Genomic DNA, 60,948 nt, shown 5'->3' with positions numbered 1-60,948 from the left:
AAAACCGTCTCCAACCGAGGGCTAGGCCAGAGGGCTCGGGAATCTGGGAGGGCCCCACGGGATCGGAGAGGGCTGGAGGGCTGGAGGGCTGGCTGCTTTCGGCCAGCCAGCCAGCCCCGGGCTAGCTATTTTTTTTTTAATGTTTCTTATTTCTGTCGGTTGTAACCGACAGAAATAATATAATATATATTATTTCTGTCGGTTATAACCGACAGAAATAACATTTTGAATTCAAACTTCCAACGGCTAGCGCCACTAGCCGTTGTAAATCCTTTTTTTTTTTATGAATTTAAACCTTTTTTTTTTATGAATTTAAACCTTTTTTTTCTTTTTTTTTTCTATAACTTCCTATAACTTCTATTTTACAAAATTTGTTTCATTTTTTTTTAATTCTATTTTTTTCCTATAACTTATATTTTACAAAATTTGGTTCATATTTTTTTCATATAACTTCTATTTTACAAAATTTGTTTCATATTTTTTTTTTAAATTCCATTTTTTCCTATAACTTCTATTTCACAAAATTTGTTTCATATTTTTTTTAAATTCTAATTTTTTCCTATAACTTCCTAAGCCATTATACAACATTAAATTAAATTAAGTAACATGAAACAACATTAAACAATATGAAACAACATTAAATAACATTAACCGACATAAAAATTATACAACACTAACCAACATGATTTTTAAATAAAATTAAGTTGTAGTTTTTAAATAATAAATTATGTTTGGCCCTATGGCCCTTTGACCCTCGGTTGAAGACGATTTTTTTTTTACAGGGCTAAAACGAGCCCTCTGGCCCTCTGGCCCTCGGTTGGAGACGGAGGCAAATATGGCCATGTACTGTTCATTAAAATATTAATATCTTGGAGAATCTTGGAGGGCCAGATGGCTAAAACGAGACCTCTGGCCAGCCATCGGTTGGAGGTGGCCTTAGGAGTCAGCAGCACCGTTCCTCCCTCCTTGGACCGTTCCTCTCTCCCTGCAAATCCAAATCCTTGCACCCTTCCTTCCTCCCTGCAAATCCAAATTCCTGCACCCTTCCTCCCTCCCTGCAAAACCAAATCCCTGCAAATCCAAACCACCACCATCCAAATTCCTGCAAACCCAAACCACCACCACCTTTTAAATAAATTTGAAAATGAAAAAAATGAAAAAAAGAACAGAGGATCTCCTTCCCCGTCCAACCAAATCCTGTAATCCCTTCCACACACCACCATGCTCTCCTGATAACTCCCTCTGATTATTCCTGCTTTTTTTTGTCTTTGGAAGAACCAAAACATGTAAGAAACCAACCCATGATTTCGACCTCGCTCTCTTTCCCTCCTTTTGGTCTCTCAAAGATTGTGTCTTTTCGAAACTGATTATTTGATACGTTTTTCATCCATACTATTTAAGATTTGGCAAGTCGTTATCAAAGTAGAATTTGAATTGCGATTAACAAGCATAACAATATCGTGTTATGCAAGTTTTCTCGCGGGGTTAAGTGGTTTTGTAAAGTTTGTACAGGTGTCAACCAAATAGGACAGGGACAGGGAGGGACAGATAAAACTGTGACAGAAGAGTTCAACTCGTTCCCTTCATCCCCAGAAGCGGAAGAACCTCACTGCCATCCAGCAGGACCAGCACTGATGATACTCGTTTCCACACCCTGAAAATGGGAAGCGTAAGCAACAAACCCCGACCATTCAGCGCGCAGCACCACCACCAGCCTCTCTGCACCCGCACGCACCAGATCGGAGCCCTCCTCTTGGTCGCCGCCACCTTCTTCTTCACCAGTCTCTTAGACCGCTCCTTCCGCCCCTGCGCCTCTCACTTCCCCGCCGTAGATCTCCTCCCCAATTCACGGAGCTCCGTCCAAGTCACCGGCGGCCGAGATCTCTTGTGGCCCCAACGAGGGTACGGCCCCCAACTCGACCTCAAGATCTACGTCTACGATGCCCGCGAGATCGACGGCCTCAAGGCATTGATGCGTGGTCGCGATGGTGTCATCGACCCCAAGGCTTGCTTGAAAGGCCAGTGGGGCACGCAAGTAATTTCCTTTTTTCCCACTGTTTTTTGCTTTGCTTGAAATTAAAATTTCTTCAATTTTTTAGTCGTTTAATGAACTTAAATTTCTAAGAGAATTTAATTTCTGTAGAATTATTGGTCACGGATTTTGTGTCTTTTCACCGAAAAACTTGCTAATTGATGAAAAAAGGAACTTTTTTGAAATTCTTTTTGCAAGTATGTGGTCAGATATGTAGCCTTGAATGTGGTTGGTTATGAAATGTAGGTTAAAATACACAGGCTACTGCTAAATTCGAGATTCCGGACAAGGAAGAAAGATGAAGCAGACCTATTTTTTGTGCCTACATATACTAAATGCGTTCGGATGATGGGGGGTCTTAATGATAAGGAGATTAACCAGACATATGTGAAGGTAAATTCTTTTTCGTTACCTTCGAAAACTTTTAGCCTACGCGTTTCTTGTATCTTTGCATAAGCTTAAATCTTGTTATGTGATGCTCAATCCGTCAAAATTTTCCTTGCAGGTGTTAAGTCAAATGCCGTATTTCAGGCGATCTGGTGGCCGTGACCACATTTTCGTATTTCCAAGGTATAGTTGTTTCCTAAAGGTCATTAATGATTTTTCTTTTTGGTTTTGGCCTGAAATCATACCTTGTGCCGGCGTTAAATCTTTTTATTTGGGGGATGAGCATAACCAGACAAGTAGTTGTTTTTTGTTGTGTATATGTATCAGAGCAATATTTGGGACATAATGTTGAGCACACATGTTGGAAGAAGGCTAATAAGAAACAACTAATATGGGTCTTTAGCTCAGTCAGTAAAATGAATTAACTGAGTGGTTCCGGTATTGCCCTATTTGTGTGATTTGGGATGTAAAACGCTTAAATCCTGCAGATCCTTTTATCTGACCTAGGATAGAAGGAAGAAATCAGATCTTGAACATTATATTTTTGTTGTCATTTTTTATGGAAATGAAGATTTCGGACTTTCAATTGCATGAATATTCCATGGAAAATGTGATAAGTTTATCATATTTCCCTATATTTAATTTTGAGAAAATTGTTTAAAGTTTATCATAACAATGCAATGGACTTGTCAAAAGTTACTACTTATGAAAATTTTGTTCTTCTGAAAGTAATATATCAAACTTTGTCAAGTTGTTCTGTCAATGATGCTCACTTTCTTGCTTTCTCAACTGCAGTGGTGCTGGAGCTCACTTATTTAGATCTTGGGCAACATTTATAAATCGTTCCATTATTCTTACCACTGAGGTATTTCCCTATTCCAGCTTATCTTTTATGCTTAAGGTATTCTACAAATTTTGCAGTGCTATTGAATGGCTAAAATTATCATTAAGGACATAACTATTTAGTATCAATCAAGTTGACCTCAATTTCCACATTAGGAATCTGTAAATGTCAGAGGCACAGTGGTGATGTCATCAACCCTTGATTGTCAAACCTCATGCCTTTTTGTATTATCACTATTTGATATTAAACATTACCTTGTATGAATAAATGGTTCTATTGCACAAAACAAAATTAAATTTAGTGCTAGATGTGTTTGGAACGTCACAATCTATGTTGCTATTCCCAATGAAAGTCCAGAGAAAAAGAGGGCATGGTTGAACTGTTTAACTTAGAATAAGTTGAGAGGGCTTTAATATACGGTGGTATTACATATCCAATATTTGACTTATATTAGAAGATTCCACCTGAAATAAGTTATCGTTAAGAAAATAAAGTTCAACACGTCTCATTGTCACTCTTTTTTTCTTTGTTTTTCATATATAGATCATACATGTAACATGTTACATATATAGGACGTACAAGTTTCTTTGGTATCTGTTGTTTCCACATTTCAAGCAGTTTGGTAATGGCATTGCTATGCTAGTTGTAATTTGTTTGATTGCATTAAAGATAGTTAATATATATGTTAGTGCAGGGTGATCGGACTGATAAGAAAGATACAAGTGCCTTTAATACATGGAAAGATATCATAATTCCCGGAAATGTTGAGGACGGTATGACTACAAACGGGCCCACCTTGGTCCACCCTTTGCCCATATCAAAGAGGAAGTATCTGGCAAACTATTTAGGCCGTGCACAAGGAAAGGCTGGCCGTCTTAAGTTGATAGAGCTTTCAAAGAAATTTCCAGATAAGGTGTATTTCCTTGTATGACATGAATTGTGGAATTTTATGCATGTGATGTTCTTCCAGCTTTGATGCGGTGTTCATTTCAAATATGAAGTTTAAATATTTGTAGGATTCTACTTACCCTCCAGATATTTGTTGATTCTGTTAAATGGTTATCCACTTAGAAAGTTTGTGGAACTAAGCAAATGAAGGCACATTTGGTGCATTTACTTGATAAGCACATAACCAGTTGGAACTTGTGAACTCTAAATACAAATAGCTTGTGTATAATCTTTGAAATGTTTTTATGCGGTTTGAAGAAATTGTGAAGGCACAAAAAAGGTACCAACTTCGTGTTTCACCAACCTTCAGGTCTTTAAGCCCTTGGAATTTAATCTTTGAACTGAACATTTGACTTTGGACGTTGGCTTTGAGCTGTGATTGAGTCGCTAGACTTTTGCTATGTTAAAGACCTAGACCTTCTCCTTTAGTTTATCCATTTGTTTTGTTTGGTTTGGTGGAATTTGTGTTTGTTTTTGGATTCAAATGCCTGATTTGTATCATTGGACATGATTATCTTTAATTGGTAAATTAGTACTTTAGCTTTTACTCTGTTATTAAGGAGAGATATTCAAATATGCCTGTTGATATTATAAACAGTTGGAATGTCCAGAGTTGAAGTTCAGTGGCCCTGAAAAATTGGGAAGGATAGATTACTTTGAACACCTGCACAACGCCAAGTTCTGTCTTGCCCCACGTGGGGAGTCATCATGGACTCTTCGATTTTACGAGGCTTTTTTTGTGGTCTCTCCCTCTCTCTCTCTCTCACTCTGTGCTTTTTACATATAAGTCTTTTGGTCATAGATTTAATGCTTTTCTTGCTGCTGCAGGAGTGTGTCCCTGTGCTATTATCAGATCAAGTGGAACTGCCTTTCCAAAATGTTGTCGACTACACCCAGATATCAATTAAATGGCCATCTACTTTAATAGGTCCCGAGCTTTTGCAGTACCTAGAGTCAATACCAGGTCAAATGCAGCACTCCATCACATCTTACACCGGGTTAAATTTTGTTTCAGCAGATCGTAGCTTTCTTCTTTCTGTTTTTAATGTTTTGGTTCTTCGTTATTCCTCTCCTGCAGATAAAAATATAGAGGGGATGATAAGCCGGGGCAGACAAGTACGATGTTTATGGGCGTATGCTTCAGAATCAGCTTCGTGTTCGGCAATGCATGGGATTCTTTGGGAGCTTCAGAGGAAAGTGAGGCTGTTTCACCAGTCGACGGAAATATTCTGGTTGCACAATGGATCTGTTGTAAATAGAAACTTGGTAGAATTTTCTGATTGGAGACCGCCGATGCCTTTGCCTTGACTATGGCATGGAATCATCTGTACAACTTCTTTCTATAGTTTCTCTGTCGTTCTAAATTTCATATCTAAATTTATTTTTGTATTTTGTGTATTGATAGTTGAAAGTGTTTATACTTTTCAATTTCCCTCCTTGTATCCAAAAAAATGTAATCGCCAAAGGGCTTTATTTATTGCAGATAACGTTTTACTGCAATAGCAGAAAACAACTATGTTTATGCACTTTAGTGTTAGTTTGACTTTTACCGATTTCTTTCTTTTTTAACAACTAGCAATTTAACGCATTAACGTTATTAATGTTGTTGTTGGTAAAGAAAAAGATTTATTTATCACAAATGATATAAAGCTCCACGTGTCATTCATTCTGAGGAAAAATCCAAGATTTGTGCACCACAAATACTCAACAAATCAGAAGCACCGAGAACCACAACTTCCACACGATTCTATTGGTCTTAAATTTATCTGGTCACAAACTGAAAAATTTACCGAAAAACTCACTTGTCTCTTGTGCTAGTAAAGTGGTAGAGGAAATGACAACAGCCTTGCTTACCAGTTGCAGATTCTCGCACGGTTTGGTGGTTCAGTCTTCATTGGAACGTGGAACTTGCAGGACAAAAGCTGCCTCAAATTCGAAAGAAAATGATTTGGTTGATGGAGAAGCTGATAAGTTCTCCGGGATTTTGAAGAGACGATCAGTGTTGCTGTCCGCAGGAGTTTCTTTGCTTTCTTCTCAAGTGTTGGGTTTTCCGAGAGAGGGATTGGCAGTGGTGAAACAAGGTCTTCTGGCCGGCCGGATTCCCGGTCTGTCCGAACCGGATGAACAAGGTTGGTATCCTTCCTCTTACAGTGCTCATAGCAAGTTAGCAACAAAATCCTGCAGTCTCATTCACTGTGAAGTATATGCTTAGACAGGTTGGAGGACATACCGGAGACCGGATGAGAAGTCCGGAGGGCATGGCGTTGGTTGGAGCCCTATCATCCCTTATCTCTTTTCAGTTCCTCAAGATTGGGAAGAGGTAATAATCCAATCCGTTAAAGCCAAGAGCTTACGTTGTACATGATATTTGTGTTGCTAAAGAACACTGAAAGATTCAAGCTTGAGTTTTCTTGTCTTGTATCTTCTCCCCCAAGAAATTGTGTTTTACCTTCTGTCTGAAAACTGCCTCAATTTTACGTATTTGTCTTGTATTCCATGCAACAGGTTCCAGTATCAATAGCAGATCTAGGCGGTACAGAGATCGATTTGAGATTTGGTAGCCCCAAGGAGGGACGCATTTCTGTCATTGTTGCTCCCGTTCTGAGATTTGCAGATAGTGAGTCTTGAAACAATCAACATTTCTCAGTTTCTTTCAGCAACAGGACCTAAAAACTTAGATGCAAGTGCAGGTCTATTAGTTGAATCAATCTTAAACATGAAATTTAAACTTTGGTTGTTGCGCAGATCTTGATGGAGATGCCACAATTGAAAAAATTGGACGTCCAGAGACAGTAATCAACGCATTTGGACCGGAAGTTATTGGCGAAAATGTTGAAGGAAAGGTTATGAGCATAAATGTCGTACAAGACTCTGGAAGAACATATTACCAGTATGAGTTGGAGCCACCTCATGCTCTGATAACAGCAACTGCAGCTGGGAACCGCCTGTACTTGTTTAACGTAACCGGAAGTGGTAAGGATACTTACTCCACTTTGACGTGCTGCTTTTTATGAAAAAATAAGTGATTCAGTGGCCATACATGAAGACAAAGTAACCGTACACTTGCTTTGGGTTTTGTAGGTCTTCAGTGGAAGAGGCATTACAAGGACTTGAAAAAAATAGCCGACTCCTTCCGTGTTGTCTAAGTGATCTTTTTTTGTAACATGACTCATGAGGTAGCATCAGATGAAACTCTTCATTTTGATTTTCGTACTTGTAATATACAAAAGGGGAAAAGAATGAAAGTGTCTGCAGCATAGAAGAGTTCGTTGTTACGAACATTGGCAAATTGTGTTGAATGTGCAGAATACCTTTTTTCTTTCCTCTAAAATCTCTTTTGAAGATCCATTGCCGTGTTCATGTTCAAAGTGGATACATGCTGCCACTCCAGTTTTATTCAATGCCTAAAACATCCAAGATTTGACTCCTCTGGTTTGACGGTGGAGCCTGAGCCAATTCTTTGCTATCTGGTCGTTTGAACAAAGGTATTTTGAACTGCGGTAACTGGGGCGGGAGATATCCCCATGTCGTATGCCACTGCTCTGCCAGAGAGCAAACGGTTTACCTAGAAGAGGTACCATACGCACGTTATGTGCCACTGGGGATAAATGAACTGTGAGCTGGTGTCTTTTGAAAGCCTTCGCTTGTCATGTCAATCCTCGTCTGTTCAGCTTTCCCCCATCTATCAAAGGCAGCATATATGTTTGACAGAAGCACATAGTGTGAATTATCGCCTGATCCAACGTTTGAATCGAGGGTGCTAATATCCTTTACTACCTGTTCGGTCATCTCCATATCCATATAAATCCGGCAAGCCCCAAGCATAGCGCCCCAAACCATGTCGTTGCGCATATTGTGTACATGTCTACAAGTGCATTCAGAACAATCTGATAAAGCTTTATACTTCTGTGGCCTAACATTGTATGCATATCCTTGCCAAGGTCCAACAGCTCAGACTGAGCACAGGCAGATAAAACGCTGACAAAAGTAAATTCGTCTGGCTTAAAGCCTTCAGCTTGCATTTTTTCCAAATGCTTCCCTGGACTTGAAAACTTGCCCGCATTTCGCATACATGTCAACCAGTGACGTGCCAACCAAGACATCAGAATTCATTCCAGACTTGATAGACTCAGCGTGCAATTCCTTCCCATGATTTATACACGGAATAGAAGCACGGGCCTCGACGAATTCGGGTGTGCACGAGAAGCGCCTCCGCGGATGATCCTTGAGAGAGGTGATTCCTTATAATGTAAGACCAATTTGTAGGATTTGGTTTTTTGCTTTGTTGTGCAGAAATCATGGATTTGTTTGGGGTACTTTGGATTTGAGGGGATTTGGTTTTGGTTGTTTTAAGGAGGGTGGTGGGGATTTTCATGTGAGATTTGTGGCACGGTTTGTGATTCGAAGTTTGTTTCCACTTTGCCACTGGAATTAGAATGAAGTGGCTGAAAAATACAAGGGATACGCAATTTGGAGGGAGATTGGCTTCCGGTCGAACGGGATATTTTTTTTGTAACAAATTTTTTTTAATACAAGTGAACAAGAATAAATTGGTATCAAACTCATCATTTACGAAATTCGAATTTAATACTCGTCATTTACGAGATTTGAACTAAAGACCTCTAAATTACAAGTGAAGAAATATCACTACTTGCAATTAGAATGAAGTGAGTCAACAATTTTTGGTCCGTTTCTTACTCATTTGTTTTCTATCCCTTGAAACTTGAAAATTGCTCACTCAAGCATGACCCTTAAGGCAATCTGAATTGCATTTCTAATACTCTTGATCAATTTTTTCCTCTTAGAACAAAAAAACCTGCAAGAGCTTAAGGAGTAAGGCAGTGCAGATATGCATTTGCTGCACTATGGTGTGAGATCCCCACTGATTCCCTCGTCTTACAAGAGTTAACCAACTAACGTTATTGTTTATTAAAAAAATAAGGAGTAGCTATCTTTTGCATAAGGCACTTGCCCCACACGTGCCTGGAGAGAGGATAATGCCTCTAGTATCCCAGTGTGGGGCTCACCACAACACTCAATTACAAATTTAGTGGATAGTCCAATCCACGTGGCAAGCCTCTAGTCGTACGATTCCAACAATGATTCCAATAACCCTAAATTTTTTATGGAGTAAAATTTTAAAAAAAAAAAATTATCCAAATAAGTGTAAATTTTTTCTTTTCTTTCCTTCCTATAAATCTTTTCCTATCCATGACACACCTAGACCTAGATTGTCCACCTGGACTCCAAATCGAGTTGTGTTGGCCGACACCTGAAGGGTGACGAAGTCATAAAGTGTATTGGTGTGAAAAATGTGAATAAATTTAAACCTAAAAGTACCTAAATATAAGAGTGCGCTTGTGAGCGGGAATGAATCTATTTCACAAGTGATGTCAGAGTATAAGTAAAATATAGTAAAGTAGGATGTGAATTATACCATCAAAGGTAGCCATCTATACTGAGATTTGCCAAAAATCCTCGTCGATATGAAAGTACAGCTGCTAAAACCAAGAGGGGCGAAAAATAAGGGTAAGTGGCCCTGAAAATAAAGCTTTATAAAAACCTTTTTGAAAACATAATAACCTCTCGCTGTAAAACAAGTATAGTTTCCAAAATATACATACTACGTATAGTAAAGAAATACCTATCGTAGCTTGCAAAATCTCAATAATTCAATACGGCACAATAATTCGTAAATAAGTGCATGACGATTGTTATCGTATAATCTTGCATAAGCAAACATATCATAATCGAATGCTCATTGACACATGCTGACACACGAGTCCATGCAAAGATATTCTGATATGAACATAACTATGTGTAACTATAATATACAGTCTAGTACTACAATCATGTGAAAACTGGCACTAATGCGCGGTCACATATAAGTCTGGGTTGCCTATTGTAACCTGTATAACAGGACCGACACCTACTTGGATCCAAGGCGAGCGTGCGTTGTGATGTAAACATACACGTGAACGACTGACCCTGGCCCGGGCGAGTATTAACATTGGTGCAACAAATGATGAGCAGATAACATAAATATAGCCATGTCACAATGATTCGATAATTCACATCGACATAGTAGTAATAAATAAAATATTAACCATGGTCGTAATTAAAATTCCATAAAGTATGCATACATGTGCATCCCTTAGGATTTATGATAATTTTGTAATTTTCTGTTATTTCGCAAATTCTTATAAACATTAGTCTAATCTTGGCATGCGTATGAAATTCTTTTTCAAATGTATAAATGGAAACTAATAATCGCACTTAAGCATAATATTGGGACCCATTAGTAAAACTCAATTAAAATGCTTGAATTTAGAGAAACAGACGGCGAATTCGCAATCAGCTCGTCAAAATACTCTAAGGAAGGTCCTGGGTAATTTTCGTAAGGCAACGAAAAGTCAACGATCAACCCTAAGAAGTCAACCAAGACGCCCTGGTGATCAACTATGTTACAACTTTAAAACTTCACTAAATGGATGTTAAAAACGGACTTAGGTCGTCGAAATTAACCTAGAAAAGTTTTTGAGAAATTTTGAAAACGACAACATAAGTTCCAAAGAATATTCCCAATCCAATCAGAAATGGGTCGGGCCGGCTAGTTCGGATCCTGGGTCAACGGCCCAATGGTTTGGGCAGGGCTTGGGCTTGGGCCACATTTTTTTATTTTTTTTATTTTCTTCTTCTTCTTCCCCGGCAGTTGCAGTGGGAAGAAAAATGGCCGGTATAAACACCCAGCTCCGACCGACTAAACACAACGCTAAACCTAGCCCTACAATATATCAAATCGAAGCTCAAAGAACAAAGAACCAAAATATACCTTTGGTTTCCTCGACCGTGGCCGGAGTTGGCCGAAAAACGGCTCGAAAGCCGTCGGCTTTCTCGCCGGAAACTGGGCAATTTCCCCCAACGTTGATTCCTGAGCCAAACGTCACCAAAACATTTCAAAACTACCCTAATCGTACTCTAAAACGTGATCCAAGAAGGTTTAAAGAGTTTGTTCACCTTTGCTGGGAACTGCGAGAACTCGCCAGGGAAAATTCTTGAACAGTGGCGACGACACTGCTGGGAGAGAGAGAAGAAAGAATGTGGCAGTCCAAGCTCGGGTCTTCGTCTATAATACGTGGTATGACGCTGGTCGCAGGGAGTCGCGAGTGGTGGTGGTGCTCGCCGACGGCGAGGGTGGTATGGTCGTTTTTCTGCACTTGCAGAGAAGGAGGGAGAGAGAGATGAGGGAGTTTGAGTGAGGGGGTGAGGTGGCAACATTTGAGAGGAGGTCCGGAAGAGTAGCGGTAGAGAGAGAAGGGACATGTGGCGTGAATTTGGTGGAGAGCTTGTGTGGGTGTGGGTCCCACGGACCTGAATTTTTTTTTTTAAATAATTAAAATATGGACTTCGAAAAATATTAGAATAATAAAATATCCAAAAAATTCAAATTTCATTAAACACCATTAAGTTTTGTAGTTCAATAAAATCTTCATCGTAATTTCAAATTTGATTTCGATTGTGTCTACGCGTATGTATCGTCGAACGCTACAAGAATTTTTCGTACATCTCACTATATGCTAATCAACGAAAGTCAACACCCTCGCCTCTAGGGGTATTTTTGTCCATTCACTTATTTAAAATTAATAATATCGTAGAATTTAGAGACGGATTGTCACAATCCATGTTTTTCATTTCACACAAAAAATCCAAAAATATTATAAGAATCAACTGTGACTCTGTGAGTTATAAACTAGTTGAAACGAGTTACTTGCATGTTGACCTATATTAACTTGTTGTTTAATTTTTTATCAAGGTCCTTAGATTTTAATAAACATCATTAATTATTTCAATAATAAAATATTTTTTATTTCTAAATATATTCAATGAGTGTTAAAAACGTTATATTTGGTATATTTATAATTATGGCTAAATTTTTTATTATATATTTTTATTTTTTTGGTTTGTACCCATTTTTAATTTGCAACCTTCTTTTAATTTTGTACCAATTTTAGGTCAGCTCGTTCTTTTTAATCGTTGTACTAAAAAAAAATTGTACCAATTTTCTTTTTAATTTGTATCCATATATTAATTTCTATTTGTGCCCATATTTTTTAAACTTTTATTTGTATTTGTACCCATATTTTTTAATTTATTTGTACCCATTTTTAATTTTGCTAAATGTACCCATACTAATTATATGTATTTATTTTATATTTTAAAATCTATTAATAGTTATTTTTCAAAATATGTTAATAATTATGTGGGTACATTATTTTTTGCTATAATTTTTGTGAAGAAGAATATTACTCTAAAATTAATTTTTAAGTATTTATTATATTTTAAAAATATTATTTAAATTTGTTTAAATTTCATAATTTGTGGGACATTAAATGAATAAATGCATGAGTTAAATATCTTAAATGATGCTAAGGACCTCGATCAAATTATTTAAACAAACAAGGTTTTATTCTAAAAATTAGGTTGATAAGAGACCAGAACCAAAATGACCCAATATCAAATGACAGAATTTAACATGGTATGTGAGAAGTAAAATAAGTGTGAAAAAGACCACCATAATAAAACTATTAGAGACCAATAAAAGGCAAGTTTTGACTTGAAGAAGATTGATGATAAACTACGTACGTAACTTCCATGGCTAAGGTTGTATTCTAACACAAATTTATGTACGTAATACTACGTTGTTTATCAAGCAAATCCAATAATTCTATTCATTTCAGTACTGCGTGAATTCGTGAAATTAGCCAACTCCAAACAAATGAAGAATTTGCTTCCCTTACGAGAGTTAAAATATAAAGAAACAAATAATTGTGTGTGTGTATAGAACTACTTATTAATAGAATTTTTTCTGTCAATTAAAAGAGAGTGACTATATAGTCTTATATCATATAAAAAAAATGATGAGTAATAATGTAATTTCACATATCCAAACTTTACTGATTTTTATTTAAAGCCTCACTTACAGGTGATGTTGGATATATCTAATATTTAAAAAACTGAAAAGAAAAAAAACAAAAATATCTCATTCCCACTCCCAAACCCACGTTCTCTCTCTCTCTCTCTCTCTCTCTCTCTCTCTCTCTCTCTCTCTCTCTCTCTCTGCTTTCCATTTAAAAAAATAATAAAAAAGTGTTCATACACACAAAATGTGTAGCATATGCTAGTATTTATGAAGTGAAGGGAAAAAAAAGTTTAGGTTTTAGCATATGCCAGCATTTCCATGCTATAAACTAGAGATGGGCAAAATACTCATGGGCAAGGCGGTCTTTGAGATTTCAGAGATCCTGTGCGAAATTCATGAAAGAGTTCATTCTTATAAGACATCTTAAAACAAATTGAACAATGTATTGATGCTAAAAAGTAATATCAAAATAAACTTTAAAACTCACTGACCATTTATTTCTAAAAATTATTAAATGTACAGAAAGCTACAAAGTAACCATAATACTAATCACTAACAAGAAGTTCAACCTAAAGAAACCAAATAAACAAAACTTAAAAAAAAATCTAACACTGAAGTTTCACTTAAAGATGACTCTTTGTGCATTCTTTGTTGCAAAATCATCAATTAAACCTTCATAGTCAATTTTGTCTAAAAACTCACTTTCAATCGATATCAAAGCAAGTCCATTTAAACCTTTATAGTCAATTTTGACGCTTCAAGTAGCCAAATGGATATTTTCTAGTAGGTGTCATCTTTTATATTTCAAACAAGATCACAATAAAATTATAGTTAGCATGAACAATGAAACCTGATAGTCCGCAATACGTGTGATCTATTGATTTTTTGTGACTGTTTTCCTCTTGATTTTGCTCTAAAAAGTACAGAAGAAAAAAATTATTATATATGAGAAATACCCAAATTTTCAAATTCCATGTCAATATACTTAATTATTAAATATCATACTATAATCGAAGTTTACATCATTTTGATCAGTTGAAAAGTCTTCATGATTCAGTTTCTCTTCAATCTCATGAATTTATAAATTAAGGTTTAATAATTTGTGAGAAAGAGAACAATGAGAAGAGAGAAGTAAAGTAGACTGGACATTAGCGGCGGGGGAATCTGACGTCTGGAACTGTGATGTGAAAGAAGAAAAGTGGGGAGCTGCGGGATTTGGCGTGATAGAAAGAAAAGTACGAAGCATCGGCAATGATGGGAATCAGCCACCAGATTTATATATATATATATATATATATTTTTTTTTTTCTTGATTTGATTAGTATTTTTATATATTATTTTATATATATTATTATATTCAGTACAAAATTATTTTAGGGGGCAGGTATCTGATGCCTTTTGGCCTCATCAGATATATATATATATATATTTTGATTCGATTAATATTTTTATATATCATTTTCGTATAATATTATTTTATTTAATAAAAAATTATTTTTGAGGGCTCTCAGAATTTTGGAATCCTGTGCAATAGAACCGATCACACCCCGTAAAAGCGGACTCTAGTGTCTGTATAGAGAACGTTGCCATCAATCGAAGTTGTAATCTTTGAATTAAAAAACACATAACCTCAACTGAGATACTTCCGTTTTCACTTGGAAAATCCAATGCAAGTGATGTGATTGTTCAGTTTGGAAATATCATTGTTGTAAGGCTACTGTCAATTGGTTCCAGCAGGTGGATATATATGCACGTGTATAATTAATTTAAGGGTTAGTCTGAGTTTACTATCTTAAAGTTTATTGGTCTTCAACATTTGGTATATGAAGTTTTTTTATATCCCAGAGTGGTATATAAAGTTATAATTTTGAGACACTTTCATACGTTCGTTAAGGTTGCTATTAAATTTGCCGTTAACTTATGATGTAGCATTCGCGTGGACAATGAATGAGCGTCACATAGATATTAAAAAAATAAAAAACTAAATTAATAAAATAACAAAAACTAAAAAAAATTTAAAAAAAAATAAAAAATTTGGGTGTTTCTCCCTTCCCCCCCCCCCCCCTCTCTCCTTTGCACCCACCCTTGCGGCCTCACCCTCACCAAATCACTCCCGCAAGATCCCCACTCTCCCTTCCCACTTTGACCTTCTTTTCTCACCAATGGAGGAAGAAGACCAACAAAAAGCTGTAGATATTTAAGTTTTGCGGTGACACCAGGGTCGTCTCTGAGATTTCGGGACCCTGTGCGAAATTCATAAAAGGGGTCATTCTTATAAGACATTTTAAAACAAATTGAACAATGTATTGATGCTAAAAAGTAATATTGAAATAAACTTTAAAAGTCACTAACCATTTATTTCTAAAAATTATTAAATGTACAAAAAGCTACAAAGTAACCATAGTACTAATAACTAACAATAAGTTCAACCTAAAGAAACCAAATAAACAAAACTTAAAAAAGTCTAGCACTGAAGTTTTACTTAAAGATGGCTCTTCGTGCATTCTTTGCTGCAAAATCATCAATTAAACCTTCATAGTCAATTTTGTCTAAAAAATCACTTTCAATTGATATCAAAGCAAGTCCATTTAAACCTTCATAGTCAATTTTGACGCTTCAAGTAGCCAGATGAATATTTTCTAGTAGGTGTCATCTTTTATATTTCAAACAAGATCACAATAAAATTATAGTTAGTATGAACAATGAAACCTGATAGTCCACAATACATGTGAGTCTAGTGATTTTTTGTGATTGTTCTCCTCTTGATTGTGCCTGAAAACTACAAAAGGAAAAAATTATTATAAATGAGAAATACCCAAATCTTCAAACTCCAAATCAATATACTTAAATTAGTAAATATCTTACTTTAATCGAAGTTTACATCATTATGATCAGTTGAATTGTCTTTATGATTCAAAAGTTTTTCTTCAATTTCATGAACTTATAAATTAAGGTTTAATAATTTGTGAGAAAAAGAACAATGAGAAGAGAGAAGTAAAGTAGGGAGGCAGATTGTCTGCCCTCCTGTTATGGTGTCCTTCTTATCCTCTCATATTTATGCTGTCACGGTTAAACTACGTCAACATTTTATATTTCTATTGATTTTTTTCTTATTATCTCTATTAAAAAATTAATATAAAATGTTGACGTGGTTTATTTGGTGCGATGGCAAGTGCCTTCGCCCATGAGCGGTAGGTATCGGGTTCGAGACTTGGGAGCAGCCTCTCCATAAATGGGGGTAAGGCTAGCCGACATTCACCTCTCCCAGACCCTGCGTAAAGCGGGAGCCTTGTGCACTGGGTACGACCTTATCTCTATTAAAAAATTAATATAAAATGTTGACGTGATTTAATCGTGATCACACAAATATGAGGAGATGGGAATGACACTATAACGGGAGGGCATACAATCTGCCTCTGTAAAGTAGAATGAACACTGGCGGCGGGGGATTCTGATGTCTGGAACTATGATGTGAAAGAAGAAAAATGGGAAGCAGTGATGTGATTTGGCATGAGAGAAGGAAAAGTAGAAAGCTGCGGCAGTGATGAGAATCAACCATCAGATACATATATTTCTTGATTTGATTAGTATTTTTATATATTATTTTTATACAATATTATTTTATATATTATTATATTCAGTAAAAATTTATTTTTGAGGGCAGTATCTGATGCCTTTTGGCCCCATCAGATATATATTTGATTTGATTAATATTTTTATATATCATTTTCATATAATATTATTTTATATATTATTATTTTCAATAAAAAACTATTTTTGGGGGCTCTCAAAATTTTGGAACCCTGTGCAATGGAACCGAGACCAAATCTTCTGCATCCAAAAAATGGGTGTGGCATCTCTGTGACCACAATAAATATCTAACACGTACTCAATATTTTAACTTTTTTTAATTTTATTGTCATAAATGTAATATGTGTCAAATACTTATTAAAGTCACAGAGAGACCATATCCATTTTGGATGCAGAAGATTTGATCTCACCGGTCACACCCCTTAAAAGCCGGCTCTGCTAAGTATCATTCATTTCGTGTAAGTTGGGCACTTTATCATGTGGCATTAAATAATAAATGGAGCTGTGGAAAAATTAGAAGACCTAAAATTTGAATTCAAGATAACTGTTGGAGGAGAGTTGGCTATCCCACTCTCCCCACTTCTTGCCGGCAGCTTCTCTTTGATAGGGAGAGAACTACTAATAAACACAACACTAAGATGAAAAATACCAAAAAGAAATAAATAAATTATCAACTTTCCCAACAGTAAGTAGTTGTAACTTGCTTATTTTGATCTTGAAAAATTATATAAGACTGTTGCAGCTAGTTCATTCACTTAAGGGTGCGTTTGGTACGTGGGACGGGACGGGACGGAACGGGACGAGGCGTTCCGTCCCGCGTTTGGTGCGCCAAAAATGGGTGGAACGGGCTGTTCCACGGGATAGATTTTGAGTGTTTTTGCGTTCCACCTCCCCCCTGGAACGGGTTTGTTCCACGTTTGTGGAACGCAATGTTTTACCATTTTAAGACAAATATACCCCATGTCTTTTTCAAAAATTACACCTTCGTTCCGTCCCGTCCCGTCCCGTCCCGTTCCGTTCCGTTCCGTCTGCGTACCAAACGCACCCTTATTTCACATTACCCATTCCAAAATTTTGGAATTTTTAGTCTGTTTGGATTCGAAAATTTCAGAAGTTTCAGCAGTATCAGAACATTTCGAAAATTAACAATTTCATCTTTTTGTTCAAGAAAATATATCATTTTTTTCCTCACGTCAATCTTTAGACAACAAAATGACGCCTCTACAGCTCAACATCCACATAAATACTCTCATCTTCTTCATCTCAAATTTAGTTTATACAGCCGGAATTGTATAAAATCACTTTCAACTTCTTCATCTCAAATTTAATTTATATAGACAGAATTGTATAAAATTAAAAAGAAAAATTTAGTAATTTAGCAGAGAGAAGTTAGAAAACCTTGGTGGGCAAAGGGTTAAATTTGAAGAAAGTTGGGTTTTCATCATAAAATCAATTGGTAATATGGGAAACTAGCCCAAATATTGATATGCACATGCCAGATCCCTCCTCTCATTAATGTATGATTCATTCTCACACGCTCTCTCGTGTGTGATAGATTTTCAAATCTAACAGGTGAATAATACTTCTAGTTCCAATCTAATTCCTTATCGTGTTGGATATCTTCTATTGAGGAGAACGTTCTTATCAGCTATTATATTTGAAGCAAAGACGTCTGCACATAAACTAATTTCTACGTTGAGCAACTGGAGAAGACAAAATGGTGTTGTATATGACATGTTCATATCTTACAAGTATACGTACACTCCAGCATTTACTAGCTTATTGGAGAAAAGGCAGAAGGCAATTATTCTTTGGTTTTCAATTAGTACAGCATTTTGTATTTTGTGTATTAGATCTTTAATTGAGATCATGTTCATTTTCACTATCATTTATCAGAAAGTATATGAAGTTGCTGATTAGTCAGTCGGTGAAATTTTCTTAGAAAACCACGAGTCGACAAAAAACTGTTTCGTCTGAAAGAAAAATGCCATGATGTTTCACTGGAATATTATATCTATAAAAAGATAGCATGAGTTAGCAAGATGTATGGGAAATGGAGAGCGAAGCAAGACTTATCTTGTGATTTGTTTATTCTGAAGTATATACATATACACTGTTCTAAAAAAATCGGCGTTGGTTATTGCTTCGATTAATTCTTAAACGTTTAAAAATTAAGAAATTGTACCTAGACTAAGGATGGGCAAAACACCCACGGTTATGGGTAACCGTAGTTATCCGCCTATTTAAAATTCGCAGTTACGGTCATGGGTAACCGTTTATCTAAACGGTTATGGATTATGGATATAAACGTTTACTAGTGAAATTTAAAAAATGATTGTGGGTATTATCCGCGGTTATAAATTGATATCCGTTTAACTGTTTATTTTAATATATGAAATTAAAAAAAAAAAAACTAAAACCTTAAATTGTTGACGCTCTCACCCAGACTCCCGCCGCTCATCTCTCTCCTCGCTGCCCTTCCTCTCGTCTCCGCCGCTCATCTCTCTCTGCGGCTGATCATATTGGGATTTTCTATAGTCTTTGCTAGCAAATTAAGCTAGACAATATATATACATTTTTCATCCTATTTTCTAAACATTCTGTCTTTTTCTTTTGGCTGAGTTGGTATCTTTGTTATATAATTTGAGGTGAATAATTATTTAGACTACATGAACTTATCTGAGGACTCTGTTCATTATCAAACAATATATATATATATATATATATATATATATATATATATATGTGTGTGTGTGTGTGTATGTGTGTGTGTGCGCGCGCGCGCACGGAATCAGCAAATTCGTTTAAGTTATTATTTTTCTTCCCGACCACTAGATAACGACTTGTTGATTTGTTAAATATATCTATAACGGTGTTTAATGTTAGAAAAAGAAAAATTATGAAATTTTTTTTTTTAAAATTTTCAAGTTGTTAAAAAAATATGTAGATGGGTGAAAAATGGATAAAAAAGGGATAAACGGGTAAACGGTTACAATTAAGTAAATACGCGGTTATGAGTATGGTTAACTGTTTATAAACGGTTATGGGTATGAGTATAATCGTTTAGACAATTACCCAACAGGTAAACGGTTATGATGGTATGAGTATAAATGGTTATGGGTAAATAACCCGTCCGCCATAACCGTTGCCCATCCTTACCTAGACCTGCTTAGGCACCAGTCTAAACCTGCCTAAGCTCCTGCCTATCCCGCCTAGATCCACCTAGGGCGACTCTATCTTACTTAGACATAAATTAGATAACTTGCATTTTGAATTTTATTTTTTTCTTAAATTGTAAGATACTTGTTGCATACTTGGATGAACACTCATTGTATGTTTGGTCCCATGTTTTCAATATGTTATAATATTTTATAGTCTATAAGTCATTTTATTTTGCAATTTATGTATCTCAATACAATTATGTATTTTTAAGTATAAATGAACATTTATTTATTTGTTATATAATTAAAATTAAAAAAAACAAACCCGCCTAGACCCCCTTAGATGTCTAGGCACTAGGCTCCTGCTAGCCGCCAGATTAGGATCTAGTGCCTTTTAGAACCTTGTACATATATATATAAATTAGATAGTCGATGTGTCACCAAGATATTGAAGAATGATACAATTGAAATGAAGAAAACTTTGTCGACGCTATAAAGAAATTTGACGAGATAGTTATAGATTAAGACTCGGATTGCATGTGCCATTGCAAACCATCCTTTCTCCTACCTGTGATGACGAAGAAAACCCAATTATACAATCGACAAATGGAGAGTTGATATTTTGTTGAACTGGAAATAGTTTAGTGGATAAGCTGAATAAGCTATCATTTATTGCTAGAACTGATCCAATATTTTTTAATTCAACCCAGAAATACCATAACAAGAATAACCCAACAACTTTACGTTGTATGTGGGATTTTTTTCTCTCGAGTCTACTCATGCAGGTAGATGAAGTTAAAGCTAAAGGCCAAAAGAAATCCGTGTTCCTTTTTTTTTTATTGAACAGACGATATTATCTACACTAAAAGAGTGAGAGAGCAGACTAAGTTTCATAATGAATTAGCAATAATGTGGTTCAAATTTATCTTTATCGATAATCGAACCTAAGATCTCTCACTTATAAATGAAAATGAATAACATTAAATCGTAGCTAGTGTTCCTTAGGATAAAAAAAAGGTTACTTTTTGGTTGATTTACTACATAGAGTAAAAAAAATCAATTGAATGAGAAAACAAAATCAAGCATATGTGGTTTGATCATCATAAAATCACGTTTCACGTGTAGCAAAACAAGATTGAGTTTATAAGCAGGCAGAATTTCGATAGAACAAAAGAGTTTGTGAACAGTGGTGAAGTCAGGAATTGTCAAGCGGAGGGGTAAAATTTAAACAATTTAAGGTCCCTAAAAAATGTGGACATCCATTCGAGGCCTAAGTCTAGGGTTTGCATGAAGATTATGTGAACTACCCGGAATATTTGTAAGATTATGTGAACTACCCGAAATATTTGTAAGATTATGTGAACTACCAGGAATATTTGTAGGACAATTTGCACTAAACCAAAATATTCGAAGTAGGAATTGGACATAACCTGACCTAGGCGGACTAGGCGAATTTGAAAAAAAAAAACTATATATTGTACAAATAAGTGTTTATTTATTATATACATATAATATCTAAGAACATTGACTATAAAACATATAATATATAAAAAGATTGACAAATTTTTTTATTACTTTGTTGCATTTGATAGTAGGAGATAAAAATTCAAATGATTACAAGTTCGTAATACTTTACAAAATATTTTTTAAAGTTAGTATGAAGTTAGTATGAATTTAGAGTAAATTTGAAAGTAAATAATAGTGTCTAAAAAGTGGCTAAAAAATATTGAAAAAGTACGTAAATTAATGAAACAATAATTAAAAAACAAAACAAATCTCAATATAATCAGCACATTAAATAGCTTGCTATGTGGCCCAAACTGATTGGACACATTAAATAGCTTGCTATGTGTTGTAATGTATTACGAACTAGTTGAAAAAGATGTAACTATGAAAGTCATGAATAACTATTTAAGGATTCTGCAATATATATAACTAGTTATCCTTCCATAACTAAACAATTATATAACTATTTAAATCTATCTCGTCTGCCAAGTCCAGGATTACAACCCCGCAAATGTTATACATTCTTCCAAAGACATAAATCCAGAATTTATAGAAACCAGTTTGCAGATCTAATCCCATGAGATCTGTTCATGTTGAAAGGTTAACATATTGAACTATTTATTCCCTGAGAATCGAGAGGGCAAGTGAACAACTAGAGGTAGGACAAAAGTTGAATTTGCATTTATAACAGGTTTACAACAAGGGCCGGCATTAAACCCCTTTTGAGTTTTAGCATATTGATGAACCGTCACATTCCATCATATTCGTGCATGCATGATTTGATGATGAAATTATTTTAGAATTGGGATTAAATTTAAGTTAGAATTGTAAAAGGAAACATTAGAGGCTAAGGATTTGAGTGAACTAAATGTAAATTTAGTAATTCTAAGAATAAGATTTCCGATCCTTTACAATGTTCAACCATACAACTGACTTTCGTTGATAAGTTAAATCTTTAATGATTCAATTTCAGCATACTGATAGGTGCGATCAATGTACAATCCCTTTTGAAAATTCTTATTGTAGCAAGTAGAAATATGAATAACTTTCGACTTTTCTAAATAAAAAAATGACCTATACGGTATTGTCTGTACCTTGTTCCCTGGTTGTCCTGTGTCCGAAACAGCCTTTCCACCAAAGAATGCCCAAAATCAAGAAAATGAGGAATAATGCTGAAACAACTCCACTCACAATGAATTTCTCCTTTTGCTATCATCAGGCGGCTCGAAATCTAGAATAAGTGACAAGGACAGTGACAATAAGAGAACAATAAATTTCTACAATAAATCCAGGATTTCAACCCCGCAAACGTTATACATTCTTCCAAAGATATAACTATGAAAGTCATGAATATATGGATTACGGGACCATATACGGGAAATTAAAGAGACAATTTTCAAAGAGTAACATCAAACACCTTCTGTGCATTGGTTTTTTTGAATAACAAGAGAAAGAAGCATATCAATTAGAGATGATACAAAGGGATTAGGGGGATTAGGATAAAGTTTTCATGTAAAAATTCGAATAGCAAACAACAATAAAGGAGAAAACAATTATAATATACCTGACTTGAAAATTAAATGGCATTCAATTTATTGTGTTTTAGTCCTTTGATAGACAGAGAAGGTTGCGTATCGCCAAACCACGAAGGAAAAACACGATCATAAAATTGTACATGGAGAATAGGTCTCCTGAAGAAATCTACACGTATAAAACACATCTAATTTGTATAGAAAGCTAAAGGTGATTAAGCCTTCCTTAAAAATAGATTGATAAGAAATTCAAATTCAAAAATTGTTATCAAGAAATCGGGGAGAAAGATGAAGGAAATTACTAAACAATGAATTTGAATGCTAATAAAAATTTAAAACATGGGAAATATATGGAGAACGTGCAAAAGCTATAGGGGGTAAAATAATAATAACAATGCAAAAAATCAACCTAATCAGAAAAATTGATGACATGGAATCTTAGTCATTGGAGCTAAGCCAAAAGTAACTAAAATTTAGACCAATCCTAATGTTGGGTTATAAAATTGAACATATATCAAGTTTCCCCTTGATTTTTTAATCACAGATTGGGCACGTATCCATCTGCGATTGGTGAGCAGCAGGAGCTGCTGTTGATTTGTTCAGCAGCCAAGTTCTGTCCTAAGAAAAGTAGATGGAAGAAAGGATGACACCAAAAACTATTAAAGTACCAAGTGACTTGTATTTAAATATATTTGTTCATGCATTCGAAGTTTTGTGTTTGAATCTCTTCTCTGTATGATTTTAATGTAACTTATCTTATCGTTTTGTAGAAAAAAAAAAGAAAAAAAAAACTATTCCATTTAATCTTATTCAATTCTCATTCTGATGCACAAAATTAAAAACTAAATAGTTATTAAATTTGAAAATATTTTTAAAATGATTGAAACTATTTTTGGTGAAATTGATCTTTAGTTTCAAAAACACTTTACGTGCTTCATGCAAGAAGATGTTTAGTTAATGGAGGTTCTCATGAAAACCTAACAAATGTATAAAGGTGTTTCACAATTTTCACTTTAAGTATGATATTGAGATGAAAAAATTAAATAAAAACTCAATGTATGAAAGTTTGAAAATCGCAATATTTCATGATAGTAAAATGAAAATTTACTAAAGAAGAAAATATTTGGTATTTCTAATCATTTCGTGTAGAAGCAGCAAAACCCTACAGAGTACGGTTATCAATTGTGAGAGACAGTTTTCACAAGTTACAGCTTTCACCGTTTAACCGTTGGTACGTGCACTGATATCAAGTTATCAGATTTCTGATGCACAGTATAAGAAGTAGAGACAGACACGCCATACCCAGTATAAGAAGTAGAGACAGAAGAAGTAGAGACAGACACGCCATACCCAAATCAGAATACATTTCTTCATTTTTACTGCAACAGAAACCACTAAGTATATTGAAAGAGTGGTTATTAGGGCTACTATAGGTTCTAAGGTTTATCTTACTTTGTCATTTTGTAAGTAGTTTTTTTTCTCATTGATTTAAGGAAATTGGTGTAAGTCTTTTTGTTGTTGTCATCTCCTTGATTTAAGGAGATTAGTGTATGGTCTCCAGATTCCTTGGAGACTGGGGGTTTCAAGGGGCTTTCCTGCATGTCTTCGTGCACTGCAAGTGCACCGAATCCTTCTCCTTAAATATCTCTTCCTCCTCTTTTGTAACCTTATGATTTTACTTTGGATTTAACTTGGCTGCTGAAAGAATGAGCAGCCAAAAAGAATCAGCATGCTGAAAGAATGAGCAGCCAAAAAGAATCAGCAGCCAAGAAAGAACTACACTTAAAAGTCAATAAAGTCACAATTTATTATTCTGTTTCTGTATATTGTTCCTTTAAAACCCCAACCGCTTCTTGCACTCCTCTCAAAAACCCCATTTCCTCCTTTGTGAAGAAACATCTTGCTCTTTCCTCCATCATCTTCTCTCTCTCTCTCTCTCGCTGGCCCTTTTTCCTATTCAGTTTAGTTTCGGGTTCTCTGGGGATTGTCCTCAACTCAGTTCTCTATTTTTCTTTCTTTCGTTTCAAGATTCGGTTGAAGTGGATCAAAACACAATGCATGTTTTCAAGGTTTTGTTCGGAGTCTTAGGTGAGTTTCTGAATTTTTCCTCTCTGGTTTTCGGATTATTTTCTCAATTGGATTCTTTCTTACCAATTTCCTTTGAGATTTGTGCGTTTGTGTTTGTTAATGCTCTGCTTCTTCGTTTTTACAGGAAATGGCACCGCTTTCTTCCTCTTCTTGTCACCCACGTAAGCCCTCTCTCTCTCTCTCGCATTCTTTCATTTGGGTTCTAAAGGTGATGCCTTTTTGCCTAAATTTTCATTTTGTTCAATGAGTTATGATATTTTGATTCTCTGTACATTCTGCGTTGTTCAAAAAGCAACAATCTCTCTCCCTCTCTCTCTCTCTTGCTTTTTGTGGCTAAAGATCTTGTCTTTTGTGTCATAAATTGGATTTGTTATATGGGTTTATGTATATCTGTTGGATAATAAAAAAGGTTGAATCTTTACAGGGTTTCTTCAATTTTCTGTGGAATTTACAGAGTAATTTTGGTTTTAAATTGTGTAGAATTACATTTAAGAGGATCATAAGGAAGAAATGCACAGAGCAGTTCTCAGGCATTCCCTACGTGATGACTATGCTCAACTGCCTCCTCTACACTTGGTATGCTGCTTTGCTTCTCACTCCTTCAACTGCTCTCTCTCTCTCTCTTTCTCTCTCTCTCTCTCTCTCTCTCTCTCTGTTAGATTTCTTGTTGCCTTAATCACAATGGTTTTTATAACTAAAAGTTGGATTATTTAGCAGTTTTACCTCTGTTTCTGCTATTACTGTTTTATTTAATCACAACGCATTTCATCACAAAAATTGGCAATTTTGGTTGAAAAATGGTTTGGATTTGTGTGTAAAATATATGATTCTTGATATTTGGGTCGGAGTAAGCTGTACTATTGTCGTCTGTGTATTACATGTTATACCAAGTTTTGTGTGTAACATAACAGTTTGTGCAACTAGTTAATTCTGTGTAATTAATTAATAACTTGGATTAATTTAATTAATGTATTATGTATGATTTGCATTATATTAGGTATGGGCTGCCATTTGTATCCGCAAACAACTTTCTGGTGTCAACAGTCAATGGGACTGGTGCAGCCATGGAACTGATATATGTGTTGGTCTTCATCATTTTCGCCCCCAAAAGGGAGAAAGCCAAAATTCTTGGTCTCTTCACTGCTGTGCTTGCTCTGTTCTCTGCTGTGGCATTGGTCTCTCTTTTTGCCCTCCACGACAAGACCCGGAAGCTTTTCTGTGGCCTCGCTGCTACCGTCTTCGCGATCATCATGTTCAGCTCTCCTTTGTCGATTATGGTAAGTTTACTTGTATTCACTCATAACATTCATTCAATTTTCATGGTTCGGTTAAGTATGTGGAATTGTCTGGGGTTAGTTATGTGTTAATTTGTGTGTAATGCAGAGCACAGTGGTGAGAACTAAGAGTGTTGAGTTTATGCCATTTTTCTTGTCACTTTTCTCCTTCTTGTGTGGAACTTCATGGTTTATCTATGGCCTGCTTGGCCGTGATCCATTTGTTGCTGTAAGTATCTACCTCTTTGAATTTATTTTTGTCTTTTAACCATATATATGAACTTTTCTATTTAAATTTTCTGGGCATTTTTCCTCGCTAACGCTTTAATTGACTAAAACACAAATTAAGATGTGATTCAATTCAAATTGAAAACTAGAGCTTGTTAACCCGATAATAACTTAGGTGTGACAAGACGTGCATATTTTTATGACTATCTTCCTTCTCGCATTATCTATCACTCGATAAAAGAGATATAGACATACAATATGATATTCATCCGGTTGAACCTAAACTTTTGCGTTAATAGAGCTTTCGTCTTATGAATGATCTGATGTGTGGTGCAGATTCCAAATGGGTGTGGGAGTGGCTTAGGGGCACTGCAGCTGATCCTGTACTTCATCTACCGTGACAACAAGGGCAAGGGCAGTGGCACCACGAAGCCCAATGGTGCTGCAACTACTGCTGACGAATCAATTACCATTAATGGCGCCCAAGATGGGCATGTCTAAGAACCCGTCTGCTTCCTACGATGGGTTATTGCCACGTGGCAGTGGCATCTCCAAACTTCCATTTTCCAGTTCTTGTTGTTCTAGTGTTGTACTTGTAGTAGCTTAAATTTCCAGCTAATGATGTTTTAATGACAATGTCACTCTGATTAGATGTCCTGATTGAATCAATCATATTACTTAGTTGATTTCTATATTGTTCACAGGTTTAATGTGTCTTTTCTCATGTCAAGTAGGCGGAAGCCGGGATCTTACAAGTCCCAATTGTATGGATACCAACTAAAATTACTTAGCCTCTCCATTAAGACAAACCTTTGTGTACGGGTGCCTTATATGTCGCAGCCACGGTCATGGATCTCTTATAATTATGATGCTGCATAAGGCAGCTGTACTCAAGATCTTCTCTTTTAATGGAGAATGTTGCGATCAATGATTAAGGGTCCATATATATAGCTAGCGAAACTCTTGAACATTTGATAATGAACGGTGAGATTGCCGTGCAGTTTTCTTCATTGTCCAAAACTGGAAAGAGAATGAGAGTGAGAGTGACCTTCGTAATACCAGAATCTTGGTCGTTGTGGAAAATATAAATGTCTTGGTCTTTGTTGGTTGGCAGGGCCTGTCTGTAGGCCTGTCTGTGGGCGACACTTTGACTAAAGCAGATGTAACACGTGTTGTTTGAGGAAAATATAAATATCGTACGTACATAAGTAGCTGAGTTCACATCAGACTAGAATTCTTTCTTCTTCTCTTTCCATTCTCTTCTCTTTCCATTCTCTTCTTTTACATTCTTTATTTTGTCTTTCTGTTTCTATAAAAAATTAATATATGATGTTAACGTAGTTTAACCATGATTGTTCAAATAGAAGAAGAGAAAAGGGAAGGAAAAAAAAGAGAGTAGGGAATTCTACTTCGTCCATATTATGGAAAGATTTTTCAGTGTGACCGTCACAAGACGGTACACCATGTGTCTCTATGTAAATAGTTGAATATGTGTGTTAAAAGGTTAATAGCTTAAAAATTAAAAAATTTCACCACTTACATAAAAACACATGGTGTATCATTCGTGTTTCCGTTACAACTAAAAATTTTCCCACATTATGGGCGCTTGACCATGCATGCAGTTGTTTCATGGTCCAAACTCCAAAGTGTCCATGTGAACAATGAGCCTAATAAGACAAACAGACATCACTGTCCTTTTATTTTTATTTTTTCTCAACAGTTAGTTCCTTCATACTTTTAGGATGTGTTTGTTTGGCCTAATTGTCTTTTACTGCATTAGACTAGACTAATTATTAGTGTAGTCTTCTGTTTGTTTCAAACTGAGACTATGTTTAATGAGATTAAAGACTAGTTTGGTATTGTTGTGCTTTGAAAAACAAAATGTTTCTGTTGTGCTGTGATAATAAACAGATGTAAAATAAAGCAGTAGAGTGTTTGGTAAATTTTTTTGTAAAATTGCTTTTGAAAAAAAAAAGCAGTATGATAGTGTTTGGTAAACTTTTATGTAAAACAATTGTGACTATGTGAAATAACCAAACAATGTATAATACTATATATGCCATTAATTTAATTTTCTTAACAAATATAGGTGAATTACTAAATATACTTTATTTTTAAAATAAAAATATTTATAAACTTTATTTTAAATATTTATAATTAAGAAATTAAAATTAAAATTAAAATTTAATGCCTAAAAATTAATAAATCTCTCTCTCTCTCTCTCTCTCTCTCTCTCTCTCTCTCTCTCTCTCTCTCTCTCTCTCTCTCTCTCTCTCTCTCTTTCTGCTTCTTCATTTCCAAGGTGCTGCTCCTTTTGTTCATCCGTCATCACCTTCCTGAACAACCCTCCATTGTCACATCTCGCCCGAGTCCACCATATCCTGAGCCCGTTCCACCACCGTAGCACAATATTGTCCGCTTTGGGCTTACCATTCCCTCACGGTTTTGTTTTTGGGATTGTGCTACGGTGGTGGAACGGGCCCGGGATGTGGTGGACTCGGGCCGGGATGTGACAAATGGTATCAGAGCCTAACCCTGGTCGTGGTGTGCCGACGAGGACGTCGGGCCCCTAAAGGGGGTGGATTGTAACATCCCACATCGCCCAGGGGAGTGATCTTTAAATGTATATTCCCATCCCTACCTAGCACGAGGCCTTTTGGGAGCTCATTGGCTTCGAGTTCCGTAGGAACTCCGAAGTTAAGCAAGAAGGGGGCCAGACCACTCCCAGGATGGGTGACCCACTGGGAAATTGCTCGTGAGTTCCCAAAAACAAAACCGTGAGGGAATGGTAAGCCCAAAGCGGACAATATTGTGCTACGGTGGTGGAACGGGCTAGGGATGTGGTGGACTCGGGCCGGGATGTGACATCCATTTTCATTTCCAATCTCATCATCTTCTTTCGGGTTCTACAAATTCTGGTGGAATATTTGTTGTTGTTGCTGCCACTCCCCCATCAACCTTCCCAATCAATTTGCTGAGTTGCTTTTTCTTCAACTCGCTTTTCCTCTTGGGCTAGTGGTATGTGGACTCGAGGAGCGAAAGGGAAAAGAGAGAGAGAGCTTCGGTAGGATTTCTCGAGACTTTGCGGGAACGCTTTTCTGGAGAAACACATAAGGTTGCGAGAGAAAGGTAGAAGAGGAGGGCATGACTAATGATAGAAAGAAAGAAGGTTGGATTGGAAAATAGAAAAGTTCATTTAATTTTTACTGTTCATCTGTGTTTTACCAAAATAAGCTGTTTTGTTGAAGCTGTTATTTCCAGCTTCTGCTTTTCAGCTTTTTTTTTTCATCCATAACTTAAAAAAAAAAAAAAACTGATTTAAAATGTTTACCAAATATTTAAAATGCTCCAACTTTTTTTCATACTCACTTTTTTTTTTTTTTTTTTTTTTTTTTTAAGTTAAGCTAAGCCAAACCAAGGCTAAATGGGACTCGCCCACACTAACTCCTTCACAAAAAGTTCTTAGCCACCCCCCCCCCCCAAAAAAACCCACAGTATTGCTAAGACCTTCCCTTCATCTCCTTCGCATCGCCCTTTATCTGCTCTCTACTCTCACGAACACTGAGAGTCACCATCAGTTATACTCACCAACTTCTGCGAGATCACCACCAGACCACCACCGCTCTCTCCTCGCCCCAAACCTTAATTGGAGAACCCACTCTCTCGCTGTCGTCTCATTCGAACGAGACCCCAGAATCATCACCACTGTCTTGCCGTCGTCTGAATCACCTTCGATCCACCTAGGCCCCCGTCAGTAGACAAAGGTGGAGAGCTTGACAGGTGACGGCATGGAGAATGGAGATTTATGAGATTGAGGGATTTTTATTCTGAGATTTTGGGTTTTGATTTAAGGTTTCTGGGATTTTGGGTTCTGATTGAAGGGTCTGATTTATGGAAAAATTCGTATATAGTTCTATGAGATATTTGGGAGGTTTAGGTAGAGGAAGTGGGCGAAGTAAAGGATGATAGCTTTTGGGGGTGTAGTCAAATGAGGATTGTAGAGGATTTTAAAAGACTTTAGAATTATGGTGTAGTCCATTAGGATTTTAAAAAGAATCCATTCAAATACAGGGGTAGTCAATTAAAGGATTTTGAAGACTTTAGAATCTTGGTGTGGTCAACTAGGATGTTAAAGGATTTTTATAGAGTCCATGCAAATCTATGGGTATTAAAAAATTCATAGATTTTGAAGGATTTCTTTCAATAAGAGATTTTGTAAGATTTGATAAGGGATTATAAGCATAACAAAATCCTACCTCCACCCCTAGGATTTATTTTCAACCCCCTGGCTCTTTCTCTCTCTCTCTCTCTCTCTCTCCATAATGCAACTCGATCTTTCTTTCTCACTCTCCATTTTCTTCCAAACATAGTACCTGCCAACCTGATTTCCTTTCACGTTCATCTGTCACCGTCCCAATTGTAAACTTAAATTTTTTGAATTGTACAATATTTTTTTGAATTTTTTATTTCCTTTATTTTGGACTATGTAATAGTATTTCTTGTAATGCTTTGATGAGAAATGTTAATGACTACTAGCAATTCTTGTAATGATTATGCGTTCTATCTGAAGGTGTTAATTTTTTCCCATGTTAATTGAACTCTTGGAAATTACTACTAAGAATCTTATTGCCAATACAAGTTTCTGTTCTTTTTTGTGTAATCATGTTAGTGCAAGGGTGCAAGCATCTTCCAAAGCCTGTTTATATTGGTAGCTATACTTAGACTGAACAACACATTATGAACTAATCAATTGTTGAGGAAAAAGGGTTAATTTTGAGACATTTGATTTAGATGCACTACTTGTTTTGGTTAGTTAAAATTATTTTTCGTAAAGAAACACAATTCAAATGAGAAAGGGAAAGAAAAGACATATTTGATTGATTTATATTTCCATATCAATATATATATATGTGTGCGTGTGTGTGTGTGTGTGTGTTTGTGTCTTTTTCAGATTGTGCACTGAGAAAAGAATTTATATTGTAGGAGTCAAAAAAGAAATCCTAAAAATCCATGAAAGAAATCCTTACAAATCCATAGAAATCCATAATAATCGGTCAAAATCCATATGGAATTGTAGAATCTATTAAAATTCTTTGAAATCTATCACTTAAAAAAAATCTATTAAAATCTTTTAAAATCCAAATTAACTACACCCCCAAGTAGATAGAGGAAGTGGAAGATGATTCTAGAAAACAGAAATGATAAACTAATAATAAATATTAGTAGATTATATTAAATAATAATAACATATTATAGATATAGATTAAATAATATAATATTATAATCTTGCTTTTTAGTTCGACACTACACCAAACACTTCACTAAATCAGTCCAACTTAGTCTATTCTAAGCCAGTCCAGCTTAGTTCCTAAAGCTAATCCAGTCTGAGATCATCCAATGCAACAAACACACCCTTAACGTCTTAACTTATGTGGCAAGGATGAAGAAAGTTGGTACTATTATAAAATTAATTAATACTATAGAGAATAATATTCACTCTTTATGAGTTTTTGTAAGGTTTTTGTTTTAACTTGAAACTTTTTTACTTTCACACATCCTCACACACCTTTCAAGTGTTGTTGATTTTCAAGTGGGGAACAACACGAATTAAGTGACGTGGAACACATATGGTTGTCAACATACTCTAATACCATGAAGAAGGTTGACCATAAGACCAATCGACAATATAGGAAGCAACTTCTTATAAACTCTTACAAAGTTTATCTTTCACTGATATGAGACTCTTTATTTTCACACCACATTCTCACATAGGCATGTATGTGAATCATAAGTTACTTAAGGGAGAATCATTAATCAACTTAATCAAAAACCTACGACCTAGCTATGTAATCATAGTTGGCCTAGCCTAAGAATATTATAACAGAATACTTCCATTTTATAGAGCATAAATGGAACAGAATTGGATCCTCTCTAAGGCAACCCCTCAGGATCCTCCAGATCGGTGTTAGTGGACTGTTAGATTTTTATCCAACGGCTACAAATATGAGGCCCTTTAAAAATTATAATAAATGTAACTGTTGGATAAAAATCCAACAACCTAGTAACCCCGGTCAAGAGGATCCCGAGGGTATGCCTCGGAGAGGATCAAATTCCAAATAAAACGAGCTTGATTTCTTGTCAAATTGCAAGCGGGAAATCCAATTAATAACTTGTTATAAACTGAAGTTGGGAATCCGGATTAAGCTCCAGGTGAGAGAATTCGATTAGCTTCAATTAAGAGTTTGAGCAATTTTAAGTTGGATTCAGCTCGTGTCTCCGAAAAAATTGGGATTGTTTGGATCAAAACTTGAACTTTGGGCTCAAGGAAGGAGCTGGCCCGAAAGGAGGCCCAAAGGGAAAGATAGCTAGAACCCAGTCAAAGCCCAGAAGGCAGAAAAAGGCCTTTTCTGACTTGGTGCAGCTCATGAAGACCACTTACTTACCTACCCAAAGGCCAAGTGGTGTAGACTGATCAGCTACACAGCCCATAAAGCACTTTATGGTGGCTTTACATGTAAAATAGCTGATGAGTCATCACCCTCAAACCACATTCGGGCAAGGCTGCTGCTACAGAAGGCCAAGCCGAGTTGTCTATATAAGAAGAAAGAAAAACCAGGAATAAGGACACTCAATCAAACAAACAAATGCAAGCACAAACTCTGCTCAAAGCTAGATTTGCCTTCAAAACAAAGCTGTAGTCAGCCTTCATCCCTCTCGGGACAAGCCTTCATCCCTCGCGGGATACCTCTCCCTCCAAACCTTTGTAATAGCTCTGCTACCCTGTTTAACCTTGCTGTAGTATCGATTCATCTTTTGTAATCTCTCTCTCTATCCCTCTAAGCTTTCAGACCCTTGACAAAACTACAAAGATAGGAACCTACAAGACAAGCAGCCTTACCCGATAAGGTTTAACCTTGCTCGACCTTCTTTGTTTTGTTTTTGTCTTTTCAATATGTTGTATACATCCAGTTATATGCAAGTTATTTCTAGCAATATGACTATTGAAAGGCTTTCTCAATACTTGAATCCGATTTGAATATATCTTCAGTGTTCAAACCAGATCCAAGTCCTAAGCCCTCGGGCATGTAAATCTGATCAGTTAAAAGTCCTTGGCCTCAAGGCATAAAAAAGAACTTTATGTGGACTTAACCCATCCACGACAGTCCTTGATAAACGAGAAGTCTGAAGTTACTTGGGGCGCAAGTAATCGACCTACCCTCTAGTTTTATTTCTATTATGTTATGATTATCATAGAACGCTTGAGCATGGAGTGGATTCTGATGGAAAGCCTCAAGGCCTACACCTAAGGCCCCACAAAGGCATCCATTTGGATTCATTCCGTTCTGCGATCTAGAGAGTCTAAGTATAAGAATGAACTCTGATGGGAAGCCTCAAGGCCTACACCTAAGGCCCCACAAAGGCACCTATTTGGGTTCATTCTACTTCTTGGACTCGGGTAATCAGAAGTATAATAGTTAGAAAACTCCGGCAATCACGAGAACAAATATGATGTATTTGAGCACTGGTTTAGTTATTTATGGGAAGCCTCAAGGCCTACACCTAAGGCCCTACGAAGGCACCTGTTATAACTAACACGGTTTCTCGGATATATACATATATACAACTAAAACTCGACATCCATTTTACATCTGCCATGCTGAAGATGGCAGTGGCACGCCTGAGCACCTAAAAAGTTAACCTTGATTGTGAGCCTCAAGGCCTACACCTAAGGCCCTACAAAGGCACCTCTCAAAGTTAACTCTGTCCTTCTCTTTCAGCCTTGCCCGACAAGCCTTACCCGAAGACTCTTGCCCGACGAGACTTGCCCGACAAAGCCCGACAGCGAAGCAGAAGCCCGACAGCAGCCCTCAACCGGCGTCAACCTCCAGGGGAGCTGTGTGCTCGTCGGCCAGAATACATCCCCGACGGAAATTCCTGACGCGAACAGGGATGTTATATTGTAAGTTGTTCTTATACAGATCAACTCAAATTCAAGTTAGTTAGGTTCACTATTATAACTCGAGTGGGTAAATTTTGTACCTTCGGCTTGTGTTATGGAGCGACTGCAAAAACCCTTCAATTTTATAGGACCCCATAGCTTAATACTAGTAATAGAGCCCGCGCGTTGCTGTGAGTTTTAAAAGTGTAAAACATACAATAAGTTCTATACATAAGTATGATCATATTAGGTGTTGAACAGTGGAGTTTACATTCCTGTTTACAGTTATATTTACATACATACACTAATTAGCACTATTTAAATTTTGTTGACTGTCACTTTAGAACTTCATTGTTTTATGTTTCACGATATACATGCTTCTCTAATAAAAATAAGAAAAAAAAAACAGAAGTTGTTAATATAAATGAAAATTCAATTGAGCAGGTAAAGAGAAGCATATATATATATATATATAGTATTTACAATCAGAACATATCGATGGTCCAACTATTGTGGATCTCGAATTTATATAAGAAAGGACCAATCCAATCATAAATTAAAATGAAAACATGTAAGTAATTAAGAATTATTACTTGCTAAAGAAATCCCAGCATTCAGTTCCTTCTTGTGGCTTCAAGGACTATTCAATTTAACCAAATCTGATCAAATTGCATCACCCAACTAAACAAACAAACAAAAATAAAGTTAAAAAGGAAAATCAGGGGAGCTAAGGAAAAATTTGAAAACTCACCAAGAACCAAAATGATATAGGAGTTCTATCTTTCTATCATTTTCCTTATTCATTTTGAAAGTAAAAAATTTGTACTCTTTACTTTACCCAAGCATTGAACTATTATACATTTAATAACGAAAACTGACCTTGATTGGGACCAATAGAGTGCTTGATCATCACATTGCTGAGTTTTATAAGATCCTTCATGTTTATAGCATGTTTATAACTAAATTCATAAAAACACTCAACATCTACTACATTGGAATGGAATGCAAACTGTGAATCACTATTCACAAAGCACGAAAAAATTGAAAAGAATACGTTAAACAGATAAATCAAACTTTCTAAAGAAGAAAAACCAAAAACACACATGTAAGTAAAACAACACAAAAGAGAGTGCTCCACCATCACATCTTTTAACATGTATTTCTTTTTACGTTGGTAACCATTGTTCCTAGCATCTAACTTCTCCAAATTGTCACCTATTTTCGAAAGAAAAATTCAAGAGTCCAATAACTTCTTATCTTTCCATCGTTTTCCTTCTTCATTCCCAAACCAAACAATTTCCACTCTTTACTTTACCCAAGTATTGAACTTTTATAGATTCAATAAGAACACTAACCTCCATTGGAACCAAGAGAGTGCTCCACCATCACATCATTGAGTTTTATAAGATCCTCCATGTTGACAAAATGTTCATAACTAAGTTCATGTAAAGGCTCAACATTCTACATTAGAATACAATGCAACACTGTAAATTACAAATAACAGAACACGAAAAAACTAAAAAGGATACGGTAATGCATCACTGGCAGCATCCAAATTGACAACTCGATGAAATGGTCAATGCAAACATTATAGAGAGATTCAAAAACAAAAATTAAAGCCATGAAAAAACTTAAAAACCCACAAAAAAACCAAAATCTTATAGGGGCTTCCTTGTATTAATCACACAACAAAATTACGAACAACAAAACATGACAAAATTGAAAAGGATATGACAATGCATCGTTGGCAGGATCCAGATTGACAACTACAATGTTCTACAAGCCGAAACGATGAAATGGTCAATGTAAACATTACAGATAGATTTAAAAACAAAAATTGAAGCCAACGAAAAACTTGAAAACCCACAAAAAACCGAAATCCTATAGGAGTCCTATTTTTCCATCATTTTCCTACTTTGAAATAAAAACAGAAAACTCTAATTTGAGTGCCTACACTTATAAACATCGGATAAAAATCGTAAAAAAAAAAAATTTCAAAACAACTGCAGAGATAACAAAAATGATAAAAAAAACACCATAAAAATTTTCAATCAAAAGTTTAAGACACTTTAACTCATAGGAAGCTCTGTAACCAGTTGCTAGTGGCTGCACAATGAAAAGATAACTTTGCTGCAAAATAATTAACGTAAAAAATAGTTTAGTATAACTTAAAACACTCAGGGAAGATCATGGGTATAATTGCCATATACCAATTGATTCATAAATTGTGCCTATCCATCCAAGAAAAACACCTATATGCACTGTGGTATGGTAGATTTTTCATGTGTTCTAGATTCATCATCTGCAAAATATTCATCTGTCGAACAACATAAGTCTATAGAACCTTATCTTAACGGAAAAAAGAAACTACAAAATTTGAACTTCGAGCTAAAAGGCATTCATTAATTTCTTTATATCATTTGAATAAAAAAATTATTGCATGCAATGAATGTATCCAGTTCACCACAGATTAGTAACCCATTCTAATTTGGTCAACATGATCGAATATGTGTGTGCGTATTTATAGCCATTATATGCAAATCCCTAACAGATTGAAGTGATCTCTTAAAACTTGATCTGGAGCTTCGTTCTCTTCCCTTGTTTGTCGTATATATTACATGATACCATTTTAAACATTCTGGCCAATGGCTATGACGGTCCATCAAACAAATTAGATGGTTAGTACGTGCTTGATCTCTAGTCCTATATCAATATTGTGTAGTGTGGAAACTTTATCTCAGGAAACCTCAATATGCAGATGAGATATAACATTTGAATCAAGAATTCACAAATACAAAAATTACTTAAAATAATTTTGAAAGTAAGTAAAAAAAATTTGTTGTATGCCTATTACCTTCGCCAGACCCCAAAAAAGGTTGGAAATGCTTGAAATTGGACGGAAAAAAACTCGCATCTTCGTTGGAAAAACCCACCGCAAGCTGGGCTTATCTTGATCAAGATAGTGTGAAGCAAAATCAATTCATGGTGCCCAACAAAGCTTCAACCTCAAAGCTTCACCTACAAAGTTTCAACACCAAAGCTTCCCCTACAAAGCTTTAAAATATATATATTTAAAAAAAAAATTCGGAAATTCGAAAATTCAAAAATTCGGAAATTCAAAAATTCAAAAATTCAAAACAAAAAAAAAATTCGAAAAAAAAAAATTACCTAGACCTCCTTTTCTTTGGGCCTAACAACTTTCATAACAAATATATATGAAGAAGGAGTTTTGGGCTACCACTTATAAAAAAAAAATATATATATATATATTTTTTTTTAATTTTTTTTTTTGAAATTCAAAAATTCAAAAATTCAAAAATTCAAAAAAAAAATCGAAAAAAAAAAATTGCCTAGGCCTCCTCTTCTTTGGGCCTAACAACTTTCATAATAAATATATATGAAGAAGGAGTTTTGGGCTACCACTTAGAAAGGAAATGTCTCATTCGTCAACTCCATCGATTGGAGAATTGGGGGACTCCTACCATATGCTACTGCACCTTGATACTCGGAAGTCTCACGACCACTCAGTGACTTGGATTTTTCAAGTCTCCAACCGAGAAGTTTTCCTCACTCGGGAAATTAAGGGAGCACTACCTCAACATACATGCTTCACTCTCAAAGCTTCAACATACAAGTTTCAACAAAAGAAAAAATTCAAAGAACTTAGTGAAGAAGACCTTGGTGTATTTAACACAACACGTTGAAATGAAGCAAAGCTTGTTTATTGATATTTCCGATAAGTTACAAATATGTACATATACATGAATCAAAATAAACAAACAAGAGGGAGCCTTCACAAAGGTTGCTCATGAGAAGTCTCAACAGTCGGCAGAGCCCCAGAACGAGTAGGCACCGGAGGGTGATCATTCGGAGCTTCAGTACTGGGTAGAACCCCAGAAGGAGGAGGCACCGAAGGTTGATCATTTGGAGCTTCATTACGCGGTACAGCCCCAGAAGACGAAGGCAATAAATGCCTTTGGAACAAACCCACAAACCTCTTATGATCAAGCAAAAGTTCAAGTCAAAACGACGGTTGGATGGGCCAGACATTCTCAGAAATGATGAAGGAGAAATGAGGTGCAATAAATCTCTGAAGTAAGGGGAAAATTCCTACAAGCAATAACTCTCTGAATGTACTTCTTGCACACAATTGGTGCCCTTATAAAAGAAAGGGCAACAGGGCCGTTGGTTCAAGAATCGAAGAGGCACCACTCTCCGGATTCCGAAGAGGCACCACTTTCTATACACAACATCAGCTCCTCGGGTACCACATATAACTTTGCTAAAAATCTCTGACAAAGTTTAGACACATAAATTTTGAAGGTCCATCTACCCTACTATTACCTATAAGGGTAAAGGAACAGCACCTCTACCTGATAACTAAAAAGTCTCAATGTGTGTCAACCTCCGTGCTCCGTGGCAAGGCAGACTGGCAAAAATGCCCAACTTTTACTCACATTCGAGAAAACACTTCCAACAAGATTACTTGCTCAAAAATCGAAGAGGAACCACTCTCCGAATCTCGAGAGCCAGACTCCCAACAAGATTACTTTCTCAAAAATCGAAGAGACACTACTCTTCGAATCTCAAGAGTCAGACTCCCAACAGGATTGCTTTCTCGAAAATCAAAGAGGCACCATTCTCTGAATCTCGAGAGCCAGATCCTCGACAAGATTGCTTGTTCAAAAATCGAAGAGGCACCGCTCTCCGAACTTCGAGAGCCGGATTTCCTTGGATAAAGCTTGTCTGCAATCTTCACACGCAACATCAGCTTTTTAGATACCACATACCACTTTTTCAAAACGCTCTGACAAAGTTAAAACATGTGAAGCTTGTAGCTCCCACTATATTGCTATGACCAAGAAGGGTAAAGGAATAACATTATTACTTGCTCAAAAATCGAAGAGGCACTGCCCTCCGAATCTCGAGAGCCAGACTCCCAACAGGATTACTTTATCAAAAATCGAAGAGGCACCGCTCTCCGAATCTTAAGAGCCAGACTCCCAACAGGATTGCTTTCTCAAAAATCGAAGAGGTACCGTTCTCCGAATCTCGAGAGCCAGATCCCCGACAGGATTGCTTGTTCGAAAACCGAAGAGGCATCGCTCTCAGAACTTCGAGAGCTAGATTTCCTTGGATAAAACTTGTTTGCAATCTTCACCCGCAACATCAGCTTTCCAGATACCACATACCACTTTTTCAAAGTGCTTTGACAAAGTTAACACGTGAAGCTTGCAGCTCCCACTACATTGCTACGACCAAGAAGGGTAAAGAAATAGCATTACTACTTGTTGTTAGGAAGACTTCTATATATGTCGACCTCCATCCTCCACGGACAGGCAGACTTGCAAAAATGCTCAACCCTTCCTCATATCTGAGAGGGCACTCCCAACGAAACCTCTCGAAATACTCAGCTTTCTTCCCCCCCAATAATACCTATGCAAACCAGCCACACCAAAGTAAGAGTATCTCATATCATCAGGGTTAAAAGCAAGAGTATCCCATATCATGCTTTTTCCCTGTCTTTTCCTTTGGCCTTGTTCTTACCTGCAAGACAAGAAGAAAGAGAGCAATCAGTCAGCACTTGGAATCAAGCTTCCAGTCAGAAACTGACTGCCTGGAACCCCTTGCCTAATTACTTACCTGGCATTGCTTTCGAGTACTCATCTTCAACATCTTATGCTTCCAGAGATGATACCACATCTGCCTGAGGAACAAATAGGGCAAGTAAGAAGGATACAAGGAAGCATGTGGAGACAAGCATAACATAACATGTGCCGATACATCCACTACTTTGTCAAAAGCAAAAGTATCTCATATCATCAGGGTTGAACGTACTCTAGATTTGATGGACTTGTTTTGACCCTCAAATTCTTGAGTCGGCCTTATACTCTGGAGGAAACCAGAAAACCCTCTAGTCTAGTTCAAGAATAAGCATGTGGAAAGTTACTTCTTCAAAAGCAAAAATATCTCATATCATATATTCTCCATTTGCTTCTCCTTATCCTTGTTGCTGTTTACGACACAAGGAGAAGGAGAACAATCAACCGGAAGCCGAAGTCGAACCTCCGATCCAGGTTGCTTGCTTGGAAGTTTGATTGCTTACCTTGTCTGTTACCTCTTTCGGCAAATCTCCTAACTCGGCAACTTGGGGGACTCCTACCATAGGGTTTTGTATCGCACTTGACCAAGCCCGAAACTACAAGTAAGCTTCAAGTGAAATTGATACATTACCTTGTGCATCTTCATCGATTAAAGATACCACCCCTGGATGGAGGAAAAGTACTTCCAGAGAAGATACCACATCTATATATGAGACAGATAAGGCAAGTGAAAAGGATACCACACTTCGGTACTTCGAAGTTTTGTGATTACTCAATGGCTTGGATCTTGCAATTCCCCAACCGGGGAGCTTCCTTCACTCGGGAACTTAGGGGAGCACTGTTTGTACCATACTTGACCAATCCCGAAACTACTGAGCACCAGTCAACGTTATACTGTTAAAGACCCAGAAGAGTTTCCCTCCAACCAGGAGGCCAATCACAGTGTGACACGTGTCGACATTAAAAGCCAATCATAGCGTGACACGTGTCAACATCAGAAACCAATCACAACACGACACGTGTTAATGTTAGAATGAAACTAGAAACTCCCTTCTATAAATAGAGATCATTCTTTCACAATATTTCCTAATGTCATTTGTACTAAATCATTCACTTGTACTCACTAAATGAGAGCTTGAACCTATGTACTTGTGTAAACCCTTCACAATTAATGAGAACTCCTCTACTCCGTGGACGTAGCCAATCTGGGTGAACCACGTACATCTTGTGTTTGCTTCTCTGTCTCTATCCATTTACATACTTATCCACACTAGTGACCGAAGCAATCTAGCGAAGGTCACAAACTTAACACTTTCTGTTGTACCAAAGTCCTCACTGATTTTGTGCATCAACAAAATGGTTCTATTTGTTCCTGATCAAATATTTGAATTTCTCAACTGGGTTTGGTTTTCGATCTCCAACTTTTTTTTTTTATGTGTTTTTTTCCTTTCTTGTTCTTCTTTTTCTAGGTTGAGGGGGGGGGGGGGAAAGGACGAACTGGGTTAGGTTTTTTTTTTGTTTTTTTTTCCTTCTTCTTCTTCTGGGTTGGGGATGGAACTGGTTTTGGTTTTTTTTTTGGGGAGGGGGGAAAGAGGACGAACAGGGTTTTTGTGTGTGTGTGTGTGTTTTTTTTTTTTTTCCCTTCCTCTTCTTCTTCTTATTTTTCTGGGTTGGGGGAAGTTTTGGTTTGGGGGGAGGAGGGGGGAAAGGACGAACTGCGTTTGTGTTTTTTTTTTCCCTTTTTCTTTTTCTTTTTTTACGGTGGCGGTGGCGGTTGGGGGGGGGAGGACGAACTGGGTTTGTGGTTTTTTTTTTTCCTTCTTCTTATTCTTCTTTTTCTTTCTTCTTCTTTTTCTTTTTCTGGGTTGGGGGGGGAGGGAAGGACGAACTGGGTTTGGTTTTTTTTTTCCTTCTTCTTCTGGGTTGGGGATGGAATTGGTTTTAGGTGGGTGGGGGGGGGGGGGAGGACGAACTGGGTTTGTGTGTTTTTTTTTTCCTCCTCCTTCTTCTTCTGGGTTGGGTGCGGGACTGAATTTTTGTTTTTTTTCCTTCTTCTTCTGGGTTGGGTGCGGGACTGCATATTTTTTTTTCCTTCTTCTTCTTCTTCTTCTTCTTCTGGGTTCTTCTTCTTCTTCTTTTGGGTTGGGGGTGGGGCTTCTTCTTCTTCTTCTGGTTGGGGGCAGCGCCGGGGAGGGGGGGGAGGGAAGGAGTTTTTTCTTTTTACTTTTATTTAATTAATTTTTTAAATATTTTTTAATGACATGTGGCGCTCAGTCATTGTCTAAATGAGCGCCACATCATCAGTTAATTGGAGAGTTAACGGTTGACTAATAGATGTATGAGATTGTCCCAAAATTTACACTTTAGGTATGACTCTGGGACGAAAAAAACTTGATGTACTAAATGTTGAAAACCACGAAACATGAGGGTAGTAAACAGATATTAATCCTTTTTTTTAAGTGACGTCTAGTTATTGTCCACGTGGGCGTCACGTCATCAGTTAATAGAAGACTTAACAGCCAGACTAACGGATGTATGAGACTATTCCGAAATTAACACTTTAGGTATGACTCTAGGACGAAAAAACCTTATATACCAAATGTTGAAAACCACGAAACATAAATGTAGTAAACTAAGATTTACCCTATTTTCAATGTATATTCAAGGGAAGAGAATTTTTGCTCACCCCAACCTCTAGGCTAGCGGCTTGCCACTGAACTTCCCAATTTGACTCATGGTAATTAAGTTCACCCAGTTATTCCACCTTTAACTTATTCTGACAAAAAAATACAAAATCAATAATAAATAAAAATAAAATCTCTTATTGTATTTGAGTGCAATTTCACTGGATAGAAAAACCATAGATTTATCCTACACTTGTTTCAGGTGATATCTTGGTCTGGACGTAATTTCTGACGCCACAGAAGATATTTTAGTTGGTCAAACAATTAAGCGTCCATTGGCACAGTTCCTGGAAGACCAAAAGAATAGTAAACAGAGTTTAGAACAAGAGAGATTACAAGAGTTTGTGCCCAAGGATAACTTGAATCAAAGTAATTCGTTATTGCCTTCACATGCTAGTTAGAATTTTGTTTCGTGGTGAAGACACCGCTAGCTTTTTAAGTTTTGTTTTGAAGCATACGAATAAAGAATACGCAAGGTTGACGTAAGGTGTATTTGAAAAGCGTAGTATGGGAAAGTATGAGGGTGTATTAAGATAAAATTTAAATGAAAATGTGGATGTAAGGTATGTCAACAATGTATGGTGTGTGAATAAAACAACTCAAATGCTTATACACTGTTATACAAAAAATTGCAAGTGACTAGAAAGAGTGATGATATTGATGTTGATATACCTCTGGTAAATCATGGATACGATGTTTGAAAATTGCATACACGTCAAACCCTTTAGAGATAGAGACATCTCCCGCTGCATCTTGGTCTTTAGATACCTTTACCTTGCATCATTTTTTTTTCTACAAAAAACAAAACCTAAAGAAGTTTCGATCAAGATGTGTCTTCTTCGTTATTATGCACGAACGAGAGAAATGTATCCTCCTTTTTGATAATAGAGTAGGCATAAATCTGTGTACATTCGGTTTTGATATGTTTTATATGGTTTTCATTTATTCAGAACAATTTGAAAAGTCGGCCCAATAGACTTTACCATATCGTTAGTCCATCCTTATCTTTATATTAATTACTTAATCCACAATAGAATCTTCACAATATTAAGGATTGTCGCACGCGTTTTAGCTAAAGAGATCAAACCAAATTACAGAGTTATACAAAGTCAGGCTCACTCTTGCGAGTCTGTGAGCAATCTTGTTCGTCTTTTGTTTGCTAAAATTAATCTTCATATGTGGGAGTGTTCTAAAAATCGCAAGCGGTGCCTAGGCGTTCGGCTGTGGTCTTCTGATTTGATTTGAGGGAAATCGTTACAAAAGTCGGTGGGTGTCTAGGCTGCTGCCTAGGCGCTCGCTAGGCACTCTAGGCGGTGCTAGGCGGTGCTCAAGGTGGTTTGAAATTCTTGCCAGCATTGAAGGCTCTGCAATTATTGTTGTCTCGAACTCTCATCGGATCTGCAACTCTAACTCCTGCATCTGCATGATTATAGCCATGGTTGCTTTGCTAGAGGTTTCTGAAAAAAGAAAGAGAGAGAGAGAGAGAGAGAGAGAGAGAGAGAGAGAGAGAGAGAGAGAGAGCGCGAGAGAGATTTGGGATTTTGTGTTTCACCAGCTGATAGGAAATTAAAGTGGGAAGATAGTTGTTGAAAGAGAGATGTGGCTGTCTATTTGCCACGTCTATGTCACTAAGGAATAAGAAATTTATTTTTATATAAAGAAAAAATGTTGTTTATTAAATGAAAGGCAAAGCCCAATCTTGATCAAGAAAAGAAACAAAGCCCAATAATAATTCAAATATGTGGGCTGGGTGAATGTTATAAAACTAACATAGAAAACCCTAAAAATTTTACAAATATACTCATATTTTATAATTATATAATAAATATATATAAATCCGTCTAGGCCGCCTAGGCACTAAGCCCCTGCCCACCATCCGACTAGTGCCTAGCGTTTTTTAGAACTTTGTTGGAATTGATTTCAACACCCTACGCGCGTCCATAATGATATCCCAAATGGAGACAAATTCCGTACACTATCTTTAAAGAGAGAATTTGGATCTCATCCTTTGTCATTAACACTGTTTGACTAAAATATTAATAGTATTCAATTTTTCTCTTATCAAAATCCCTTGATTTTGTACGCCTCATTATTACTATTAATATATTTCCATATTTATGATATTAATTACTTGAGATGTTTTGGGATTTAAAACCCCATACTATATGGCATATATATTAAAAACGGTTACAATAAAAAGAAAATATTAAAAAAATATTGAAAAACGGATAAAAACATGTAACAATATAACTTTGAAATAATAAACATCAAATGAATGTACTCATAGTGTTCAAAAAAATTGTAAATAACTAATGGAGTAATGTAACCAAAAGGGCATACGGAAACATTTATGTAATGTAATGTTACTACAAAAACATATTTGTAATGTACTGTAATCAAATGACCAAAATTAAAAGTCAAATTCATCGCATGCACTTATTAAAATAAAATAAAAATCATCTTAATTATGAAAAAAAAAATTAACTCAAGCAGTTAACATGGTTTTATTCGGAAATTTGAAATCCTTGCATTGAATTCGTACTTGCACCAATATCATTTTTATAATAAAATGAAAAGGGATGGTAAACCTACAAGTACTGTTGCATTGGAATACTTTTTAATGATGGTCTGCTAAGAAACCTCCGAGTCCAACATGCTTGCAAAAGGGTACACTACTATTTTCCATATGCATGAATCTTCAATCCACTAGTATTGTTGTCCGCATCCTTTACCGAGTTTGAGTCTTCAAGTTCTTTTGCCCTTGCCATCTCCTACATTCATCATTAGAAAGAAAAAGATGTGTATTTTAAATATGCACACACACATATATATAAAGATGATGCACTCTTTATGAGTGTATTTTTGTTTAGATATAGTAGAAAGTTTAGAGTGTAGAAAGGTGATGAGATTTGGGCATAGCTAACCACACAATGAGCTAGTCATAATTAGTTTTTACAAAACTCGTCGGTTATGAACTTACTACTTACAAGATTCAAATATAAGATCTCTCACTTATAAATAGAGAATCATACAACTAAGCCATAGTAGTAAGTGACATTTGAAAAATAATAAATTTAAATAATTTAAGGGTAAATCGTCAAAATGGTTCCTGAGATTTGCATAACTCATCACTTTGGTCCCTGAGATTCCAAATCGATAAAAGTGGTCCATGAGATTGTCCACCATCCATCATTTTGGTCCTTCCGTTAAAAACTGTGTTAAGTGTCCCGGAGCTCTTGGCCGGAAGTTTGGGCAATTTTCAAAGCTTCTTAACTCAATCGTTTCTTAACCAAATTCGACCCATAATATATCAAAATGAAGATAGGAAAGTGTAGAATAAGATTATACCTATTTTGAAGCCCAATGGTTGCCGGATATTGCTGGAAAATAGCCTCAAAGTTGACAGGTCTAAGTGAAAACTTGAAAACTCGCCGGAAACTGGATAAACTTTAAACATTCATAACTTCTTCAAAGCCACTTTCGAGCCTTTTTCCGGCCAAACCACAACAAGTTAGCCGTAAAAAAAGGTACAATTCTCTTTGTCTCGTTGAGAAGTATGATTTTCATTTTTGAATCACTTGATTTCGTTGAGTATTGAAGAAGTTATGAACGTTTAAAGTTTACCCAGTTTCCAGCGAGTTTTCAAGTTTTCACTCGGACCAGTCAACTTTGAGGCTATTGTCCAGCAATCTCCGGCAACCATTGCGCTTCGAAATAGGTATAATCTTATTCTATATTCTATACTTTCCTATCTTCATTTTGATATATTATGGGTCGAATTTGGTTAAGAAACGATTGAGTTACGAAGCTTTGAAAATTGCTCAAACTTCCGGCCAAGAGCTCCGGGACACTTAACGGAGTTTTTAACGGAATGACCAAAATGATGGATGGTGGACAATCTCAGAGACCACTTTTATCGATTTGGAATCTCAGGGACCAAGGTGATGAGTTATGCAAATCTCAGGGACCATTTTGACAATTTACCCATAATTTAATGTCAAATGATAAAGTTACGAATTTGATATATGGATCATTTGAAATCCATATGTTTCTTCAATACCTTTTTTTTTTTTCACGCAAAATCTTTTTTTTTTTTGGGGTATTTATAACATTATATATAACCAATTTAACTATAAAATCCCTAAATATCTTTCTAAAAAAGACTATAATGAACAAATAAATCCCTAGATATCTATGAAATCCCAATAATATTCAAGATGGAGCCTTTATGGATATCTTCCAAAATATCAATTATTCATATCCAACAAAAACATAAATTAAATCATAGGTGGAAACATGTGGAAGGACTTACAGCGCTTTGCTTGTCTCTATGCTCAAGGGCTTGCATAGCTTCTGCCTACAAAAACGTTGTGATTTAAAACAAAAACAAAAACAGATAATTAACTTGGTTGAAAGTTGAAACTACGACGTATGTACCCTAGCTAAGTCGTATTGCTCCTTGGTGAGAGTTTTAGGCTCACATTCCACGGAACAAGTCCTCTGAAGCTCTGCTGCCCTAGGCATTTGCTGTTGGTTTTCCATTGTTGTAAGTTCTTAGTTACAAGAATACAAGCTAGTACTCAGAGAGAGAGAGAGAGAGAGAGAGAGAGAGAGAGGTAAGCAAGGAATGGACATGTCTTGGCACCCATATATAAAAGTAGCTGTGCGAGAGGGTGGTGCCAACACAGCATAAAACAAGGGAGAATGGGGGGTGGGGGGGAGGGAGGCGTGGGCATTTGTATAGAAACTTTTTTATTTTTTATTTTTACACAATGATATATTTACATTAAGAGGTAGGAGATTAGATGAATATTTAGTAGTGAATTTGTCATTCATGAAATTCGCACGTAAAACCTTACTTATGGGTGACAAAAAATACCACTAAAGCATAGTAGTAATACTAAATGACGTAATGAAAAAATTGAACATTGTAAATCACACCTCGTTTAAACATATATAGCTGGTAGATCTGTTTTAATTGCACTAGTTACCTATTACCAAACCACACCTCGTATTGATTAACTCCTTAAAAAAGGGTTTATTGACTAATCCCAACAAACTTCGACTACAAGTTACATTGATTAGCAGGAGAATTTTTTTATTATGATAGGAATACGGATAGTATATCACATGTTTTTATATAAATGGTGAGAAATTTTATTTTTTAAGTTATTAACTTTTTTAACACACATATCTCACCATTTGTATAGTGACACGTGATGTATCATCCTGTGTTCTCGTCACACCAAAAAATCTCTCGGTTAGCAGAAACAAATTTCACTTTCTTCTTGTTTGTGTGAGACTGAATTAATGACAATTGTAATCTTTTTCAAAATGATGATGCCTAAAAATCAGACCAAAAAAAGGAGCTCATTTGAATAAAAACGATGGCTTAACTTGTCTGAAAGATTAATGCTAGGTGGATTAAATTTGTATACTAAATATGCAAACTAAATGATGTATCATCAATGAGAAATAAACACGTTAATCAATATTTAAGTTATAATTCAATCATCAATTTTCATGTAATTTTGTTTACAAAATTTGATTTATACATTTAATCTCCCTAGCATTTTCGTGTTTGAAAACGTGAGTTTCTTCAATTTCAATGTCGATCTCTTATGATCAAGATTTTCCAAAACAGTTGCGTCCTAATCTAAAGAAATGATAAAAGACAATCCAAAATCAACTCAATTCCCTTAATCAAATTCTTGCAAAGTATAACTTCCATAAGTCACAATCACATAAAAGACAGTAACAGTTTGTCAATACAAAATGATACCAATTAACTATACTACGGCAATCGATGTAACTAATGTGATGATCTAAATGATTGTCTAACATGGGAAAGTTAAGAAATCTTGTAAGGGATAATAAGGAGTAGGGTAACTACCTCATTGCCAATCGGTTTTAGTTGAAACATCAATTATCCTTCATGGTGTCAAAGTACGTCGAGGTTAAATGACCACACATCTTCTATGTCACTCAATAGATATTGTCCGCTTACTTAGTATGACTACAACCACACGTGAGAACGAACGTTACGATGTGAAATTTATCCCATTATTGGAAAGCTAACTGAGGCTTGATGGAATTTGTTGAGAATATCGCGTTTAAGAATGGGAAAAACAAGAACAAACTCCGGAAATTGAAAAACAAATAACCAAGATAAATAACACTAAGAATTTACGTGGTTCGGCAATATGTGCCTACGTTCATGGGACAGCAACAACAATCTTTCACTATATCAATAATGAGTACAACCAATAATCTTGCTAAATCTCTAGAACTAGGACTTAACGAAAAACCTGAAAGAACAAGAACAAGAAATACATCATCTCTTTTCTTTTCTCTCGCACACACTTTGCCCGTAAATCAAAACTAGTACAATAGCCCCTTTATATAGACAAAATAAAGGTCTTCTTCAATAAGGATTATTAATCCTAATTGGAAACTAGTTATAAAACCTAATCCAATTGAGAAACTAACTCCAATTGGGAAAACAATTTAATCCTCTAAGACTATAATTCCTTATAGACTTAGGACAACTTATCATGGGCTGGAAAAACCTAACAATCTCCCCCTCCAGACCATGAGGAAAGTATACCCAAAAAAAAAAATATAGGATTGCTCCTCTTGACCAAGCTCCCATTGATCGAACTTTTCATGACCAGACTCCCTCTGATCGAACTACTGATTAACCAAGACCCTCTTGATTAGACTTCTATTGACCGGGCTCCCCTTGATCGCAATACCTATCACCAGACTCCATGTGATCGAACATCTTTTGACCAAAATTCAATTGACCAAACTTTTCTTGACCAAGCTCCCCCTGATTAGAACAACCATCATCATTGGCAAAAGCAATTATAGACTTCTTTGCCAGAAAACATCGCTTATCTTCATCTTGGTCCAATCTACATCAGACATACTTGTTGGCTTGCTCTTAACACCTTTAGTAAAGCATGTCCTCCTCTTGATTTCCACGTAACCCAATTAAAGCAGGTTGCACCCTTCTAAACGGATATTAACCAAACTTGGCTCTGATACCACTTGTTGAGAATATCGCGTTTAAGAATGGGAAAAAAAAGAACAAACTCCGGAAATCGAAAAACAAATAACCAAGATAAATAACACCAAGAATTTACTTGGTTCGGCAATATGTGCCTACGTCCACGGGACAGCAACAACAATCTTTCACTATATCAATAATGAGTACAACTAATAATCTTGCCAAATCTCTAAAACTAGGACTTGACGAAAAACCTGAAAGAATAACAACAAGAAATACATTATCTCTTTTGTTTTCTCTCGCACACACTTTGCCCTTAAATCAAAACTAGTACAATAGCCCCTTTATATAGACATAATAAAGGTCTTCTTTAATAAGGATTATTAATCCTAATTGGAAACTAGTTATAAAACCTACTCCAATTGAGAAACTAACTCCAATTAGGTAAACAACTCCAATTGGGAAAACAACTCCAATTGGGAAAACAAGTTAATCATTTAAGACTATAATTCCTTACAGACTTAGGACAACTTATCATGGGCTGGAAAAACCTAACATAATTTACCACACTTATAGAGTGAAATTACATATAATTGGTAGCCAATTAACACAGGCTGGAAAAACCTAACAGAATTTACCACACTTATCATGGGCTGATTGGAATACCTTTTTAGATGACTCTAAAGCCACTAGTGGATATATTTTTAGTATTGGTGGCGGAGCTGTGTCATGGAAGTCGAAGAAACATATTATCTTGGCTCAGTCTACTATGGAGTCAAAATTAATAGTGCTAGGCACGGCAAGCGAAGAAGCAGGATGGTTGAGAAACCTACTGTCAGATACCCCTTTATGGGAGAAACCGATTCCAGCAGTTTTGATCAATTGTGATAGCACATCGGCAATAGTTAAAGTGCAAAACCATTATTATAACAGAAAAATGCGACAAATATGTCGTAAGCATAGCACTGTAAGAGATTATCTCTCTAATGAAGCTATAAGAGTGAATCACATACGGTCATAGGAAAACTTGGCTGATCCTTTGAAGAAAGGACGAGCACGAGAAAAGGTTTAGAAAACCTCGAAAGGGATGAGACTAAAGCCCTTAGAAAATTGAGTTATTTATGATAGCAACCCAACCTATAGACTGGAGATCCCAAGAAATAGGTTCAAAGGGTAATAACAAGTCACAAGTGATACGAGTGAAGTCTTGCTAATTTTAATTTGGAATATTATTCCATGTCCATTCCTAAGAAGCATGACATCCTAAAGCTTTTTAGGCTGAGATTTTTTTCTCTTCGTAAGGTCTATTCTCTATGTTGAGTGGGATATCTAGCTGTAGGAATATCATTGATAGTCTTACCTATGTGAATGTGGAAGTGAGGCCGCTTCCTATGAAATTTTGGGCAAGTTTCTAGAGCGTTCACTACACTGGGATACAAGCACATGACCATAATGTGCTGGCTTTTTAAACTTCACCTTAATAAAGTTATGTGTGTGGTGTTGTCAGAGATAGAGTTCAAAATTATAAGTTACTCTAGTATAATATGGATCACTAACATTGTGTACATGTTCAAGTTAAGAAACACCTTTACTTATGCATAGCTTTATTATATGTTGCTTGATATATATATCTTTAAACAAAAACAAGTGGGGAATTGTTTGAGTAAATATGTTTTATTTAAATATTTAAATATATTTATGTTTTGTTCTATTACCAATATTATATACATAACGTTTTGCTTTATTACCAATATTAAAAGTCAATTGATTTTAGCTTAAAGAGTTATCTCCCCTAAATATGGAACGTACAACCAAACCGTTTGTTTGTTTTTCTGGTTTGAATTGACTTACGTTTTGATTTTGTCCTGCTGTGGTTTTTATTTTTTTTAAGGTTTTTATTTGGGAACTTTAACGAAAAGCTCCCGGTACTGTTCACTTTAATGAAAAACCACATTTTTACACTAAAAAGTCAATCCTGATACTATTCACTTTACCCTTTATTTTGTCCTTATCATTAAAACTCAAAGTTTTCAAGCCCTTTTCATTAGTTTTCCTTTTTTATTTCCTACAGCATTGCACCCTTAATAACTCCTTTGATTGCAGACGGTTTTGCAATCCCAACGTCTTTCTTTATATAATAATAATAAAAATATATATATATATATATGTGTATATATATATATATATAGATGTTATGTGATTTGTAGATAGAAAAATAAGGAAAAAAATAGAAGTTTTACGAATATTAATAGCAACATATCGAAAATGTGTAAGTTCAAAGGTTCTTCTGATGTGCAAGGAAGAATCTCATCAGAAGGGTTCTAGGCTATTTTATCCTGGGGACGATGTGGTATTTATGAATTGCTTGCATACTTTGGGCAGAACCACGAAACGTCTTAAAGAAAGCGACTTAATCCGCGACACATCCCAAGAATCATTAAAGACTTCTATATTTTTCGGTAACTTCGTTTTTTTTTATTTCAGTTTACAACAATTTCCATCCCCTTCTGGGCAGCCTTACAAAAAATCAAAGACTACTTGTGCTCCACACCCAGTGGTGGAAGGGGAAATTCAAGGATCGGGGGAAAAGGATTTCCATAATCCTCCGACCAAAGCTAGTGGACAAGAGCAAAGAAACACAGGATACTCTGCCAGCTACGCAGCTCGTCGAATGGTCACTCGATCCCAACAGGGAGATCAACGGATCGTAGTGCAGAGTAATCTGGCGGAAGAGTTCACTCCTGGCAAGGAGCCTTTAGTGAATAATGTCCCTGAAGAAGAAAATGGGGGTCCTGTCCCAATTGATGTGGAGGAAATTAAGGAAACGGTGGCGGCTGATTCTGATAATCTCTTAGGCGGTAGTGGCTGGCCTAATACAGCCATAGGTAATCAATGATCTACTTAGCTTGGAACTGTCGAGGAATTGGGCAAGACTCGACAGTTGCCGCTCTGCGGGAGCTAATCCTCCTAAATAAGCCATACATGATCTTCCTTTCGGAAACGAAAGCGAGAGGTAATGGAATCGAAAACATTCGAAGGAATTTGGGTTATCAACATGGTTTTTTTGTAGGTGCTAGAGGCCAGTTCGGAAGTCTCTGCCTTTGGTGGAAAGATACTTTAGAGGTACATATCCTTTCTTCCTCAATTAACGCCATTGACACCTGTGTTCAAGAGTTTGCTTCAGGATCAGTGGTTCGCATTACTTGGATGTATGGTCCTCCCCGGGCAGAAAATAAAGCAAAATTTTGGGAAAGCCAATCTAGATCGTTTGCAGCTGATGATCTTCATTAGATGTGTGTGGGGGATTTCAACGAATTAGTCTGGCCGCATGAAAAACGTGGAGGTAGAGCGTGGGAGGTGGGTCGTAGGAGGTTCCTCAAAGAATTTATGCAGAGTAAGAAGCTAGTCGACCTGGCCTTTTCGAGTCCACCTTTCACTTGGGAACGCGATTGGGAGAATTTGGGTCTTATTGAAGAAAGGCTTGACAGGGCCCTGGTTAACAACTTATGGACGGAGCTTTGGCCGCATACCTGTGTCTCCCACGGCCCCCTTTTGGGCTCCGATCATAGACCCCTTATACTCAACTCTTGTCCTCAGTTTGTATTTTCCCCTAAACCGTTCAAATTCGAAGCCTATTGGGCTGCTGATTCTGAATGTGCTCCTGTAATTTCAAATGCTTGGAATGAAAATTGTCATGGCTCTTGTTCTTTGCGGTGGTTGTTTAAACTTAATTGTTGTAGGAGTGCTCTGATGAAATGGAGTAAATCCAAGTTTAAAAACAACCGTAAAGAAATAAACAAGTATCTGCTAGCCCTCGAAGGGATCAATGATATCCAAGATCAGGCATCTCGAATTTCGAATAAAAGAAGAATAGAAAGTCAGCTGGGTGAACTCTGGAAGAAGGAGGAGAGCTATTGGTTGCAGCGCTCCAGAATTATGTGGTTAAAGGATGAAGATTATAATACCTCTTTCTTTCATCGCACTACAATTCAAAGAAGACAGTATAATAAAGTTTTGAAGATTAAGAGGGATGATGATACTTGGATTGAAAATGAGGTGGATATCCGAAATCAGTTTGAAAGTCACTTTAAATCTCTTTTCAATTCGGATGGTCCTAAGGACTCTTGGAAGGCTTTACGTGGTATCCATAAGGTAGTAACGGAGGAAATGAATTCCTCTCTGTCTCAACCAATATCCATGGATGAGGTTAAGGATGCGTGTATGCAAATGGGGGGTCTTAAAGCTCCGGGACCGGAAGGTTTTCCCGGTCTGTTCTATCACAATTTCTGGCAATCCATCAATGAAGTTATCAATGGAGCTGCATCTGAGTTCTTTCAACATGGTCTCCTTTCTCCTGTTATGAACCATACTAACATTGTGCTTATCCCAAAAGTCCCCAATCCTGAGTCTGTCTCCCAGTTCCGTCCTATTAGCCTTTGTAACTACTCATATAAGATCCTATCCAAAATCCTGGCTAATCGTATTAAACCTATTATGTCCTTGGTTATTTCTCACCATCAAGGAGCTTTTGTGCCGAGCCGGCAAATCCAGGATAATATTCTTTTAGCCCATGAGACTTTTCATTATCTGAAGAATAAGAAGTCTAAGAGGAATTTTGAGGTGGGGCTAAAGGTTGATATGAATAAAGCTTATGATTGAGTTGAGTGGGATTTCCTGGAAGAAGTGATGATCAAGATGGGTTTCCATAGTCGGGTGATTTTCCTAATTATGTCCTGCGTTCGTTCTGTATCATTCTCGTTCTCTATCAACATGAGGGCTGGTGATAGTTTTAAGCCTACGAGAGGTATCAGACAGGGCGACCCCCTGTCTCCCTATCTTTTCCTCTTTGTTACTGAGGCTCTATCTACCAGAATATCTGCAGCTTGCTATGAGAATGCAATTCAGAGTTTATCAATATCCAGAGGATGGCCTATCATCTCCCACCTATTATTTGTTGATGACTCCCTTTTTTTCTTGAAGGCAACCCCTCTAAATTGCAGGGCTTTTCTCCACATCCTCAACTCTTATTGTGAAGCTTCTGGACAGAAGATAAATTATGATAAATCCACCTTGTTCTTCTCTGCTAATACTCCTCAAGCTACTCGGGATGAGATTGGCACAGTTTTAAATATGTTAGCCTCTCCGGACCCTGGGAAGTATCTTGGTTTACCTACTATCTGGGGTAGGTCGAAAACCGAAGCTTTGGCCTATGTCAAAAACTGGATCCAACAGAAAATTCATTTGTGGAAGACAAATTATCTATCTTAAGCAGGGCGTGAAGTTCTCATTAAAGTTGTGGCCTATGCGGTGCCTACATACCCTATGAACTGTTTTTTATCTCCACTAACGTTATGCAGGGATCTGGATGCTCTTATTGCGAACTTTTGGTAGGGTCAAAAGGATGATGAGAGACGGATCCATTGGAGGAGCTTGGAAACCATGTGTCTCCCAAAATCTGTTGGTGGCCTTGGGTTTAGAAGCTTTTCTGATTTCAATAAAGCTCTTCTTGCAAAGCAGTTTTGGCGTCTCATTCAGGAACCGGATTCGTTTTGGGCTAAGGTGTTAAAGGCCCGTTATTTTCCAAGTGTGGATGCTATTTATGCATCTAAGGGATCCCGTGCTTTGTGGGCTTGGAGTAGTCTTCTTGAAGGCCAAGCTATCATAGTTCAGGGAGCTCGATGGCAGATTGGGAATGGAGCTACGGTTAATATTTGGAAAGACAAATGGATCATGGATGTGGATGATGGATTGCTTCACCCCTTTTCCCCGGTACCTGAGTCTGCCCCTTGTTTGGTAAAAGATATCATTCATCCAGTCTCTCGTTCGTGGGATACTAGCCAAATCAATCGTTTTCTGCCTCCGAAAGATATCCGGAGCATTGTTGTAACTTGTACTGGGGATGGGAATGATCCTGATCGTCTTATCTGGCCTCATACAAGGTCTGGTAATTATTCGGTGAAATCTGGCTACAACTTTTCTCATATTCCCAGGGCAAGAGAGCTAAGCTTATGTAGAGGCTATTCTCAGAGCTCTCATCAAATTGGGGATGCTTACTGGAAGCTGATGTGGAAAATCAAAACTTTGCCCAAGATCAAATTATTTCTTTGGCGGGTGTCTACTAACTGCTTACCTACGATGCTAGCCCTGTTCAATAGGAGGGTTGGCCAAAATCCCTTATGTCCTTTGTGTAAGGAATCCCTTGAATCGACGGAACATGCCCTTTTTCTCTGCCCTTGGACGATTGGAGTTTGGTTCGCTAGCTCCCTCAATTACAGAGTGGATCGGTCTAGTATTACTACTTTTGATGAGTGGTTTCTAGCGCTTCATAGGGTTGTGGACACAAATGCTGATTCTCTATCTTGGGTATATACTACAATCTCCTTCATCTGCTGGGAAATTTGGAAAGCTAGATGCAGTTATACCTTTAATGGTTATGTTCCCTCTTCGGTGTACACGGCCGAGAAAGCTTCTCGGATGGCGGCGGAGTTTATCAAGGTCAATGCCAATCAGGAGAGATTCAGACCTCTCTCAGCGAGTTTGTTAGCTTCTCCTCCCCAGTTTTGGGAGCCCCCTATTGGAGTTATCAAGGCTAATTTTGATGGATCTTAGTCTTGCAATACTCTCCAGGCTGGTTTAGGAGTTGTATTCCGCTCTTCCAACGGGGCTCTCCTTAATGGTGTTTCCTCCCTTTGCCTTTCTTCCTCCTCTTTGCAATCTGAGGCAAAGGCAACCCTCCTTGCTGTTGGGTCAGTGAGGGACAACAACGTTCGCGAGGTAATTTTTGAATCCGACTCGTTGGAGCTTATTACAAGCTTAAAAAGTGATTTCAAGAAAGCAAATTGGACCATTTTCCCCTGCTTCTCCAAATTTGGAAACTATCTTCTCAGTTTCGCTCGATCAGCTGGAGGTGGGTTCCTCGTCAAGCGAATTGTGCAGCCGATTGGGTTGCGTCGCATTGTAAAAGAGGGATGTGCTCTGATGCTTGGGTTATTCGACCCCCATCCTCTCTAGTTCATATTTTTTCCAAAGATGGTCTCCCTTGTCCCTCCTAATTTGGTTGGAGTTGAGACTATGGAGTTGTTCAGATTGGACCTCAGCCCCGCTTTTGTGTCGTGCTCTGTCTTCTCCTAGTCTTAATTTGGGGGCGAGTCCTTCTTCTCCTAGTCTTAACTTGGGGGCGAGTCCTTTGTTGACTCTCTTCTTTCTCTGTTTGGTTATTGTAAGGTTTCTTCTCTTCTCTCTGTTTTGGCTGTTTTGCATGGGCTTTGCCCTTTATGAATGGTTCCGTTTGTCCAAAAAAAAAAAAAAACAATTTCCATCCCCTTTTCATTCCCTCTTTTTTTCTCTCCCGACTTTCTCTATGTAACCATCCATCAAATCCCTCATCCCTCCCTTTTCTCACTCTATAATTTCCCTCAAATCCCTCACCGATTCTCTCTCGCCATTCTCAGTCTACCCTTTGTCAGCTTGCAGTTCCATGCTCCGCCTCCAGATTATAGCATCGGGTGTAAGATTTTCCTTTTCTGTTTTCCTTTTCCCGATTTGTTGAATTTGTATTTTATTGTTTACCTATTACCCTTTGCCGGCAAGGTAGCGATTGTGACGGCTTCCACTCAGGGCATCAGCTCTTGAAGGCGTCTCCGTCGTCATCTCCTCCCGCAAGCAGGTCACTCCCCGACACTCCGAAGGCGGGTACAGTAACGAGGAGAATACAGATTCGGATTATGGCGACAGGAGGTGGAAAATGAGGAGGAGGAGGGAGAAAGATGATGATGGAGAAAGGAAGAGGAGGAAAAGAGATAAGGACAGAAAGAGGAGGAGGAGAGATAGATGAAGAAAAGGAGAAAAAAACAAGAAGAAGATGAAGGAGAAGAAGGAGAAAGAAAAGGTATGAGCGGTGATGCATTCGTGGGGGAAGCATAGGATCATCAAAGAAACTGATATATGGTATGTTTGTTGAATTTTCTACTGTTTTAGGGTTTTAAAGTTTATGTTTGGCTGCTGAGAAAACGTAGGAAAAAGAAATTTACTTATCCCACTTGAATTTGATTGTTGTGTATAGGAACAGACGACCAGAGTTCACAACATGGTTACTAGAAGTAAAACAGGTAATTCATTTTCCAACTATTTTACTACCACACAAAACAATTAACTTGCAAAGTGTTTTATCTTATTCATAAAGTTTCTAAGGTTGTAGAGTTTACCTTTTGATTTGTATGTGTTTTGAAGCTTGTGTTGATTCGTTTCCGAATTGCAGTCGTCGATAATATAGTTCTAATGGTAATTGTTTTATCTTTCATTAGGTGAACCTGGAACATCTGGCAAATTGGAAAGAGAAGCAGATGTTCAAACAGTAAGTGGGTGTGTGTGTTTACGGATGTGTGGATGCATTTAGTTTTTCTTCTCCAAAAGGATCCTTATAATGAAGATAACAGGAATTTGCTAGGTTTTTTTTTTTTTTAATTTTATTTCTTACAATCTTAGTAGAAATTTGTTTCCATTTTAATAGGTTCATGGAAGATCACAGTACAACTAGCTTCTCATCGAAAAAGTAAACTTCTATTCTATTAGCTTGGGGCAGTTAATTTACTTGCTCGAAAAGAAAAGGTTATAAAGTTGTGTTCTTGCTGTTGTAGTCTCTCTTTGTAGGTAGAAATTTTATCTTAATGTGCTTAAGCACCTGAATTAGGCTAGGTCTAATGAAATGATATGCCATATTTTATCGATCAGTCGCAATATTTTTTAACCCAAGGTTGTGGTGTTCACACTTTTTCTCTTAGGATTTAGAGGAGGATGCAATGTGTGTATGATCTAATTTGAGTGAAATATCCTTCTTAATTTGCCTAATTCTTTCAAGTGTTATCATAACTTTGTGTGTGATTGATCATTGTGTATAACCAATATACCAGACAACCATAACTGAAGGCCATGCCTGCAAAGACTGAACCATAACTGCAGCCCATGCCTGCATCAATTGATTGAAAAGGTAAAAATCATTTCCAAATCTTTTGTGCGATGCCGTTAGGTTTGCATGGTCTATTTATTTGTTGCATTTTATTTTTGGCCTGAAATTGTGCTAATATTTTCTAGATTGTGTGAAATTTCACTAAATCAAATATGAAATCATCTTAATTTTCACAGCATTATCGACATCGGTCCCAATTCTCTGTCTGTGAATAAAGCTTGGAAATTGGAATATATGGCCTTGGTTGTGTGAAATGTTTGGCCGAGATTTTGTATTATTCCATTAAACAAAATTAATTCTCTCTGCTACCCAGAAGCCAAATATTTGATTTTTCACTGTGGTTTGTGACTTTGATGGTTGATCACAAATTTAATTTCCTTCTTTTCTCATATGCATTCTTGGTAGCGCCATCCCCTCACTTTCTCAATTATTGGTTGGGAATTGATAAAGACCAACTCCGGATCCCTATCTCAAACCTGCAAGTAGCTCAGATAGAGAGGGGAACAATGGCGGGGAAAGATAGAGAGAGGAAAGGGGAGCCGAAGCCCAATATTTTCAATTGATAATTTTTTATTTCAATTACAACCTGGATCGCACAAGCTCCATGTGAGCCTTTAATACATCTTTTCAGATCAACTAATACCACCTGTCACTACTTAACTACTAATCACCCACTTAAGGACTAACCCTGATATTACTTCTACTAAGTGACTTAACCTATCACTTATTATATTCATATCATTACCCCTCCCTTGGAGAACAACCTTGTCCTCAAGGTTTAAAAAACAAAGTTGGGAAATCGGGCAATGAATTCATCATAGTCCTCCCAGGTAGCTTCCTTGTCCGACATACCCTCCCACAACACCAAGACTTGGACTCCCGCAACATCACCCTTCTTGTACATACGCCTCTGCAGCACCTCCTGTGGTTTCTTCACTTCCAAACCAGCCGTGACTTGCTCTGGTAAAGCAGCCATAGGAGTGATCTGAGAACCCACCTTTTTCTTCAAACAACTCACATGGAATACAGGATAGGGCTGGGTTCGGTTTGAATCGGTTCGGTTTTTTGTCAAAACCGAAACCAAACCGAAATTTCGGTTCGGTTCAAATTTTTTTCGGTTCGGTTTTTTTCGGTTTCGGTTTTTTCGGTTTGGTTTCGGTCCGGTTCGGTTTTTTTCATTATTATTATTATTATTATTATTATTTTAAGATATGGATATTGGTAAACTAGCCCAAAAGAGGAGTTGCCAAACTAGCCCAATAGATCCAACAAACAATACAGGCCCAAGCCATAAAATACAACAAAAGAAAACCTAGGGTTCTACTGCATCACCCGCCGCCAAGCATCCACAAACCCTCGCCACCAACCAACCGACGCCTCGCCGATTGTAACATCCGGCCACGAGCACCTGTCCGAACACAGCCAAACAGACGAGATCCAAGGGTTTAATAAAGAGTATAGATCCAAAGACCAAAGATCTCTACCACATAAATTCAAGAACAACATCAGCCAATTTTTCTTCAAAAATTCACAAAGCATAGTCAACAAATAAATTCACATAGCATAGTCAACAAACCAAAGAAATAAAAACTATTAATCAATACACAAAAAAAAACTACCATTTTCAGCACTCAAAGAATTAAACAAGAAACAGAAAAAAAAAAAAAAAAAAAAAAGAGAAATTGAATACTTACTGTTAAAGAAATCCGGAGGAACAAAGATGGATGTTTGGACCGTGCGACCTCCATATGAATCCCAGATTAAAAAACTATTTGGCTTGTATTTGAAAAGCAGAGATCGAAAGTTTATGGAGAAAGCAAGGAATATTAGACGAGGAGCAGAGAGACAAGAGGCATAGGATTTGGAGAGGGAAAAAATGGGGATTGTCAAATAAATTCATCACAAACCCTACGCCTCTTGTGGTAATCCTTTGAAAAGGTAAGATCCATGTTACAACCATGGACTTGGCAGGTTGGAGAGAGGAAGAGAGGAAGGAGAGTTGAAGGGAGGAAGAGAAGAAGGAATGAAAGATCGACTGAGGAAGCAGAGAGGAAGAGCAGCGGATCGGAGAGAGGGAGAGAGAGAGTGAATGTTTGAGAATGAAAAGGTAAAGGGGTGACGGCTGCTAGGGTTTGTAAGCTTTATAAATTTTATAAAACATTAAAGATTAGAATACCTATAAATATTATGCTGGTACAATCATAGCAATACAAACCCTACAGTCAAGTTGGCTT

The 60,948-nt window shown here is 36.8% G+C and overlaps 4 protein-coding genes across 4 annotated transcripts; 3 read left to right on the top strand and 1 right to left on the bottom strand.

Moving 5' to 3' along the window:
- The first annotated feature begins 951 nt into the window (after positions 1-951).
- Positions 952-5,737, top strand: LOC126586660 (probable beta-1,4-xylosyltransferase IRX10). Its single transcript, XM_050251581.1, has 9 exons — positions 952-1,286; positions 1,504-2,035; positions 2,279-2,425; positions 2,538-2,602; positions 3,215-3,284; positions 3,958-4,176; positions 4,810-4,953; positions 5,040-5,175; positions 5,290-5,737. Exons 2-9 carry the CDS (start codon positions 1,661-1,663, stop codon positions 5,517-5,519), a joined length of 1,386 nt encoding a protein of 461 aa, XP_050107538.1. The 5' UTR covers positions 952-1,286; positions 1,504-1,660; the 3' UTR covers positions 5,520-5,737.
- LOC126586803 (psbP domain-containing protein 4, chloroplastic-like) lies at positions 5,727-7,500 on the top strand. The gene is made up of 6 exons (XM_050251747.1): positions 5,727-5,748; positions 5,885-6,340; positions 6,428-6,531; positions 6,717-6,828; positions 6,957-7,184; positions 7,293-7,500. The coding sequence occupies exons 1-6, from the start codon at positions 5,727-5,729 to the stop codon at positions 7,355-7,357; spliced, it is 987 nt and encodes a 328-aa protein (XP_050107704.1). The 3' UTR covers positions 7,358-7,500.
- Positions 7,501-7,646: 146 nt separating this feature from the next.
- LOC126586802 (uncharacterized) lies at positions 7,647-11,534 on the bottom strand. The gene is made up of 4 exons (XM_050251745.1): positions 11,229-11,534; positions 11,044-11,142; positions 9,649-9,750; positions 7,647-9,483 (listed from the first exon to the last, which is right to left on the bottom strand). Exons 1-4 carry the CDS (start codon positions 11,532-11,534, stop codon positions 9,403-9,405), a joined length of 588 nt encoding a protein of 195 aa, XP_050107702.1. The 3' UTR covers positions 7,647-9,402.
- A 13,237-nt stretch (positions 11,535-24,771) lies between these two features.
- On the top strand, positions 24,772-27,192 carry LOC126586663 (bidirectional sugar transporter SWEET1-like). Its single transcript, XM_050251587.1, has 6 exons — positions 24,772-25,009; positions 25,134-25,170; positions 25,490-25,585; positions 26,007-26,286; positions 26,393-26,512; positions 26,848-27,192. The coding sequence occupies exons 1-6, from the start codon at positions 24,976-24,978 to the stop codon at positions 27,010-27,012; spliced, it is 732 nt and encodes a 243-aa protein (XP_050107544.1). The 5' UTR covers positions 24,772-24,975; the 3' UTR covers positions 27,013-27,192.
- The last annotated feature ends 33,756 nt before the right edge of the window (positions 27,193-60,948 follow it).

This window comes from Malus sylvestris, chromosome 10 (genome assembly GCF_916048215.2).
Source record: "Malus sylvestris chromosome 10, drMalSylv7.2, whole genome shotgun sequence".
NCBI classification, from domain to species: Eukaryota; Viridiplantae; Streptophyta; class Magnoliopsida; order Rosales; family Rosaceae; genus Malus; species Malus sylvestris.
The sequence above is the reverse complement of the archived record's forward strand: the minus strand, read 5'-3'. Positions and strand labels throughout refer to the sequence as shown.

Bases quoted from the DNA above. Each gene is read 5' to 3' on its own strand.
- LOC126586663 (XM_050251587.1), top strand. From the start codon at position 24,976: ATGCATGTTTTCAAGGTTTTGTTCGGAGTCTTAG. The intron at 25,171-25,489 runs GTAAGCCCTCTC...TAAATTGTGTAG, and splicing joins TTCCTCTTCTTGTCACCCAC to AATTACATTTAAGAGGATCA. The intron at 26,513-26,847 runs GTAAGTATCTAC...TGTGTGGTGCAG, and splicing joins GCCGTGATCCATTTGTTGCT to ATTCCAAATGGGTGTGGGAG.
- LOC126586803 (XM_050251747.1), top strand. From the start codon at position 5,727: ATGTTTATGCACTTTAGTGTTA. The intron at 6,532-6,716 runs GTAATAATCCAA...TCCATGCAACAG, and splicing joins TTCCTCAAGATTGGGAAGAG to GTTCCAGTATCAATAGCAGA. The intron at 6,829-6,956 runs GTGAGTCTTGAA...GTTGTTGCGCAG, and splicing joins CGTTCTGAGATTTGCAGATA to ATCTTGATGGAGATGCCACA.
- LOC126586660 (XM_050251581.1), top strand. From the start codon at position 1,661: ATGGGAAGCGTAAGCAACAAACCCCGACCATTCAGCGCGCAGCACCAC. The intron at 3,285-3,957 runs GTATTTCCCTAT...ATGTTAGTGCAG, and splicing joins CCATTATTCTTACCACTGAG to GGTGATCGGACTGATAAGAA. The intron at 5,176-5,289 runs GTCAAATGCAGC...CCTCTCCTGCAG, and splicing joins GTACCTAGAGTCAATACCAG to ATAAAAATATAGAGGGGATG.
- LOC126586802 (XM_050251745.1), bottom strand. From the start codon at position 11,534: ATGTCCCTTCTCTCTCTACCGCTACTCTTCCGGACCTCCTCTCAAATG. The intron at 9,751-11,043 runs GTATATTTTGGT...CTTTATTTTCAG, and splicing joins CACGGTCGAGGAAACCAAAG to GGCCACTTACCCTTATTTTT. The intron at 9,484-9,648 runs GTATAATTCACA...GTCACCCTTCAG, and splicing joins ATAGATGGCTACCTTTGATG to GTGTCGGCCAACACAACTCG.